Source organism: Neomonachus schauinslandi, chromosome 4 (assembly GCF_002201575.2).
Source record: "Neomonachus schauinslandi chromosome 4, ASM220157v2, whole genome shotgun sequence".
Taxonomy (NCBI): domain Eukaryota; kingdom Metazoa; phylum Chordata; class Mammalia; order Carnivora; family Phocidae; genus Neomonachus; species Neomonachus schauinslandi.
The window spans coordinates 11,368,752-11,431,518 of record NC_058406.1 but is presented as its reverse complement, the minus strand read 5'-3'; the positions used below and the strand labels follow the sequence as shown (position 1 = coordinate 11,431,518).

At 57.7% G+C, this 62,767-nt stretch overlaps 1 protein-coding gene across 1 annotated transcript; it reads left to right on the top strand.

The window, feature by feature from the left end:
• The first annotated feature begins 9,122 nt into the window (after positions 1–9,122).
• EPHA2 (EPH receptor A2) lies at positions 9,123–35,980 on the top strand. Its single transcript, XM_021684054.2, has 17 exons — positions 9,123–9,350; positions 13,851–13,918; positions 15,306–15,975; positions 24,156–24,311; positions 24,406–24,738; positions 25,210–25,325; positions 26,182–26,335; positions 27,004–27,103; positions 27,596–27,651; positions 27,896–28,021; positions 28,123–28,308; positions 28,499–28,560; positions 28,672–28,881; positions 29,093–29,242; positions 29,932–30,125; positions 30,739–30,894; positions 35,024–35,980. The coding sequence occupies exons 1-17, from the start codon at positions 9,266–9,268 to the stop codon at positions 35,127–35,129; spliced, it is 2,928 nt and encodes a 975-aa protein (XP_021539729.1). The 5' UTR covers positions 9,123–9,265; the 3' UTR covers positions 35,130–35,980.
• The last annotated feature ends 26,787 nt before the right edge of the window (positions 35,981–62,767 follow it).

The window sequence follows — 62,767 nt, the reverse complement described above, 5'->3', positions numbered from 1 at the left end:
CCCAGCACATGCTCTTCAAGGCAGGGCTGTGTTCAGGTCTCTGGTGCCTCCTGCTCGGCACAGGATTCAGCACAATGCATGTCCCAGGTCACCGAGGCCCTACAGACGTGAGCAGCGTGTCCAGATGCACGCACACACCCCCACCCAGGGCTGGCTGAGGGGCGCCTCAGGGGGCCCAACCAGGGACTATGTGAACGGTGGCTAGTGTGGACAAGTGGCTGTGGGGTGATGGATAGGATTGCAGATGGATGGATGGGCTGGTGGACAGACGGACAGACAGCAGCTGCCAAGAGGTGACTACCTGGCTAGGCAGGACTGTCTGGGAAGTGATGGATGGGGCTGAGCCCATGGGGGAAGGAAGGAAGGAAGGATGGATAGATGGACAGACTGACAGACGAGGGAGACAGATGAGGGAGTGGAGGAGGGCTGGGGGAGGGGGTGGGTGAGTGATGAGAGAGACTCTGCTGAGAGTGGGGACAGGGTCTTGCTGGGGAGGTTGTGGCAGAGATGATGCATAGGACTGGGTGAGGATGGATTGCTTACTGCTGGGCTGGCTACAGACAGCAGGACAGACAGATGGACTCATGGATGGGTGGGTGGGTAGATGGGGAGGGGAGTCGGAAAGGAGTGACCAGGGCTCCACTGGGACTGGTAGATGGAGATGGATAGACAGATGGAGGGAGACAGGATAGGGAGGAGGGGCAGGGGTGGGGTGGGATAGGAGCTTCTGTCTGTCCTGCAGTGCTTCCTACAGAGACCTGTGTGCCTGGACAGGTTTGTGTGTGTGCGCGCGCACGCGCGTGCCCGCGTGTGCATGCAGATATGTGTGCTGCTGGGGATGTGATTGTGTTCACAGCACTTCCTAATATGTGTGTAGACTTGTGAGGGCACAGGCCTGATGCTGGGCAAGGGAAGAAGGGCCTGGAGGGTGGGGTCCCTGCCCTTCCCTTAGGGGCTTGATGGGATCCTGAGAGGTTTATCCAGGGAGCAGGGCCAGAAGGGGACCTGGGGCAGGGTTCCCAGGGAATGGGGCCTTCAAGGAGGGGAAGTGGCTGGGGTCAGACTTGGAGGTTCTCAGAAAACCAGCAGAGCGGCCTCCCTGCCCTTCCTCCCTTCCTCACCAGAGCCTCCGCCGGGCCAGCAGTGACTGTCAGGATGCAGGATGCGGGGCGGCGCCTGGCAGGTACTGTGCCAGCCCCGGCCCCCAGCTATGGTGTCAGTGATGAAAATAATCACAGCTGCCATTTACGGAGGACTTGCCATGTGCCAGGCATTGTGCCAAGAGTTTTTCACACTTTCATGGCTCCCCCCACAAGGTGGGTACTATAATATTTTTATCCCCGAAACAAAAGGAAAAAAAGATAATATTTTTATCCCCACCTGACCAAGGAGAAAACAGAAGCTCCTCATCCGGGGTTCACTGTCAGTGGTGGCTGTGGGAAGCCAGAAGTGTGCCCTTGGCCCCTCGCCACCCCTGGCACAGGAGACCCTGGTTGTCGGGCTGGAGCATCACAACTCACAACAAGGAGGGGACCAGGGGGGAAAGAAGACAAGAGTGATCTCCAAAGGTCATGCTTAGCCCAGTAGCGCTGGGACCATAGAGCCCATGGGCTTGGATTCGGATCCTGGCTTTGCACTTGCTTGCGTGACTTTGGGCAGGTCACTGTACTGGCTAAGCCTCAGTTTCCTTGTCTGTGAAATGGGGGATGTGCTGCTTACAGGGGCTGCCATAAGGATGAAATAAGATAATGCAGGAAAGGGGCGCCTGGGTGGCTCAGTTGTTAAGCGTCTGCCTTCGGCTCAGGTCATGATCCCAGGGTCCTGGGATCGAGCCCCGCATCGGGCTCCCTGCTCTGCGGGGAGCCTGCTTCTCCCTCTCCCACTCCCCCTGCTTGTGTTCCCTCTCTCGCTGTGTCTCTCTCTGTCAAATAAATAAATAAAGTCTAAAAAAAAAAAAAAAAGATAATGCAGGAAAAGCACCTGGAAGGTCAGAGCACCCCAGGGCCACAGTGGGGAGGTGGGGGACCCTGGAACTCAGGGAAGATTCCCCACCTTCTGCAGCAGCGGGAATCCGCCACAAGTCCCATCAGCCCTTGTCTCCCAAATTCGTCCTGGGCCTCTGGGTGTGGCTGAGCACTGTGCTTGAGCCATCCTTCCCCCTCTCTAAGAGGAAGACCTCCCCCCACACCCCACTGGAGCGCCCCCCCACGCCCACCCCCCGTTAGCAGTGAGGAAAAGGGAGGGAAAGAGAGAAGTAACTAGCCCAGATCACACTGAGTGAGTTCTCTTACCAGTGCAGTGGGAAGTGTGAAAATTAATAAAAGAGGACCCCATCTAAAATGGAGTTGGGAGGGGGCACCTGGGTGGCTCAGTCGGTTAAGCCTCCAACTCTTGATTTCAGCTCAGGTCACCATCACAGGGTCATGAGATTGAGCCCGCTGCTGGGCATGCGGCCTGCTTAAGATTCTCTCTCCCTCTGTTCCTCCCCTGCTAAAAGTAATTAATTAATTAATTTCAATGGAGTTGGGAGGCCCATAGGGGGAGCCTTCATGCACTACCACTCTGCCACCCCTCAGTCACAGACCCAGAGAGGAAGAGATGTGCCTTGCAAGTCAATACTACTGTAGCCCTCCAGGCGGAAGGAAGATTTCCTTCCCTGATCAGCAACTCAGCCAAAGACAAACTGTCACCACCCTGAACCCTCCGGTGGACTTTTGTTCAGAACAACCCCTCCAATTTCCTCCTTTTTCTCCATAAAGTAACATTCCTCTCCTTTACTTGTTGGACTTGCCTATGGCTTGTTTTTCCTGAATTGCAATTCTTTGCTATTCCTGAGTAAACCCATTTTACTGATAAAATAACGGGTTGTTTTTTTGTTTGTTTGTTTGAAGCTCAACAGTGACCTATTCGTTCAACAAAGCTCAATGCCATGAACAAAATGAGCAGCGCCAGCCCTCCTGGAGCTTACACGCTAATGGGGCAGACAACAGGCAACTTTTTAAAAAGATTTTATTTATTTATTTGACAGAGAGAAAGAGAGAAACAACAAGCAGGGGGAGGGGCAGGCAGAGGGAGAGGCAGGCCCCCCGCTGAGCAGAGAGCCTGACGTGGGACTAGATTCCAGGACCCCTGGGATCATGATCTGAGCCAAAGGCAGATGCTTAACCAACTGAGCCACCCAGGCACCCTTTCTTTCTTTCTTTCTTTCTTTTTTTTTAAGATTTTATTTATTTAGGGATGCCTGGGTGGCTAAATAAATCTTAAAAAGATTTTATTTATTTATTTGACAGAGAGAGAGACATCAGACGATTAACAATACTACGTAGTAGAGTGTGGGGCTGCTGGTAAGTGCCATGGAGAAAAACACAGCAAGGAAGGGAGATAGTGAGTCCAGTGTGGGGTACCCTGCTGCCCTTTTACATAGAATGGTCAGGCAAAGTACCCCAGTGAGCTGAATGGACTTCCAGCAGGGACCTGAAGGAGGTGAGGAAGGAAGTGTGGGAGGGAGTGATCCTGGCAGGGGGAAGGTAAGAGCAAAGGCCCTAAGGCAGGGCTATTTCTGTCTTTGAAATTCTCAATCCAAAGGTTGATGAGGCACCTTCCAGGCGCCTGACAGTCTTTGGAGTCAGAAGGTCGGGGTTCCAGTCTTCATGCTGTTTCTGTGACCTCCAGCAAGGCCTTTCCCCTCCACGGGCCTCAGTTTTGTAAAATACAGAGGTTGGACTTTATCTTCTGAGGTCCCGTTCCACAGGACATGCTGTCACTAGTTTCCCAAGCATGGTCAAGGTTGTGTGTGTGTGTGTGTGTGTGTGTGTGTGTGTGTGTGTATGTGTGTAGGGGCTGGGAGAGCAAGGACTTTGAAGATCCTTCTGCCCCTCAGGCTCCTGACCTTGATCAAGTGACTCAGACCTTCCTGAACCTCAAACTTCTCATTTGTAAAATGGGAGTAGAGCCCCCACTTCTCCGGGTGCTTGTGTGCTTGGGATGAGGCAGGGCTGCAAAGCTCTTAGCCAGGACCTGGCTCATCACTGGTACTCAACAAGTGGGCACTGCTTTTCCTTTGATATTTAAGACACCTGGTTAAAGACTGGCCCTCAGAGAAGGGAGAAAGGGCTGGGGGCCCAGGGTGGTCAGGGAAGGCTTCCGGGAGTGGAGGGTCCAAGCTGAGTTTGGAAGGGGAGGAGGAGGATGTGGCCAGAGTGGGAAGGGAAGGCTCAGAGAAATGAGGGGTGACAACCGGGAGCCAGAGTCGGGAAGATGGGGGCACCAGGCGGAAGATGGCCCCCAGCAACACTGGCCCTCGAACCCCCAGCGGCTGGCCCAGGCTGAGGCCCCGCCCCGCCCCCCGAGACTCCGCCCCATATCCAGGCCCCGGGGCAGGATTTGCCAGGAACCCACTTCAAAGGGTCCCAGGAAGCTTGAGCAAGCCCCAAAGGAAGCGGCACAGTCTCCGACCCAGCTCTGGGATTGGGGGAAGCCCCGCAATTATGGGGGGGAGGGCTTCCTCCCACGCTGTCCGCCTCCTCTCCAAATGCGGGAGGAGCGCACATTTAAGTACCCCCTCCCCCAATCTCAAACTGTTCCATCGGGGGAGGGGAGCTCAGCAAAACTTCTGTTCAGGCAAGTTCACCCCCAAAACCTCACCTGAACATCGCTTCCAATTGCCGCTGCAACTGAAGCATGTGTTATTTTGAAAAAAAAAAAAGAGTCCTGTGCCTGCATGTCTGTGCAGCCCACAAGCATTTACTGAGTGCCTACTGCATCCCCGGCTCCATAGGGCATGGCAAGAAGGAATACACCGGCCTCTGTCCCTCAAGGAGCTCCCTGCCTAAAGGGGAGGGCAGGTGAGGAAGTAATTATAACCTGAGAGCTGAGGTTTGTTCCAGGGTGAAACAATTTGGCCTGGGGGAGCCCAGGGGCTTTTCAGAAGTGCCTTCTGATTGTGAAGGTAACAAATAGCTAAGATTTAGTGCACACTCACTGTGTGCCAGACACTGTGCCAAGAGCTAGACACGATGTCTTCTCATTTAATCCAGCAGCAGTGCTGAAGGGCTGAAACCATTATTACTGTGCCCATTTTATAGATGAGGCAGCTGAGGTTATAAGGCTCGGCCAAGGCCACAGTGTTGGTTAAGCGGCAGAATCCAGGTCCGCTGGACCCACTGTCCATTCATTCATTCATTGGCCCACTAAGTCTGTCTCGGTGCTCACCATAGAGCAGGCACTCCCCTGCGTGTGGGGCTCCAGTGTTCCTTCTCCCGGGGTTGCCGAGGGGGACAGAGTGCCAGGGAGATGCGGGATACAGCTTGGACAAAGGCATGCAGGCTTGAAAACACATAGTGTGTTCAGGAAAGAGCAGGGAGACTGGGCTCTGGGATGAGACACACTTAACTTTCTAGTTCTACCTCTGCTGAGTCCTAGCTGTAACTTTAGACAAATCCATTCTCTCTGGGCCTCAGTCTTCATCCACAAGGATGGCCACAATATTAGCTTTTCCTTCCAGGGCTGCTGGGAGGGTGAATGAGTTCTACGTGAAGGCGGCTTGGCGCATAGAAGGCCTTCAAGAAATGGGAATTGAAACAAATGGAGGGAACTGATTTAGAATGTCACCCTTGGGACACCTGGCTGGCTCAGTCGGTACAGTAGGAGACGCTTGATCTCAGGGTTGTGGTTTCGAGCCCTGAGTGGGTGAAGAGATTAGTTAAAAATCGTAAAAAAAAAAAAAAAAAATAGAATGTCACCATCACATGTGAGCATCTACTGAGTGACTCCTGGGCGCAGGGCACTGTTCTAGCTGGTGCCAGGAAGGCAAAGGGGCGTCAGACTCCTTCCTTGCCTTGGAGAGCTTACAGTCTAGTTGGGGAGACAAAAAGAGCTTAGCTGGCTGATGCCAGGGTCCAGGGGGGCATATGGTATGGGGGCTCCAGGGGCTCAGGGGAAGGCCTGATCCCCAGGGGGGGTTCACCGAAGACGGAATCATCAGACTGGCCTCCGAGACACCTGCAACAGAAAGCAGGTGCCTCATTCCAGGCCAGGGAACGGCTCTGGGCAAGGGGGGGTTGTCTGTGGAGTTCAGCTTCCAGAAGTAGGGGACAAGACAGGTACCCGTGAGGGTGTGCACTGCGGATCCAGATTGCCTGGACTAGAATGCCAGCTGCAACTTTTAGCTTGGCTTCTCGGCAAAATGGGGACAGTCACTGCACCCACCTTGTGCGGCTATGAGAACTAAGGGGGTCAATGTAGGTCAAGGGCCTAGAACCAACCGGGCTGGGCCAGGCGCTTAAGCACTTTGTAAGTGTTGGCTACAGTGGTTTTTTTTTCCTCCTGCTACTCTTGGCCAGAGGCAGGCACAGATCAAAGGTGGGGTGGATGAAGCTATTGTTTCAGTGTTGATCTTTGTCATCTCCTTGTCCCCAGCCCACCGCCAAGTCCTAGCAAAGGGGGACACCTGAGCAGGCTGGTGGGCTGGAGGTGGGGACGGCGGGCAAGGAGGCCAGCGCAGCCACACACAAACACACTCAGCCTCAACCTGCCTGTACCCGAAGCCTCACTTCCTGCGGTGGCACCCAGGCCCCGCGGGCTTTTTGGGGCCTTTATGGGGTAATTCTATCTCCATTAGGGCTTTATTATGTCACAATAAATACCACTTTTCAGTGCTGCCGCTTCATAAGACTCACCAAAGAACTTTCCTTGTCAGCATCCAGTCAACCTGAGCGGGAAGGACTCCGGGTCGGTCAGACAGGAAGAGAGGGAAGGGCGTGTCACCAGGTGAGTGACTAAAGACTGAGCAGCTGCCCCCGCCCCCCCACCCTCCTCCCCTCGCACACACCACCCCTTCCCACGGGCCTCCGCTGACATGTCATAGATGAGCGGCACCTGTCTCTGCGCTCTGGGTCCCCAGCTGGGCACATACTTCCAGGCACACAGCGGGCAACCAGCAGGGCCTGCCCACACCCCTGGCACCCCTGGCACGTGGAGCCAACCTAGTGGGGCCACGCAGGGAAGCCTATGCGACACCTGCCACACAAAGGACCTCCCAACACAACGCACGGAGACTCTCAGGCAACACAGAGCTTACCAACCCCCTCATGCCCTCATTACTTCATTCGCTCCCTCGGCGAGTGTTTGCTGAACACCTGCCATGTGTCACACACTGTGTTCTGAACAGACAAACGTCCCCACACTCTTGGAGCGTATCTTCTGGCCTGACATCCAGCATACGGAGCCTGCGTGGCAGGTAACACACCTGTAAGGGCAGGATCCTACACACAACACATGAAATCTTCCATTCACCACAGCCCAGAGCATCCAACACAATATGCAAAGCACTTAGCCATACATTTACTGCGCACGTGCACGCGCACACACACACACACACACACAATGCACGTGCCATTGAGGTGCCCAGTGCTCGCCACAGGGCCCACCCAGCACGGATGCTGCTTCCTCCATGTAACCGTCGTCACAGCTGGGGTTTAACAAGTATGTCCCACAGCCACAGCCTGTGTGGTTGACATGCACGACCTTCCTCCATTGTCGCCATAACCCTCTGAAGGAGGTTTATCCATCTTCCCGATGAGCAGACTGAGCCTCAGAGAAGGGAAACGTCCAAAAACCCATGGGCTGAGTCCACAGCCTATGTTCTCAGCCCTTGCCACGGACGGCACACTCACACACACATATACTTACACCCGCATATACTTACACACATGCACACACACCCCCGCACGCACACACCTGCACGTCTGCACGCACTCATGCACACACCCACACATGCACATGCACTCACACACACACACACCCCAACAGGCCCACATGCGCTCACGCACACCAACACTCACTCTCATGGACACTTGCACGCTCACAGACTCTCAGAACACCAAGATTCTCCTATCATCTTGGTCAAAGGCTTTAATTATGCTACCCCAACACCTGTAATTAGCCCTCCTCCTTCTCCAGAGGAGGTGTCCAGACCCGCTTTCCAAGGGCAGGCGCCAAGGCCGAGAGGCCAAGATGTCCACATCTGGTAGGGAGGACGTGGGTACTGGAGCAGCCCAGCTTGGCCAAACAGGTCCAGGGGAGTCAAGGAGAGTCAAGGATGGGGTCAAAGAGAAGGGAGGTGGACAGAGGGGCCTGGAGTCTCTCAGGGAATCAGGCCTGTTACAGCTGCTCCTCCCGGACTGGCCAAATGGCGATTGGGCAACAGGCAGCCGTGGGTGGCCGGCAGGCAGGTGAGAGGACATTTCCCGTTTGTTTCACTAAGTCTGGCGGCTTCCGTTGGGAGGGGAGATGAGCTCATGTCTGAGGAACCTTTGGGGAGGGGCCCCTTGAAGGGGCAGGGAGGAGGCAGGTGCCCTCCAAGGTATTGAAACAGACTGACAGATTCAGCCTTGCCAGGGGTGGGGGATGGGGTGCTCCACACAGCAGCCTCCTGCCTGCCCTTCCCCAGCACCTGGCAGCGGTTGAAGCAGAAACTACCTAGATTCAAATCCTGGCTCTACTTCCTTTGAGCTGTGCAATCTTTGGGCATGTGTGTAAGCCCTTGGATCCTCAGTGTCCTCTTTTGTGATATAGGGATAATGATACCTGCCTCCCGGAGGAGAGTTACATGAGATAATCCATGTCTGACTCATTCCTAGAGGTGGTTGCTCTTAGATTACGATATTCTTGAAGGCTCCTGAGCAGAGATGCTCTCCTCGACCTCCACCGGTTTGGTGCACCCTTCAGAGGTCCTAGAAAGAGGGGCATCCCGGTCTATTTCGCAGCTCCCCTCATAGGCGTGCTTCTGAGGAGGCAACTGCTTCTTGCCCCCCAGCCCATGTCAGCCCAGGCCTGCCGGCCAACGTTGAGCCCCATCCCGAGGGCAAAGGGTGAGAGTGCGGATGGCTCAGGGCCAACCATCCCCATGTCTGGGCCGAGGATCTTGGCTCAGAGCTGAAACTTGGGAGGGCCTGGGGGGCGCCAGGGAGTCCAGAGGGCCCCAAAGTCCTCCCCAAACCCCTCGGGACTCCCCTCCCTTCTAGCCCGGTGCCAGCCCTGCCCCTTTAAAGACATTCCTGAGGGCGTGGCTTCGGTGACGTCAGCGCGGGGCATGAATGAACACGAGCCGGTTCTCACCCAACTTCCATTAAGACTGGGGCAGGAGGCGAGAAGTTGCGCGCGGGCCGCGGGCGGGAGCGGGCAGCGAGGCGGGTGTGCGGGCGTGCGGGCGTGCGGGCGTGCGGGAGCCGGGCGCCGAGGACCCGGCCGGGAGCGAGGAGGCGGCATGGAGCGTCTGGAGCCCCGCGCCTGCCTGGCCCTGCTGTGGGGCTGCGTGCTGGCCGCGGCCGCCGCGGCGCAGGGCAAAGAAGGTGAGTGTGCGCGCGGGGCCGCCCCGGCCCGCCGCAGCCCGAGCGGCCCGACCCCGGCACCCCGAGCCTCTCGGAGCACCGCGGGGCGACGCGCGCAACTTTGGAAACCGACCTGGCACCGCCAGCCCCGGCGTGCTGGGGTCGGGAGGGCGCGCGCGCTGCCTTCGCGACGAATCGGGGACCCCCCGCCCGGGGTTGCGGGGCCTCCAGGGACTAAGGGGGGCGGCCGGGCGCGCGGAGCTCGGAGGCCACCGAGAAGGGGCCGCGGCGCCGGCCACGCGGTCGCAGCCTCGGCGGCGGCTTCAGAAACACGTCCCGACGGGGGCGCGGGGGTCCCTTGGAGAACGGGGTGTCTGAGGGGCTTTCCGCGGACTTAGCCTCTTGGTGACCTGTCTTCACTAATCCGCTTGCCCCGATTTTGCGGAGAAGCATTCCTGTGGAGGCCCCTCATTTTTGGGGAGGGGGCTCTCCACCCGGCAGGGAGCCCCCTGCGGAAGCCCCTGCCCCCTGAGATTTTCTCCACGCCTCCCTTTGCCTCCAGTCGGGCAGGAGAGTATGGGGGGAGTTTCGGGCCAACCTGCCCACGCAGAGCCTCCCTGTCTTCCCAACCCGCATTCCCAGGCTCGGGGGTCAGGTTCGGGGCCGCGAGTGCGGACAGGAAGTCCCAAAGTCAAGCGTTCTGAGCAAGGGGTGACTCAGAACGAGGAAATGCGGCAGGTGGGGGCGCGGTCTCTAAAGGTGTGGAGCCGTCACCGCAGGGCCACCGGGGAGTCCGGGCATCCGGGGGTGGGGGACTGAATCACCCACCCCCGCCCCAGCGCTCCCGGAGTGGCGCCGGGTGAGGGGCCCGCAGACTTTGCCCTGGGCGGGGCAGGTGTGTGAGGGGGGGCGTTGCCCCTCGGCTAGGGTCGCAGAGCGGATGGGGGCTCCTGCCCTTGGCCGAGGACCTTCCTGTCCAGCCGAGGCCGGCTTCGGTTTCCAACAGTGAGAGCAAGTTTTCCCTGTCGGCCTGGGCAGAGCGAGGCTTCCGCAGCCTCCAGCAGGGGGAAGTGCAGAGGAAACCCGGGCCGGTGAGAAGTTTCCTTGAGCCTTGCTTTCTTTTTCTGCCTCCCAAAAAGGGGTGGGAGGCTTTGCTTTTCCAAGTTGGGAGGAAAAGAGGCCAGAGCTGGAGCTCTTGGGGGTGGAGGTGGGGGGCACATCCTGTCCCAGTTCCTGTATGGGTCAGGGCTCCCGGTCCCAACTTGCAGGAGTGGGCGGCAGGGATTTCTACCATCTCCAATACTCAGCCCACCACCCGCCAGCTTTTGGTCCTCCCCCTTCCTGGGGGACTGTGCTTGGAGAAAAGGGGACAGACAGTTGGAATCACTACAGGCTTTTTTGGAAGGCTGTCCTGGGGGTGAGGGGATTAGACAGGACCCACACTACTGAGCTGCTGAGCGGGTACCCGGCCGCCAGCCTGAAAGCCTGGAGCCGCCTGGTCCTTGTTCCCCATTGTGCCTTCCCCAGCCTAGCCCACTAGCCACCCCCTCCATGGGATTGAGGAGGAAGAGGGTGTGTATTGGAGAGTCCTGGGTGGGGGAACATTTTTGCTTAGGCTCCAAGAGTCCCTGTGAACAACTCACTAGGTATGCCACGGAGGTGGTGGTGGGTCTGCTGGGGGTAGATGGGGGTGGGTGTGTGGGCAGAGAGAAGGACACACAGGCCCCTTCCACCCTTAACCCAGGCTTCTGCTCACTTCCCTTCTCCTTTCTTGCCTCCTCCCTGGGGGTAGAGGAGCCAGAATGTATTTGGAGACCCAGATGGAGCCTATCTGGATTCTCAGGAGCCACTGTATCTGTCCTCTTTTTGCAAATGGGGAAACTGAGGGAGGCCCAAGCTAAGCCCTCGCCAGCCAGGGCCCTCTGCACAGAGGGTCAGATCTGAGCGGCTGGCTTCTAGGGCCGCTGGAGCCCTGGGCCCCTGGCATTGTGGTTTCGTGGCTGATTTTCCTAGGAAGCAAAATAGCTGGGCACGGATGCAGTGGTGCTGATGAGGTGGCTGATGGGAAGGGGGCTGGAGAGTGGTCCGGGGCCCTGGAAAGTCCTTGGCCGGGTTCCATAAGACCCCCATTTGCCCTCTGTTTCCTTTTTTCCCACAGAGCCCCTTGTGTCCCCCCTTTCTTTAGGAATTAGCTGGTTTCGGTTAAAGTGGGGTGCGGGGAGCAGGGAGGTGACCCCAGGTAGTGCTGTGTTTGAGTAAAGAAAGCAATATGACATTCATGATGGAACCGAAGGCGAAGTCAGAGAGGGAGGTTTCCTGGGGGTGGCGACAGGGATTGAGGGCTCCCGGATGAGCCCTGCCTAGCCAGGGCCTCTCAGTGAAGGTTTCAGGGGCAGCCAAGGGGCTCCCTGGCCCCCCCACCCCTCCCAGGGAACCGGAGCCCTCTGTCCCTGAAGAGCTCAGGGAGAGAGAGCTGCACCAGGGCTGGGCTCCGGTTCCTGGTGATCGGTTCTAGGGAATTTCCGGGGAGGGGGCTGTGGCTGGAAGCCCCCTGGGGAGGCTCCTTCCTGTGTGAAGGCTTCTTTTCTTCCCAGATGGAGCCCCGTGATACTTCTAGAGCCAGGCCTGGGGCTGGAAGGGGAATGTGCTCTAGCAGGGGTGATGGGGTCCCTCTGGGCCAGGTTAACCCTTCAGGGCCTGGGAGCCCTGAGCCCCCTCCCTCAGGGGCACAGTCTGCAGCTCCCTACCAGTCTGGGGAGGAGGGGATATACAGAACTGTGGGGGGCACTCACCATTGTCCTCCTACCCACCCCACTGGAGCCAGGAACCCCCAGATTCCTTCCTTTGTAGCCAGAACATTCCATTTGCTAGTGGGGTCAGTGAGTTTTCCAAGCCTGGGCCCCGGGCATGCCCGAACAAATCTGCGCCCCTACCCCACCCGCTCCAGCCACCCTCCCCTATCCCTGTAGCCTTGGGACAGGTGCCACATCGGATTTCCTCTTCCCGGTCTGGGCTGCGGGGCCCTTCCTAGAGAGATTTGGCCCAGCTCAGCGGCGGGTGGCCATGCCTCACATCAGGCCTAGGGGCCTTCAGCCCAGGGGAGGAGGCCATCCTACCCCGAGGAGAGGATTTCCAAGACTCCTCTCTCAGTCCCCTCACTCCATCCCCACCCCTAAATCCGGCCCATCTCTGCTCCCTGCCTGCCCGGGTTCCACCCCCAGAGTTATTCTTCCAAGACCTCGGCTTGAGGAATGCCGCTTCTTGAGGCCATACTCCTCATGCTCCAGGGTCCAAGGAAGTGAGTGCTTGGTCCTCACCAACCCCCACGGCTTTACCCTCTGAATCCGGGGGGGGGGGGGGGGGGCCGACATTGTCTAGGTTCTCTGCCTGAGCAACCCCAGTGTCCTTTCTCTCGAGGGAGGGTGGCGCCTATTGGCAGCTACCTGGACTTGACTTGGCAATGGAGGAGGGATGCTCCCCGGGGTCTTGGGTCTTGGCTATAGCCACTGAGCCTGGCAAAGAGCCAGGGGTGGACTGATGGGAGCTGCCCAAGGGCAGGGCTAGATCTAGGGGAGGCCACTGACAACGTGTCCCTCTGTCAGGCTCCAGATGCCTCTCTGGGGACAGCATGAGCCTGGCCCCTGATCCCTCTGGGCCTGGAAGTCCCCTCTAAAGTTTTCCAGCTCTGTTCCCCCCAGGCACCGCTGATAGGGCAGTAGCCAGGGTATGAAGGACAGGGCAGTGGGAGCGACTTTCCTAGGGACAGGACCTTGCCAGCTGTGTATATCTTTGGGCCCCTCCTAGGGGCCCTACGGGTTCAGAGCTTTATCCTGCCTGCTCTGTGGCTTTTGTGGTGGGAAGATCAGTTTCCAGAAACCCCCCTCTCATCGTCCCCCCCCTCCTCCGCTGGAGTTGTTCCCACCTGTTAACAGCCCTCTCGGAGTGCCACGAGACATGATGCACATATGTGTGCCTCGTCTGTGTGTGCTACGTGGCCTGGGCAGGATGGGGGTGTTTCATGCTGGCGGGGGGGATGTGGCAGGAGCAGACACGAGTGCCCCCGAGGCCCACATGCATGTGAAGTGCTGCTGAGGGGCCTTGTTTCTGGAAGCAGATGTGGTGGGCGTGGTGTCACTTAGCAGCCTTGCCCGCCCCAGCTCTCTGCCCAGCTGCTGTCCCTCCTGCTGAGCTGAGCTCTGTCCTGCTCTGCCCAGCTGGGGGCTGATGGGGGGGGCAGTGGCGTGGCTGGAGCTATGGCCTGGGAGACAGGGGGCCTAGTCCTCACCCAGCCTGTCGCATGGCTTTGACTGGGTCCCCTCCCTTCCCTGGGTCCCTGTTTCCCTCTCCATTGAGGGACAGGTCTTTGGGATATAGTAACCCCATATAGTAGGGTCTCTCTATGAAAGCTGAGGAAGCCGTAAAGGCCTCTTGGGGCTCCTGGGGGACTCTCACCTTTCCCACCACGGCCTGACTCCTGGAGACGCCCCCAAGCTCACGGGCCCTCCCTCCTGTCTCTTCCAGTTGTGCTGTTGGACTTTGCCGCAGCTAAAGGGGAACTCGGCTGGCTCACGCACCCATATGGCAAAGGGGTAAGCCTTCAAGGTCAAGCGCGGGCATGGGGATGGGGAAACTGAAACCCAGGGAGGATGGGGCCCACCTAAATCGAACAGCTCAGTCAGGGACCAAACTCCTGTTTCCCACACCAAACTCCTGTTTCCCACACCAGGCTCAGAGTCTGCCATCCCAGACCAGGGCGGGGGGCTGCGGGTTGGTGGGGAAGGGGGAGGCAGAAAGGGTTGGGGAGACAGATGGAGGCCCCAGCAGAGCAGGGGACCCTTGGATGCCCAGCCGGCCAATGCTCAGAGGAACCCCCTCTAGTTTTCTCCATCTACCTCTTGGGAGGAAGGGGTTAAAGGCTCCCTGTCTTCAAAGTCCCAGCCTAGAAGGTGAGGGGTAAGGGAGAGACAGGGTCCCCATAGACCCTGGGAAATGGGATCCAGTTCCTTCCTGCTCGGCCCCCTTCCCTTCTCCCCCAGCTGTTACCTCCCCTTCCTGTTAGGGGCTGAGTTTGTTTTGCCTTATCCCCACCCAAGACCTGCCCCCCTTCCCTGCCCGACTGTCACCAGGACTGGAGGGCAAGACACTGGGATGGGTCCTTTTCCCGGCTTTGCATGATCTTGGGGAGGATAACTACTGCTCTCTGGGTCTTGATATTCCCCTCTGTATAATAGGCCCTTGCTGAGTTTGTCCTGGGGCCCTGAGGCGGGGAGAAGTACATCTCCAGGGGGTTACTTGGGGCAGTTTCCACTGCTGGCCAGGTCTGTGTGAGTCACGTGCTTGTCCCTGGTCACCTTAGCCCTGTGCAGGCCTGAGATACAGCTCTACAGATTTCCAGGATCCTGCAATGTCCAGCTAGGAGGAAACACAGATCACCTAATCCAACCCACTCATCATACAGAGTGGGAAACTGAAACTGAGGCCCAAGGGCAGTTGAGTGAGGCCTTGGCCAATGTCATGTAGTGTAGCCCAGGCCTCTATCCCCAGTTCCTCTGCTTTCTTTCATTCATTCATTCATTCAGTTGTTCATTCAACAAATACTTTCCTGAGCACCTACTCGGTTCCATGTAGGCCCTGGGGATGCCTAAATGAATTCGGGGTACCCACTGCCCCAATGAGTTCAAAATCCAGTAGGGGACAGATGTAGGTATCACCACATAGGCGCCAAGTGCTGTGATAAAGGGGACGTGGAGACTGTGGGAGCCAGAGGGGGGGGACACTTGGCCCAAGTCTTCCCAGAGGAGACTGAGCTGATGTTCTGAGGAGGGAAGAACATGTGCCGATCTGTTCCAAAGCCAAGATTTAAAAACTGTAAAGCACCGTCCTGATGCTTGCCACCTGGGCATTGCCTCTGGGCCTCAGTTTCTCCCTGGGCGCCTGCCCACACTAACCTGTCCCCCCCGCCCGGCCCCCGCGCAGTGGGACCTGATGCAGAACATCATGGACGACATGCCCATCTACATGTACTCCGTGTGCAACGTGGTGGCCGGTGACCAGGACAACTGGCTCCGCACCAACTGGGTGTACCGCGGCGAGGCCGAGCGGATCTTCATCGAGCTCAAGTTCACCGTGCGTGACTGCAACAGCTTCCCCGGGGGCGCCAGCTCCTGCAAGGAGACCTTCAACCTCTACTATGCCGAGTCGGACGTGGACTATGGCACCAACTTCCAGAAGCGCCAGTTCACCAAGATCGACACCATCGCGCCCGACGAGATCACGGTCAGCAGCGACTTCGAGGCGCGCCACGTGAAGCTGAACGTGGAGGAGCGCTCCGTGGGGCCGCTCAGCCGCAAGGGCTTCTACCTGGCCTTCCAGGACATCGGCGCCTGCGTGGCGCTGCTCTCCGTCCGCGTCTACTACAAGAAGTGCCCCGAGCTGCTGCAGGGCCTGGCCCACTTCCCCGAGACCATCGCGGGCTCTGACGCGCCCTCCCTGGCCACGGTGGCCGGCACGTGTGTGGAGCACGCCGTGGTGCCGCCGGGGGGCGAAGAGCCCCGCATGCACTGTGCAGTGGACGGCGAGTGGCTGGTGCCCATCGGTCAGTGCCTGTGCCAGGCTGGCTACGAGAAGGTGGAGGACGCCTGCCAGGGTGAGTGGTGGTGCGGCGCTGGCGGGGAAAGGGGGTGCTGGGGGTGGGGGGAGGCTGTGCTCCTGGGTTCTAGGGTCGGCTTTGGCACCATTGGGACCTTGGGAAGGTCACCCCTGCTCTGACGTGTGGTGGTTCTGTGAGCGGAAATCGCAGAGCCTTCCTGGATTTTGGTTTCCTTATTTTTATTTTTCTTAATTTTTAAAAAGATTTTATTTATGTATTTGACAGAGAGAGACACAGCGAGAGAGGGAACACAAGCAGGGGGAGTAGGAGAGGGAGAAGCAGGCATCCCGCGGAGCAGGGAGCCCGATGTGAGGCTCGATCCCAGGACCCTGGGATCATGACCTGAGCCGAAGGCAGACCCTTAACGACTGAGCCACCCAGGCGCCCCTCAGTTTCCTTATTTATGGTTGGAGTCACTCATTCACTGAGAAGGAATAAATTAAAAAACGGTATACTGTGGAGGTTATGAGCAAGGATTCTAGGACAAAAATGCCTGGGTTCAAATCCCAGCTCTACATTTAGCTGTGTGACATTTGGCCAGTTTCTTAACCTCTCTGTGCCTGGTTGCCCACTCTGTAAAATGGAGAGGAACACGGTGCCCATCTTGTAGGCTTGTTATGATAATCAAATGACCTCACGCTCATGGAGTGCTTAGCTCAGTGCTTAATACGTAGGTGCTTTTAAGTGTGCTTGTTATTTTTGATTCATTCCACAAATATAACTTCAGTATCGGCTATATACCAGCACTATGGACACGTGGTCCTGTTCCCGGAGCTCGTTCCATCTCTGTTAGCTCACTGCACAACCTTAGGCAAGTCACTTAACCTCTCTGGGTCTCAGGCTGCTCTTTGGTACATGGTGGTGAGGGAACTGGACCCAGGATTCACACCCCCCAGCTGTACATGAATCACCTGGGGAGCTTTTGAAAAATGTCTGCATTGAGGTCAGAGTGGAAGGCAGGTGCAAAATCTGCCCTCCCTACCTGACCTTCCCCGGGGCCGCGGACCCAGGTTCTGATGAATCTTCTAACTGATAACAAATAGAAGCTGGCGGCGGGGGCGGTGGGGGGGGCGATTCTTGGGGACTCTGTCTGGGAACAGGGCCTGGGCATCAGTGAGCTCACATCAGGAGGCTGTGGCTTGGCACGGCTGGGGCCTGTGACAGCGGAAATCTCTACAGCAGTGTGGATTTTTTCAATGGGTGACTTTTTCTAGAAATGGCTGTGGGGCAGGGCATTTGTGGAATGCAGGCCAACTGTTGGAAGACCAGCACATCTGCTCTCTCTGGGAATTTCTTTGCTGAGATAAGCGGGGTGTTGAGAAATTGGGGTTCAGTCCCTGCAGTTGCATGTACCCACTGGGCAAGAGATCTTGGGTAAATCTCTCTTCATCTCTGGCCTAAAATAAGAAGGCTTTCTCCTTGGTTTTTTAGCCATAGATCGTGTGACAGACGAAGTAAGTTGAAATGTTGGAGAAGCCTAAAGCCTTTTCTGATGGGCTCCATTTGCCCCCTCAAACAAATCCTCAGAACCTTGCTTAACACAGTCTGTAAACCCCTGGATGAGAAGTTCCCTAGAAGGCCCGTGGTGTAGCTTCTGCTGCAGCCCTTCCTACCACCCCATTGTCCTTCCAGCTCCCCTATGCCGAGTCTCTCTTCCCGAGGCGGCCCCTGCTTTAGGTGACCTCCAGTGCACACTCCCAGTTTCAGACAATGACTGCGGGGTGGGGGGGCCTAGGCAGCCCAGTGGGTCGAGCAGGCTCCTCCCAAATGACATCCTCACACAAGAATGCAGGGGTGGGGAGTGAGGGGCAGCTGAAAACTTTCCACAGGCTGGTGATTCAGGCCCTGCAGAGATAAGTGGATGTTGGGGTTGTCCGGGGGGGGGTAGCGGGGGGCTCTCTCCAGTAAGCGGGGAGCAGGTTTCCTTCCCCTAGAGGTGGGGGGTCAGGGTTCTGGCAGGCTTTGTCGGTGAAGAGCTGAGTAGGCCCCGGATCTGGAGGACTGGTTTCCAAGAGCAAAATCTTTGACTTTATTGGTGGAACGCTCTCAACGGCCAGCTACCTGTTGCCCCAATTTTTTCTCCTTGAGATTCCTCAGCGTGGTTCTTAGGGGCCCTCGGTATGGCTGGGAACCCCCAGCCTGGCTGCTCTATATCCCTGCAGATGTTTGCAGCAGCCCCCGACCGTGGGGCCAGTGGAGATAAAAACAGGAGCTCCTGTAGACAGGTGCCCTCCACGGGCTGGCGGGAGCCAGGCGAGCACTTTATCAGCACACTTGCTGAATCGGGCCCACCTGTCTTCGAGGCATTTCATAGACAGGAGACTGAGGCTCAGAGAGGTGAAGAGACTTGCCTGGAGTCACACAGCGATGTGTGGTCACAGCGGGATTTGAATCCAGGCGATGCAGCGGCGCCCAGGCCGGAGGATGGGTCAGGAAATGGGGCGGGAAATGACCAGTTCCTTTGGAATCCCTGACTCAGCTCCTGGCCAGGGGATGGAGCACGAGCTCTCCGGGCAGCCCCCGGATGGTGGCTCCTGGTGTGGGAGGGTGGATAATCGGGGGCTGTTACTGAGCACACAGAGGGAGAAATGGAGGCAGGTGCAGGGTCAGCCCTCCCCGCCTGACCCTCCCAGGGCCTGTGGAGCCAGATTCTCCCACTGGGGCTTTTACTGATGACAAATCGTGCCCAGAGAGGGGTGTGGATTCCCTGAGGTCACCGAGCACCTGGTCCAGGTCATCTTCAGAGCTTGCTGCTTTTCAGGGTTCTTTCCCCAGGAAGCTTGGCACTCAGGAAAGAGTTAAATGGACAACAGAAGGGAGGCACCTCCCAGGTGCTGCGGTCGGACAGGTGGGCACCCTGCCCAGAGAGCTCTCCGAGCTATGTCAGGAATGAGCCAGCTTCACTCCAGGCCCCCGCCCTGCCCCCGGCCCTGCCTGGGGGACAGTGGAGTCGCTCATGCTGACCGACCTCTCCCCCATCCTCTCCCCCAGGGCGGCTTTGTCTCTGCTTCCTGTGCTGGCATCGGCCGCTGAGCTGCTGGGGCCCTGCCTGGCGCCTCGGCCGTGGGCACTGCCAGCCAGGTGAGCAGGTGGCCGGCGGCTTTGGCCAAAGGCTCAGCCCAGCAGCTGGGAGGCCAGAGCTAGAGGTGGGCACCGTGGGGCATTCCCTCTTTGGAGGCGCCTTCAAGGGGCCCAGCCCCCTGGGGATGTCTCCTCTCTAATTTCTCTGTGTCCCCCCCCCCAATTCATACAGACACCCTACACAGTCCAGGCACCAGGCTGAGCATTTCATGTGGTTTCCTTCAGTCTTCACAAACCCGGAAAGGCTGAGGACGTTAGCTCCATTTTATAGATGAGAATCTGAGGCCCAGAGAAGACACAGTGACCAGTGACCAAAAGAGCGGGGGTCTAGCACGAGGAGGGCGGTGTACTGTCCCCAGCTTGCTGCTCCTGGCGTGTGTCCTCCCCATAAGCTGTGTGCCCTTGGCAAGTCCCCTCTGGGTCTCATTCACCCCGCCTGTCAAATGGGTGGGTTGGACCCTTGCTGACCTAGTGGTCAGGATCTACCTCCCGTGACTTTTACCAAAAGCCTGAGAACCCGGATTGCCCTGGTAAGCAGCTGACTGGATGACCTCACCACGCGGGGCGAGAAGCAGGGTCCTAGTCCTGGCATCCTGAGTGGCCCAGGCCCAGCCCAGGGTCCATAGCTGAAGAGGAGGCACTCCCTGGGCAGGGGACAGTTCTGGTCAAGGTGGTCTCGGGGCAGGTGGGCCCCGGGCTGTGTCAGGAGCAATGGGCAGAAGCCCCGCTCAGTCAGGACATGACTGATCCCCAGGCCGGGGGCTCTGTGAGCTGTTGACGCTTGGGCACATCACTTCCCTGGCCTCATTGGCCTCATTTCTGTGCTTTCCTCTGGCCTGCTGGGGTGGGAGCCATGGATGGCTGGTCCCCCACCTCTGCGCCCTACCTGCCCCGCCCTCAGCTGGCAGCTCCATGGGGTGGCCCCTCCCCCCCCTCCAGAGGTAAGTGGGTCCCCAGAACGGAAGGAAGGAGGCAGGGAAAGCAAACAGAAGATAAAAGGCTGGTGGTGGGGAGAGAGCAGGAGGTGGAGGCTGGTGGTGGGGCAGTGGGGCGGCGGGGCCGGGGGTTGGGGAGCGGTGCTTATCACAGGCTCCCGGGGAGGAATGTGCCTGAAGATTTCTCCAGGGTGTGTGTGAAGGGGGCAGTCAGGCCAGAGGGACATCCCCACATGGGGCCGCGGGGGCCACTGGGGAATGAGACGCCCCCAGGGTCAGGAGCTAGCAGTTCCCCTCATTGGCAGGGTCGATGACTTCTGGGTCACCATTTGCTGCCTGTCAGGGCACAAGACAAAGTCCACACTCTGCCTCCAGGGCTGGGGAGGTGACTGGCCCCAGGTGAATGGCCACTGCGACCTCTTGACCCTGTGACCTCGCCACTACCAGTTGGGGAGGTGGTTGGGCCTGGGGGGGAGGGGCTCCGCCAGGGGCGATTTGCGTCACTCCAGAGGGTGTATGTCCCTAAGTCACTCCACGCTGCCACCTGAGAGGCGGGCATCGGGAACTGGAAAAACCGGGGTGCAGCTCTGGGTGCAGCCACCGTGGCCCAGTTCCCTTGCTTGGTGTGGCCCCGGGCCCGCCAGTCAACCCCGGGCCAGAGAAGCTCTCCACAGGTGTGCCGAGGCCAGGCTCCTGTGCCAGGCAGGTGGACGTCCTGGGGCGCCGTCCCCGCAGGGTCTCCCAGGGCACAGCGACACCACTCACTCCTGGGGCGAGTGTGTAATGTACACGTCCTAGGGTTAGCCATTGACTCACACATTCACTCACTCATTCATTCGCTCACCCGTCCCTCCACCGAGTCAGCAAACGTTAGCTGCACACCTACTGCGTGCCAGACCCTGTGCTGAGCCGAGCGCCACAGAGAGATCAGGCTCAGCGCCTGCTGCCAGTCCCACGGAGGGCTCTAATAGGAGCAGCAGCCATTTCAAAGGGAGTACACAAGCCAGGCTGTGAATTCCCCTGAAGCAGAAACGGTGTTTATCTGCCTCACCATCATATCCCAGATGGTGCCAGACACGTAGGAAGTGCTCCATTTCTATTTGGTAAACATAAGATTGAGTAACAGCTGCCCCCGTGGGGCAGAAGAGGGCCAGAAATTGGGCAGTCTGGGAGGGCTGTGGAGAGGAGCTCAAGCAGGGTATTGAAGGGTGCATAGGAGTCCCCCAGCCGGCTAAGGGACTGTGGGTATTTCGTGCACGTGGCTGTGGTTGGGTGTGTGTGAGCGCCCGATGTGTGCCCAGAATGCCAGGAAGCCCAGCCAGGCAAGGTCAGAAAGACACGGGGGCTTGCTGGTGTCCTCCCCGTGAACCCCGGGGCCCCTGAGTACTGGCCCACTCTGGCAGGGCCCCGGGGATAGCCCCTTGTCGCGCGGTGGGAGGAGGGGGCAGCACATTCTCGTCAGGCCGGCACATGCCCTGTTGACGCTGCTTCTCCCCTGTATTATCTGGCATATCCGCAGCGGAAATCTCTCCAAATTCCCTCTTTCCTGCCGGCAGCAGTCAGGCCACCCCCGGGCTCTGGGGCCAAAGAATGGAACCTGACTCTTCCCCCACCCCACGTTCCTCCTCTTGGCATAGGACTGCGTGGGGGGCTGCGCGGGGGCGTCGTTGGGGGGGGTTGGCAGGTGGCTAACGCCTTCGGTAGAACCAAGCCCGAGCCGTGGGGGCCTGTGGTCCCCTCCCCAGCCTGAGGGTCTGAGCTGGAAGGTGGTTCTAGGGGTCCCCCAAGCACCCCGACTCCACTGGGCTGGGACAGCTGGGGCCAGCCCTTACCCGGGGTATAGGCCCCTCCAGGGCCAAATCAGGGCACTCGGGGGAATTGAAATCCCAAGATAAAATGGCCCGGCTCTCTGGAGTCTCATTTTTACTTGAAGATTTGGGGAGGAGACAGCTATTTTTGTAATGTGACAGATATATAAGGAGGAATGCAGAGTACACATGAGGGGCACCTGGCTGGCTCAGTCGGTGGAGCATGCGACTCTTGATCTCAGGGTTGTGAGTTTGAGCCCCACGTCGGGTACAGAGATTACTTAAAATTAAAATCTTAAAAAAAAATACATGTGGATTGCTGAAGTACAATAGGAGATGGTTCCTCAACCAATGCTGTGGGATTGCTTTTACGCTTTCTTCGCATAGGCCATAAATGTGCTGCGTTTGAAAAGACCTATGTCGACCCCTGCCCCACCACCCCACTGCTCTGAAATTAGTCTTGGGATCTTCTGGCTATTAAAGCAGGTCAGGACTCATCTCCTGTCTCTTCAGGCTCGTTTCAGAACGTTGGTTTCTCTTTGCTCTAAAATGAGATGCATGTGGGAGGAGAGGGGCTCAAAGTCAGGTGTCCTGGGTTTAGGCTTTGGTTTTGTGTCTTAGGAGCTTGTTGACCTAGGACAAGTGGTCTTGCCTCTCTGGGCCTCAGGTTTGTCCCCTCAAAAGTGGAATGAATGATACAGTGCCCAAGTTAGACAAGCTTGTTGTGAGGACTGAATGAATGTGAAGTGTGTGGTCCAGGAGCTGCACACAGGAGGTGCTTAATCAGCGGTCACTGTGTCACTGCACAGAGCAGCCCCCTGTGTCCTGGACAAGCGCCCTCAGGGCCTCTGCTGCGGTTCTGACGTGGTGGCGGCACGTGGCGGGACAAGCTGCTCACTGACGGTGGGCGAGAGGGGCTGCCGAGGTGTCCTTTGAGGCCTGTCCCCTGACTCCCAGTCCTGCTCCCCACCTCTGCTCACAAAGGGAACTGGACAAGGAGGGAGACTTTGAGAATGTTCTCGACAGTGTGGATCTGACTGTGCCATTTTGCTCTGCATCAAACCTTTAATCCTAATGGCTCACATTGCCCCTGGATAAAATCCTGGCTCCTTGGCCTGGCATTAAAGGCCTCACTCAGTGTGGTCCCTGGAAACCCCTCGGCCTTCTTGCTTCCTGCTCCCCCCCCCCCCCCCCCATTTATGCCCAGAAAGCCACTCATACTTTCTGTATGAGTCTTGTTCTTTCTCACCCCTACCTCTTCCTTCCAACATTTCTGCCCTGCCGAACTCCTACTCAGCCTCTAAGCCCCAGCTGAAATATCCCCTCTATGACTCCTCAGACCTCCTTAGCTCTCCCCTACTCCTTTATGGCAGACATAGTCACGCAGGCCCACTCCCTGAGCCATGCCGCAGAGTGATGTCCTGAGGTGAATAAGATGGAGGTGGGTACACTAATGGTGGGTTGCAGAAGAGGTCCCTTGGGTGATCCCACCCCCCACTCTGGCCACTTCGGCAGCTGCCCAAGCCCTGCACCGTGGGCCCTGTGTCTGGGCAGCTTCCTGCTTGTGAAGCCAGGAAGGGGCTTGGGGCAGGGGCAGGGGCAGGATAGGGTGGTGGGAGGAAGAAGCCTTTGGAGTCAGGTGCCTGAGCCCCTAGCCGGCAGGGCCAGGACAGGACCTTCCACCGGGGGAGGAAATGCTGCTTCCTGGCTGCCCTTGTAAGGGGCGGAAATGACTCGGTCCTGGAAGTAGCTCCACAGAAGGTGCTGGGGGCCTGGCCTTTCCTGCTTCCTGGTGGGCCAGCCCCGGAACAGGAAGGCAAGCGGGTCCTGGTCTAGGCAGGGACACCCGCAGGGGTGGCATCCTGAACGGGTGTGCCTGGCCGCTGGGATAAGGCGGTGGTGACAGCGGGTCAACAGAGGCCAGCGGCGAAGATGCATTTACTGCCCTGGGCAGCTCTAAGGGAGGTGGGGACCCATCGGGCTGGTCTGCACAGATTAAAGGGGAGGAGGCAGGCGGGCAGCATGCTCCGTCCGTGCCGAGCCAGGTGTGAGATGGGATCCTCGGGTGAGATGTGAGCCTTGAACGCCAGGCTCAGCTGTGGCCCTGGTTGCGAGAGCTGGTTGCGGAGGGGGGGTGGTGCAGAGGTTTGGAGCACACGGGAGAGGCCCTTCCTGGGTGCCCCACGTGAGCTGCGTGCTTGCCGTGCACTTGGTCTTCACAAGATGCTTTACCAACAAGAAACCAGGCCCAGAGCGGTTTAGCAACCTGCTGGGGTCCCACGACGAGGTCCCACTAGAAAAGTCGCTTCAGGTGGGACCTGGTTGAACTGATGTCTATCCCTGTGTCCGCCAGCCTGCTCGCCTGGATTCTTCAAGTCCGAGGCATCTGAGAGCCCCTGTTTGGAGTGCCCCCTGCACACGGTGCTGGCCCCCGAGGGGGCCACCTTCTGTGAGTGTGAGGAAGGCTACTTCCGGGCCCCTCAGGACCTGCTGTCGATGCCCTGCACTCGTGAGTCTTGCTGTGGGTCAGGGAGGGTGGCCGGGGGGGGGACGTGGCGTCCAGGCTACCGGGGTCTGAACTCTGGCCTCTGCCCTCTGTGCAGGCCCGCCCTCCGCCCCGCACTACCTCACGGCCGTGGGCATGGGCGCCAAAGTGGAGCTGCGCTGGACGCCCCCCCAGGACAGCGGGGGCCGGGACGACGTCATCTATAGTGTCACCTGTGAGCAGTGCTGGCCCGAGTCGGGTGAGTGCGGGCCCTGCGAGGCCAGCGTGCGCTACTCCGAGCCGCCGCACGCGCTGACCCGCACCAGTGTGACCGTCAGTGACCTCGAGCCGCACATGAACTACACCTTTGCCGTGGAGGCCCGCAACGGTGTCTCGGGCCTGGTGGCCAGCCGCAGCTTCCGCACCGCCAGCGTCAGCATCAACCAGACAGGTGCGGGCCGCGCGTCGGCAGGACGGCCACCCAGGGCTTGGCTGTGTCCAGAGGGAGGCAGCATCCAGTGGTTAAAGATCACAGGCTGTGGGGTTACGTCCGAGCTCTGTGACCCCTCTCAATTTCCTCACCTATAAAATGGGAGTCGTAATAGGGCTCTCAAGAGGATTCAGTAAATTATTATATATAGGGCTCTTAGAACAGTGCCTGTCCACAGACGGGATATACCAAAAGTTAGCTGTTGTTTGACTTTTATTATTTATGCACTCACAACTACTCAGAGGGCCCCCAGATGTGCCAGCCCGTGGGGTCCAGGGCCTGCGGCTCTGTGTGTGCCAGAGCCAGAAGAATCCCAGCTTGGGATCTGAAGAGCCTGGGCTGTGGATGGGACTGGGTCTGGGGGCACTCAGCCCCCTCCCCCGGCTGCCCCCACATGGCTCCTCACACTTCCCCCCTCACTGTCCTGCCCAGAGCCCCCCAAGGTGAAGCTGGAGGGCCGCAGCACCACCTCGCTGAGTGTCTCCTGGAGCATCCCCCCACCACAGCAGAGCCGTGTGTGGAAGTATGAGGTCACCTATCACAAGAAGGTAACTCAAGGGGTCAGGGCTGACCCTGGCTGGGCTGTAAGCAGAGGACGGCCTGGTCCTATAGATGCTTACCATATTCTGCAGATGAGGACACTGAGTCTGGGGTCTTCCTGAGAGTCACCTCTCCCAGGCCAGCACAGCAGAGAGTTGTGGGAGGGAAGACACAGTGTTCTGGAATCCCCAGAAGAGATAGGGTGGGGGAAAGAGCCAGGTCTTGGTGATCAGACAGACCTGGGTTCAAGTCTTGGGTCATGCATTTGCTGGCTGGAACCTTGAGTGACTCACTTCATTTCTCCAAGCCTCAGTTTCCTGCAGTGTTAAGAGCGTCAAGGGGCGCCCGGGTGGCTCAGTCCGTTGAGTGTCCGACTCTTGGTTTTGGCTCAGGTCATGGTCTCGTGATCATGGGATCCAGCCCCATGTTGCACTGGGCTCCACGCTCAGCTGGGAGTCTATTTCTCCCTCTGCCCCTTCCCGTGCTTGTGCTCACACTCTCTCAAATAAATAAATAAAATCTTTAAAAAAAAAAAAAGTGGGCGCCTGGGTGGCTCAGTCGTTAAGCGTCTGCCTTCGGCTCAGGTCATGATCCCAGGGTCCTGGGATCGAGTCCCACATCAGGCTCCCTGCTCGGCGGGAAGCCTGCTTCTCCCTCTCCCACTCCCCTGCTTGTGTTCCTGCTCTCGCTCTCTCTCTCTCTGTCAAATAAATAAATAAATTCTTTAAAAAAAAAAAAAAAAGTAAAATCTTAAAAAAGAAAAAAAGAGCATCGAGTTTGCTAATGTGTGCTGCCTTGCTAAACTGGGCTGGGGGTGGTCCCTGGTGGGTTGAGCTGATGCCCCCGCCCTGCCCGCACCCACAGGGGGACTCCAACAGCTATAACGTGCGCCGCACTGAGGGCTTCTCGGTGACCCTGGATGACCTGGCTCCGGATACCATCTACCTGGTCCAGGTGCAGGCGCTGACGCAGGAGGGCCAGGGTGCTGGTAGCAAGATGCATGAGTTCCAGACGTTGTGTGAGTTGGGCAGCAGGGCATGGGCTGGGCCGGGGCCCTGGAACAGTTGGGACGTCTGGGAGGAGGAAATGGATCAAAGAACTTAGAAATGCCCCCCTCCTGGTCAGCCAGGGCCTAGGAGAGCCTGGTGGGGATCGACCCCAAGTCTGGGGAGGGGTCCCAGGGACATGCATTCAGGGCAGTGTTGTGAGAAGGAGGGACATGGGGTCCAGCATTGGCAGATGCAGTTCCAATCCTGTGTCATGGAAAAAGTCCCACATACCTGGCGGTTCCTACCGTATTCCCTAGGGAAGACCTGTCATTTGCCATCTATGAAATGGGAATAATTATTCTCAGGAACCATCACAAGTAAAGGCATCCAGCACATGTCCCTAAAGTGGCCCTTGGGTGCAAAAGGGGCATTGCTGGGTGCCTGGGTGGCTCAGTTGTTGGGCGTCTGCCTTCGGCTCAGGTCATGGTCCCAGGGTCCTGGGATCGAGCCCTGCATCGGGCTCTCTGCTCGGCGGGAAGCCTGCTTCTCCCTCTCCCACTCCCCCTGCTTGTGTTCCCTCTCTCTCTGTGTTTCTGTCTGTCAAATAAATAAATAAAATCTTAAAGAAAAAGGGGGGCATTGCCATGTTTTAGGGTGCAGGGGGGCTCCCTTGTCATCAGCTGGTCTCCCCTGACAGCCACGGAAGGATCTGGCAACATGGCGGTGATAGGCGGTGTGGCCGTTGGCGTTGTCTTGCTTCTGGTGCTGGCAGGAATCGGCTTCTTCATCCATCGCAGGTTCGTCGGAGCCCATGCCCCGGCTCCCCAGGGGCTGAGGTGGGATGCAGAGGGGCGGGAACCTCGGTTTCCTGTCTGGAAAATGGGGCTGATGGTAATCTAATCCCTGCCTCGCGGGGGCCCGTGAAGATGCAGTGAGCTGTCAAGTGCCCAGCACAGTGCCTGGCACACCGCGGGGGCTCAGGACGTGGCGGTTATTATCTTTGCTCTCGTTAGTAACGGTGTGTCCACACTTCCTCTGGACGCGCAGACAGGAAGCTCTGGGAGCTCTAATGAGGAAAGCCTTCATTATGGCCACTTAAGGGGCCATTATGGGGTGTAGATCCCAGGGAGGGAGCCCTGCTTGCTCATTTCCTCCCCGCCTCTCCCAGCACACCAAGCCCCCGCTTAGGATGGGGCGGCTGAGGTGGGGGGGCGGGTGGCAGGAGGCTCATGGCCAGAGCAGGTCGCTGACCTCCCCTGTGTGTTTGGCTCCCCATGGGTTTCTCTTAGGAGGAAGAGCCTGCGGACTCGCCAGTCCTCAGAGGACGTTTACTTCTCCAAGTCAGGTGAGATGCAGCGCCCTTCCATGCTCAGCAACGCCCCTGCCAGCCACCCCAGAGCCCCCTAGCTCTGTGGTGGAGATGGGGCAGCTAGGGCACTCCCAGGGCTCTGCGGGGAGGGGGCCTGGGGCGTCCTTGGGCGCCTCAGAGGGGCTGAGCTGGAAGCTCAGTGATCATCATGTGGCCGCCTCCTCCTCCTCTTGGGTGACCCCTCCCCAAACTGGGACCCTGCTCTCCTCCTCCCTTCCAGAACAACTGAAGCCCCTAAAGACATACGTGGACCCCCACACGTACGAGGACCCCAACCAGGCGGTGCTCAAGTTCACCACCGAGATCCACCCCTCCTGTGTCACGCGGCAGAAGGTGATTGGAGCAGGTGAGCGTGGCGCCCTGCAGGGGGGCCTGGGACCGGTCGGGGGCACCCGATGGCCAGTGGCCGGGCTGACCGGGTGCTCCTCCTGCCTCGTCTTCCCGCAGGAGAGTTTGGGGAGGTGTACAAGGGGACGCTGAAGGCATCAGGGAAGAAGGAGGTGCCCGTGGCCATCAAGACGCTGAAAGCCGGCTACACGGAGAAGCAGCGGGTGGACTTCCTCAGCGAGGCCAGCATCATGGGCCAGTTCAGCCACCACAACATTATCCGCCTGGAGGGAGTTGTCTCCAAATGTGAGCGCTGGTACCAGGGTGGGGATGGGACCTCGACCCAGGACCTGACCACCCCCAGTGGGGGTGAAGAGGGGCTGCTAGGGCCACCAAACGGGGGGGGCTCTGTGCATAGCTGTGCCCACCGCCACCCCCACTCACGCCCCCCGTTACTCCTCTGGCCACCCCCTCACACCTGTGCCGCCCTCTGCAGACAAGCCCATGATGATCATCACTGAATACATGGAGAACGGGGCCCTGGACAAGTTCCTTCGGGTGAGGCTGCAGGTCGGGGTAGATGGGAACCCAGGGCTGGTGGATGCTGGGGGCTGCTCGGGGTGCCCCGCTGTGCTCGGGGGCTGCTGGCTGAGGGCCTGTGCTCCGCAGGAGAAGGATGGTGAGTTCAGCGTGCTGCAGCTGGTGGGCATGCTGCGGGGCATCGCGGCCGGCATGAAGTACCTGGCCAACATGAACTATGTCCACCGCGACCTGGCCGCCCGCAACATCCTTGTCAACAGCAACCTGGTCTGCAAGGTGTCCGACTTCGGCCTGTCCCGCGTGCTGGAAGACGACCCCGAGGCCACCTACACCACCAGTGTAAGCGCTAGGGCAGTTGTCGGCCCCCCGGGGGTGAAGCGGCCTCCACGCTGCCCCAGGTCCCCTCACCTGTGCACCTGGGCGTGGGCCCCCGCAGGCAAGAACGCCTCCAGGGAGCATGGGCCAGGGGCCCTGGCTCTATCCGGCCTGGCTGCGAGAGTCCTAGGGCTGGCCAGAGGGACGGTAGTGACCGGGCCTGGGTCCCCTGCAGGGCGGCAAGATTCCGATCCGCTGGACAGCCCCGGAGGCCATTTCCTACCGCAAGTTCACCTCCGCCAGCGACGTGTGGAGCTATGGCATCGTCATGTGGGAGGTGATGACGTACGGCGAGCGGCCCTACTGGGAGCTGTCGAACCATGAGGTAGGCCCCCGCGCCCTGCCCTGAACTGGAGCCCTTTACTCCTTTCTGCGCCCCGGCAGCCGGGCAGAGGAGAGTTTTGGGGGCTCATCTTCATCTGGTACGTTCAGTAAATGTTTATCGAGGGTCTACTATGGGCCAGGCCTTGTGCTGGGCTCCAGAGCCAGCCCCTGCTTCCATTCGGTGGCAGGACACGGAAACGGGTAGTGGGGAGGGGGTGTGCGTTCCTGTGCGCACGGACCTGTGTGTGCGCGTGTGTGCGTGCGGTAGATGCATTTGTGTGCGTGTGAGCGTGCTCGCCTGGTGCCTCACGCGGCCTGGAAACTGAGTGCAGCGAGGGAGTGGGGACACGACACAGAGTGGGAGGTGGGCTCTAGCTGAGTGGCTGGTGTAGACGTCCCGAGACTGGAGGGAGGCTGGCTGCAGGGCACACAGCCTGGCTGCTGCCTGGGCTGCCCCGGAGGGAGCAGGGTCAGGAGCCCCTTCCTCCGTGGAGCTCGGGAGACCGCCCCCTTAGCGTCTGCCCTTGGTGCCTCTGACACTTGCGTGTCGGACTCGAGAAAGAAGGCTCATCCCCTCTGTGTCTGGGGCTCCCCTTCCCTCCTGTGCCCACCTGCACGCGCGGGCCTCCGCAGGGAGCCTGCAGGGGTGTGGCGGCCGCGCGGGCACCGCTGACCATCCGGCCTTCCCAGGTGATGAAAGCCATCAACGACGGCTTCCGGCTGCCCACGCCCATGGACTGCCCCTCCGCCATCTACCAGCTCATGATGCAGTGCTGGCAGCAGGAGCGTGCCCGCCGCCCCAAGTTCGCCGACATCGTCAGCATCCTGGACAAGCTCATCCGAGCCCCCGACTCCCTCAAGACCCTGGCTGACTTTGACCCCCGGTGAGTTCCTTAGCCCCCATGCACAGCGGCCCCCAGTTCTACTCCTGAGCCGCTGAGGGGTGGCGGCCAGCCGGGGCCGGTGGGCAGGGGGCTCGGGACTTCCGTGTGGGCTTTGCTTACCCTGGACGGGGGCTCAGATGAGACTAGGAGAAGCAGTTGACATACATGGGAAATGCGCCGGGCCCTGTGCTCAGCGCCTGACATGTTTTAACTCATTCAAACGACCGATGAGATGGGTCCTATAATTATCCGCCTTTTGTTGATGAGGAACCTGAGACAGGGTGATTAAGTATTTTATGTGCTGGCAGGTGGCCAGGCTGGGGCTGTGCCTCCAGGAACCCGAATCTTAACATTTTGTTATTTTGTGGTTATTGGTGGTGGTGTTGCCAGTGGGAGGGGGTGGGGTGGGGTGGCAGCAGGAGTGCTCCTGACATGCCAGCCTGTCTCCCTGAACCCTACCCAACTGGGCTTCTCGGTTGCCCAGATAAGGAAACTGAGGCATGGGGCGGTGGGGTGGGGTGAATTGCCCAGGTTGGGGAGCGGCAGGCTGGGGGCCCCGGGGCGGGCCGGCTGTTGTAGCCGCTCACCGGCAGGTGGGTGACTCCCATTGCAGGGTGTCCATCCGGCTGCCCAGCACCAGCGGCTCCGAGGGGGTGCCCTTCCGCACAGTGTCCGAGTGGCTCGAGTCCATCAAGATGCAGCAGTACACAGAGCACTTCCTTGCGGCTGGCTACACCGCCATCGAAAAGGTGGTGCAGATGAGCAACGAGTGAGTCCGGCCCCACCTTCTCCCACCTGCCCACCACGCCCCTCTTCCTCTTTCTGTCTCCTTTTGGGGGCAGAGAGGCTTCCCAGGAAGGGCAGAGCCAGGCCGGCAGCCAGGAATTCTGGGCACTCAGGCCTGGCTTCCCTCTCTTCCTGCAGCTTTTTTCCAGAATGGGAAAATAATAGTCATTGTCCTAATCAGAGCAGTGTTTCTTGTGGACTGACTGCGTGCCTGAGCACTTTGAATCAGGCCTCAGGATAACTCGGCAGGTGGGGCTTGTCCATCTCTCCACGGACAGGTGGGAAACCGGGGGGCAGAGAAGTGCAATGACTTGCCCAGGGTCCCGTGGCCACTAGGGGCCCAGTAGAGTTCCAGCCCTGGTCAGTGAGGGCCCAGAACTCAGGGACCACGGAGGTCATTAGTGGAGAAACTGAGGCTGAGGGGGTAGGTAGCCTGCCTAAGATCACACAGCCAGTTAGAGGCAGGGTGCCTCTCCAGGGTGCCGAAGAGAAATGGGCAGAGCCCTTGGACTTCCTGGCTGTTGCCTAGGAGAGAGTGCCATAGGCCATCCCCTCCTGGGGACGTCTCCCCGCATGGTGGTCAGGCTGCCCTGTGGGAGCTCTGCTCTCCCCTCCAACATCAGGGACCCTTCCCAGCATGGCCTTGGCAAGGATACCTCTTCTCATCCCTGGAGGGAGAAGACATGATCCTCTTAGCCTTTTGTGCCTCTAAAAATAGTGTTAAGTCCCAAGAGCCCAGTTTGTTTAGGGTCCAAGGTCAGGGCCGGAATGGGCCCTGGGGCTGGGAGGTTTTGGGAATCACATGGAGGGGTCCACCCGGGCCTCACACAGTTCTGGGTCACAGAAGTTCTGGGATCTGAGCCCGAGCAAGAACATTCTCCAGGGCCTCTGAAGACCGCTGAGCTGGGCTGCTGATGGCTGGTCAAAGCTTCTTAGACCAGGCGGTGGCCCATCCCAGGGGACGGGGAGTCAGACAGAGCCAGAGCGGGCCAGAGGGAGGCCCGGAGAGAGGGGGTGGGTCCCAGGCTCGGGCTCTGCAGTCACACTTGGCTTCAAGTCCCACATCTGCCACTTCCTAGCAGGAGACCTTGGTCAGATTCGGTTCCATCTTTGAGCCTTGGTCCCTGTTTCCCTGCTGTGCAGTTTGCATGGGTGAGAGCAGGTGACGTGCTTGGTACACAGTAGGGGCTTAACCCTCGTCACTCTCCTCTTCTCCCCACCTTGACCTCCTTGCTCTCAGCCCGCAGCCTGTGGGCAGAGGCCAGGGTTCCTGCACCCCCTCCTTTTGTCTGGGAACCTAGAACAGCCCCTTGGCCCCTCTAGGGGCTCCCACCGGGGACAGCATAGCTACTCTTGTGGGTGAGCGGAGCAGAGGGCAAGGAGAAGGGCTTACAGGAAACACATGTTCTTAGAAGCTTCCCGAAATAGCCCGGGGTGCTCCTTGGCCGATTCCTTTCCCACGAGCAGGGACGGGGCTGTCTTGGGTGGATGGAGGCTGTGTGTGTGAGTGCATGTGCGCTGTGTTTTGAAAGGCCCGAATAAAGGCAGGAAGTCATTCCACGCTCCCTCCGCCTCCCACCAGCTTGCTGGTGCTCCGAGCTGGGGCCTGCGTGACTCACCCCCACTGCCTCCTTCTTTACCTCAAATAAATGAAATGAATGGGGATCTTAGAGCACTTTTTTACCCCGAAGGCTGTGTCTACACATGCCGTGAGTCCCAGTGGGAGGCAGGGAGCTGGTCTCAGGACGCAGCACTTTCCTGGATGGGGTTGGGTCAAGGTTTAGGCTTCAGTGTCCCCTCCATCCCCCGCTCCCATCCCCTCCAAGGGGCTGGCTGCTTGCCACCTTTTCTCGGGTTGAGCATTCACCAGGTTATTTTGGAGTTGCTTGAGTTTCTAGCCAGACTAGTGGTTCTAAATGTCTTTTGAGGAACTAAGGAAGTGGTAGATATTGTAGCCCCAGAAAATGCCCAGTCCAGCAAGAGGCCCTGTCCAGTGTCTGGGGCGACACAACACAGCTTTCCAGGAGGGGGGCCCAGGCCGATGGGGTTTATGGTCTCCGCGTGCCCTCAGCATAGGCTTTGGGTGCTGGTGCACTGTTTGCCAAGGGAATGAATCACTGACGCGTGAGGCTCCAGGAGCCCTCTCTCACTCCTTGTGCCCAGGGCCAGTGCACAGTAGGTGCTTGCTGGGGAGGTGTGGCCTTTGGATTTCCCAGGGCCAGGGCCGGCATTGAGAGTGCTCAGGAAAAAGGTAGCCTCGGTCGTGTGTCTCCCTACCCCTGTGATGAGAGTTGATGAGAGTGACAAGAGGGAAACTGAGGCTGGGGCAGGAACGGTCTTGGGACGGTCTGTGACTCTCATCTTATGTGCCTCTGTGGTTAGCAGATGAGACAGGGAAGGTGTCAGGGTCTCTTTTGTGTGAAAAAGAGTGGAGCTGGGGTAGGTAGCTCAGGAGCATCTAAGCAAAGCTTCCCATTTTACATATACAGAAACTGAGGCTCAGAGACAGGACAGGACCCGCCCAAGGCTTTGATGAAGTCCAGCACTAGAATTTGGTCTCTTGCCTCCCGGCCCAGGGTTTTTGCTTCCTAGACGAGTCTCAGGAGCAGCCTCACTCCCACCCTGTCAGATTAACTATACCAGTCTGGGAGAGGGGCCCAAGGCGGCCTGGGTAGTGGCTCCATGTTCACTCATTCATTCAGCAGATACTTCTTGAGGACCTACTGTGTACCAGGCCTATCCTGGAGCCCAGGGGACTAGGTGTCTCCTGTTACCCTCCTAGCCCTCACTTAACCCACTGGTTCTTAAATCATATATCAGGGTCTTTGGGACCTGATAAGATGCAGACTCCCTGCCGCCCCCCCCCCCCGCCCCATCAGAACTTCAAGGTCAGTGAGTCTGGACTTAGGCCTGGGATCCTGCCTTTTCAGGAAGTGCCTCCTTCCCCAGGGGGTCCCAGTGCTTCCCTGGGAAGCCACACTTGGAGACCTATAGGTGTGGGGGAAACAGCGCTGCTTTTTCAACAGCCCCAGCTGTCTCGGTTAGAATGGCCCACAGTGGTGGGTTGGGAAGTTCTCCCTGGTGTCTGACTTCTGGCCTTCCTGCTGCGGCGGGAGCAACCAGCTCCTCCTGGAGGTCCCTGAGCCATCCTCCCCACGCACCCTGGTCTGCCCTTCCCTGCCCAGTGCTTCTCTGAGGGCTCCCAGAGACTGTGGGAAAGTCATGTCTCCGGAATTGCAAACAGGAGCTCACACCGTATAATTAGTTTCATTTACAGCCAGGAGACGGCCCATAAAAACCTGGGTGTTTTCATGGGTTTGGGCTGATGGGTTAGGGTGGTGGAAGAGAAAAGTCCCAGAGTGAGCAATAAACGTCCTGCTCCAGGGCTCCTGGGAGCATAAGTGGTTTTACAAGGGGATTGAAGCGGGCAGGAGAGGGCCGCGGGCTCCTGGGCACATGTCCCCATCTGGCTGCCGCCTTCCCCCTCTGCCACCCGTTTCCGGGGGATCTCCCACCCTCCAGTTAGGCACTCATCCCATTTTACAGGTGAGGAAATTGAGGATGCTAAAGGGAGAACACCTGCCTTGGGGTGACCTAGTCACCTGATTGGTGACCGCAAGCCCCTCCCCTTAGCCCTCTGCACGTGGAAGTTTAACCCTTGAGGTCCCCCTGCAGTGTTTCCTGCGTTCTTCCTCAGTTGTCAGCATTGGGCACTCGGAGGGAGGAGGGGTGGAATAAAGCGGTGGCTGGGAAGAGGCCTTGGTGGGGGGAGCTGTGAGCAACAGCTAGAGGGTCCCTGCCCCCGCTCCCCACCCCCCAGTGATGGCGTCCACGCTGCTCCTGGGAGGAGGCTCTCTGAGCCTCAAATGTTCAACTCTGCAAAATGGCGGTGAAAAGAGCACCTGCTTCACAGATGATGGTGTAGATTGCACCGGGGAGGGGAGAAGCTTCTCACAGAGTGGGTGCTTCTATCACTTTCCTAACTTGGTTGATGTTAGCAAGCCTTCAGGATGTGGATCCTCCCATCGAGCCTCTGCTGGCCCCCCCCCCAACTCCCTCTTCTCACCTCCCCCCAGCCCCAGCCCCTAACTCCCTCTCTCCCTCCCCTACAGGGACATCAAGAGGATTGGGGTGCGGCTGCCTGGCCACCAGAAACGCATCGCCTACAGCTTGCTGGGACTCAAGGACCAGGTGAACACAGTGGGGATCCCCATCTGAGCCCCGGCAGGCCTCAAACCCCCTTGGCCAAGAATACTTGAAGAAGCTGAGTTGTCTCCCTGCTAGCTCTGCACCGGGCCACCAGGGACCTTATTTATTTCTAGTTATTCCTTACTGATGCCACCCTGAGGCCTCTGCTGGGGGGGGAGGTCTTGGACAACACCTTGGCCTATACTGGGGAGATGCTCAGGGACCCCGAGCTGGGGGCCTCTTCGTCTACGAAGGACAGACTGCCAAGCACTTAGCAGGTGCCGCCATGTTCCCAGCATGCCCTGGGGCGGGAGCCCCGCCAAGGCATTTGGACAGACACAGGACATTTCCAAACTGACCTCCCCTGCGCCGCCTCGGGAGATGGAGAGGTTAGCCTGTGGCCACGTGAACAGGGTACCTCCAGCGCCACCCACAGATGAGAAGAGGACAGCCAGCAAACTCAGCTGGGCAAGACCCAAAGTGGTCCTCCGGTCCCTCTGGTGCCTTCCTCAGCCCCCCAGGCCCTGTCCTCAGCCCCAACGGGCCGAATCTTGCTTCCCTGGGGCCCTCGCAGGATGCTTGGTTGTGTTGAGGTTTTTTTTAAATATATATTTTGTACTTTGTGGGGACTATGTGTGTGTGGCAGGGGGCCCAGCCAGGGCTGGGGGGCAGACGGTGGCTTGTGTCAGACATTCCCAGGCTGGGGGCCGGTCCATCCGGTCTCCCTCCCCTTTAGACAACATTCACTATGTCAGTGTTATTGATTTTGTTTTTGTTGGGTATTTTTTCGAACCTTAATTTATTATTATTTTTTTTTATATTTATTGTTAGGAAATGACTTATTTCTGCTCTGGAATAAAGTTGCAGATGATTCAAACTGATCTTGGCTTTGAGTCTTTGGAGGGAGCAGCGGCGCCGGAGAGAGGCCCTGTGTGTTGGAAGTGGGGGGTGGGGAGCTCACCCCGAGCGCTTAAACAGAGCTTCCTGCCCAAGGCACACACACATCGTGGAATCATGGGAGTGGGAGTGGGTGGGAGGTGGGCAGGGGGCCAGGAAGCAGGCCCTGCCGAGCCCGGCCTCCATGCCAACTGGCCTCTGTCACCTTTGATCTCTAGACTTCTGGAGGCCTGGGAGGCAGGAGAATGGTGAGAGCAGCCATGGGCCCCCTCCCACACATCTCTGCAGAGCTTGTTGAAATAGATTTTTCGACCATCCACGTAGGGCCCTGAGGTTTACAAAGGCTTCTTACAAGTTTTGGCTTGTTGGAGCCTCAGTACTCTGAGTTTTTGTGAGCAGCCCCATTTTACAGAAGCGGAAAACTGAGGCTAGGCCCAGGGACAGGGCTTGCCCAAAGCCACACAGCAAGTTAGAAGCAGAGGCCAGAATTGAAAGCAGGGCCGGGAATCCCAATTAGATGCTTTTTTCACAGATGAGGAGACTAAGGCTCAGAAATGTACAGTACCTTGCACAGCAGGAAGGAACAGAGGCGTTGAGGGCAACTAGAGTCCTTATTTCAAACCCTGAGCCTTCTCCATGATCCCACGCTGCGGCCCCGCATGCTGGAGGTCGTTCACAGCGAGCCTTAGGAGGATGTCATCCAGGGGCACCTGGGTGGCTCAGTCGTTAAGCAGCTGCCTTCGGCTCAGGTCATGGTCCTGGGATCCAGCCCTGCATCGGGCTCCCTGCTCTGCGGGAAGCCTGCTTCTCCCTCTCCCACTCCCCCTGCTTGTGTTCCCTCTCTCGCTGTGTCTCTCTCTGTCAAATAAATAAATAAAATCTTTAAAAAAAAAAGGAAGGTGTCATCCACAGGTGACCAGGGACATGGACCAGGTAAGCAGAGATGATCTGGGGCAGAGGAGGAAGGCTTCTTGGTGGAGGTGGCCCCTGAGCTGAGCCAAGTAGGGGTTGTAGGGACGAGTGGGAATTAGCCAGTGAAGCAGTGGGAGAGGACAGTGCAGGCAGAGGAAACTGGAGGTGTGAAACCACGTGGTTGTGCAAGGAGGAACCGCAAACACTTGGTTATTAGGGCGTGATGTGGGGGGCCGAAATGGTCTCCCCTCCCTCGTCAGGCAGGTCCAGGAGTGGGGCTTTTAAGCTGAGGGCAGTGGGGAGCCACTGAAGATTTTTAAGCAGGGTGAGGCGTGATGACTGTGCCCCAAACAGAAGGCACTGGTATAGAGTAGGCCCACAACCCCTGCTTCCTAAATCAGCCTGGAGCTGTGTGGCAGCAAAGTTGTGAGGATGCTCAGCTTGCCTTGGGGTCTCAAGCCTGGCCCGCTCCACCCTGACCCCCTGCCACCACAGGAAAGTGGCCTCCATGGGGAGCCAGGTCTGGGTCTGGCCCACTGAGCATCAGGGAGCCATGCAACATGGGGTGGGGCTGGGGTTGGGAAAGGAAAGGGAGCCCGGGACCAGCTCGCCAGGCCTTCCTCCCGTTAGTGCTAGGCCGCCTGGGCGTGGTAGGCACCGTGGCTGAGTCAGGTTTTCCTGGGACCTGACCCTTGCTGGGCCTGCCTGGCTGGCCACCATGGCTCTGTTACTGGGCTGTGGCAACTGCCATCACCACCGACAGAATGGTGGGTCCAGCAGGGCACAAGCCTGCAATCCCACAGCAATCCAGGCACTCGAGGGCACCCGAGGCCAGGCCTGCGTCCCAATCCCAAAGCAACTCGGCCACTCGATGGCCCCACTGGTAAGCAGAGGTGGACACGGGGAAGTGGCTGAGCACGGGAGAGAGATGGCCTCATGGGCTCTCTCCCTGCAAGCCTTGATGGATATGAAGCTCTCCGAGGACACTGACCTCTGAGCTGCAGACTGGGATCTGTGCTCAAATGCCAGTGGGCGCCTGTCTGGAGCCCCCAGCAGACCCCATGATTGCCTAGAGGGGAAATTGTGTGTATGTGTGTGTGTTTTTTTAATTAAAATAAACCCAGCTCTGCCCTCTAGAGGACCTAGAGGCAGCAACACCCCCAAAGCGATTAGCACATCCAGCCCCCACATCTTGGCTCCTAAGCACCACTCTCTAATGAAAGAACCCAGGACTCCTTAGAGAAGTGGCTGATTCCAGGGCTGAGGCAGGGAAAGTACAGGATGAGTCTGGAGCATCCTGTAGGGATCGAGGGTAAGGAACAAATAAATATATAGGGGGGATGTCAGACCCAGGAGCCAACCTGAAAGAGATCCCCCATGACCAAACCTGGAGCAGGTTGAACAAATGACACAGGACTAAATGGTAGCCCAATGAAAGACATATCCACGAGTCCAAACTGATAGAAATTGGGATGGAAGAAATAAATAAATAAATAGAGGAGACTAGACAAATTTTCCTTAGAGAAGAGCTCCGCATAATTCATGCAGGTTCTCACCTCCAGCGGGTGGAGGTTAATTCCAGATCCAGGCTTTTAATGTGAACTCGACCTAGGGATACCCTTCCAAAGAGAGGACCTACAGAAAGGGTTAAAAAAAAAGAAGAGGGAGAAACAAATTTTACAGAGGAGAAACCCAGCAAACACTGCCGTGAACCGAAAACAGAGGGCAGAAGGGATATGTTTCTTGAATTCCAGATCGGGTATCATCAAACACACGGGATTTACTGGGTGCCAGCCACTGATCTCAGTGCTTCGCTCATGTTTACTTGTTTAATAGTCACAACAACTCTTTGAGGGGCGTGTCACTGTTAGCCCATTTTACAGATTTGAATACCGAGGTACAGGGAGGTTAACTAACTTGCCAGAGCCACCTGGCTCCTGCATGGCCGGGGCAGGCATCAAGTCCAGGCAGTCTTGGTCCCAAGCCATGGAGCCCCTAATAAAATGCTTTTCTGGGGGCGCCTGGCTGGCTCAGTCAGTGGAGCCTGCGACTCTTGATCTCAGGGTCATGAGTTCGAGCCCCACGTTGGGTGTAGAGATTACTTAAAAAAAATGCTTTTCCGTTTGTTACCCTCAACTGCCAAGACAGGACATTCTTGCTCTCTCTGCCATGTTGGGCACCTCCCTAGATATGATCTGAAAAGCACTGGTTCTGGGAAAACTGAGGTCACGTAACCTGTCCAGGTTCCCCAAATACCTCAGGGCCCCACACCCCAGGCACTCAGACTGGGGCAGGGGGAGGAGAGGATGGAGATGGGTTTGCTGCTCCCCCTTGCCCTCAGTGGGCGCTGGGCGCTGGAGCCACAGAGATGCACCTGGCCCCTCTCTTCCCTTCTAGAGTTCTCAGGTGTGGGCAGGAGTGGCCCTACAGCAGGACCCAGGCTAAGAGGGGGAGGAGTTGGATGTATAGGAGCCAGAAGGGGACACCTGACCCGGCCTGAAAGGTTCAGGCGGGCTCCCTGGAGGAGGAAGAGCCATCCAAGCTGAAACACAGGTCAAGTGGGAGTCTACCAGGTGAGGTGGAGAGAAGTGGCCCTCAGAAGAGCCTGTCCCTGCCCTCCGTACTCCCGACCTCTGTGGGTAGGGCCTGAGTCTCCCCCATTGGACCAGGACAAGCCATGCGCTGGTTCCAACACCACCCTGGCCCCTGGCTCTCATGCCATGCACAGCCCTATGATGCCAGCCCTGCTCGAATTCCCACCCCAAGCAGAACCTTTATCTCTGACCTCAGTTGTCATAGCTGGGAAGTGGGCTCTCAGCCCGCTGCCCTCCCCCCGGCTCTGAGCTGCAGGGGCCTTGGCAGCCCTTTGATACACCCAATAAAGCCCTGAAGAAGGTGAAGGCAGCAATTAGGAGGGTGCTGGGTGGGGGTTGCCCTCTTTCTCAGCTGCTCCCAGTCTAGGTGGCAAGTTAAAACAGTATCACCGGGCACGGGGCTCAGATTTCCTAATTAATTAGCAAATCCTAGAGGAATGGGCAGGCTCTCCGCCCTCCTACCACCCCCCCACCTCCAGCTGTGGCCCAGGGCCCAGGCTAGGGCCTGCCGCACAGCAGATGCTGCTAGAACAGAGGTTGAGGAAATGTGTGCTGGAGTTCTCAGCTCTGGCCCTCTGTGCCTTCACCCACACTGTGCTTTATGCCTGGATCTCTGGCTCCCCAGAGCCGTGTCTGGCCCCTAGCAGGCCCTCAATAAATATTTGCTCAATAAACAAATGAATGAGGGAAGAGGGGCCCTAGGATCCAGTGGGGAGCCGTTTGGAGCCAGATTATTCAATATCCCCAAAACGAGGTTGTGTTGGGGGGTGTTGGGGGGGGGCATGTGTGACACAGACAACACAGTTCCCGCTTGTCTGGCCGCTGGGACCACACAGGCAGTAAAGGAGAAGGGGTCAGCGTTTCTGAACACCTACTATGTGCCGATCAGCATGCCAAGCTCGAGCCCATGTTGTCTTACTGAAGGATCACAATGACCCTGCAAAACATGGATTTATCCCCACTTTAGAGATGGGGAACACTGAAGCTAAACACCGTGATCACTCAGCCAGGAGGTGACAGAGCAGAATTATGAGACAAGGGCCCTCTTTTCCCACCGCCTGCTGCTGAGTGACATTTGGGGGTCTTAGGGGTTCTTGGGAAGCAGGGTGGGAAGAGGAAGTCAGAGGCTCTATTGGGCACCTACTGATTTTGCTGGGGGACCCTGGGCACGTCCCTCAGTGTCTCTGGGTCTCGGTTTGTCCATTCGTAACGTGGAGGGCTGAAAGTCCATCCCTGCTGGGATGAGGGGCTCCGGCCACCCCCCAGACCTGCCCCGGCCCTCTTCCCAGGCAGTCCCCAGCGGCAGGCCCCACTCCAGCCCCTCGGGGTCTGGCTTCCCAATCCAGACCTTGTCAGCCAGTGTCTGTCGGCAGAACCAGACTCCGGTTTCTGGGAAGCTGCGGCCGCATCCTGCCCTGCCAGGGGTGGGGGCCCCCTCTCTCCCCCTGAGCCTGGGCCCCATTTCAGCAGCCTCATCACATTCCCCCGTGGCCTCCACAGCCCGGATGGATGGATGCAGTTTCCACACTGGTCTGGCGGAGCTAGGCAGCTGTGTGACCAGGTCTCCTGCTGGGCGGGGGGGGGTCCTCCCCGCCAAGGACCAGACCTCAGGGGTCAGTTAGATCAACCCCAGCATCTGGGCGCAGACAGATGCACCTCCCCACCTCAGCCCAGGATGCATTGGCTATGCCCACCTCCCCCAGACTCTGCACCCGGCCGGCGCACTCCGGCGCAAGCCAGGCGCCCCAATCCTACCCTGGCTTCTCCATCTGAGCTCTCCCCACCCCCATGCCCCCATCCCTATCTCTGCCTGCGAAAACTGTCCTCAATCTCCCAGACCCAGGTGGGGTTCCCCATCCTCTGAGAGATTCCCGGAACCACCCCTGCTCTGAACTGGGAAAAAAACCACCCCAGCTCTCCCAGGGCCGCCTTCAGCCCGTGGATGGCCGTGGAGCTGCAATGGTCCTCAGCCGTGTGTCCGTCTGTCCCTGCCTCATCCTCTGAGCAGCTCAACTTCTTTTCCTCAAGAACTCTATGAAGTAGAACTGTTGCTATGTATGCCACAGGTGGGGGGACTGTGTACCCCATTTGTCCAGGACCTGGCTTACATTGACTGTCCTATATAATTAGTAATAGTGTTCCTCTTCATCCTCTGTCCCCATTTGGATGATAATTTATTTGGTCACCCCACCATGAGACGTGGAGAAGGAAGGGGCTTTCCTAAAGCCCTAGAGCTAACAAGTGGCAGAGTCAGGCTTCGAACCGGACACCTCGCCCCACAGCCCTGCTCTACCCTGATGGGTTTGGGCACGAATGAGCCCAGGCATTCTCCAGGGCCTACTATGTGCCATCCAGTACCTGGAGCTCTTCCCCACACCCCTGGCCTGACACACTGGCTTCCTCTGGCCTTTGGCTCATGCGTCCAGCCCCAGAGAAGGTACCCCCATCTTCCCTCTTAAAGGTGCCCTGGAACCCCTACCGTATTTCTATCCTGCACTTTTGATTCCTCGCAACAATGGGCGGCAATGGTCAATATCTGTCATTGATGCCCACCCCCTGCCCAGAGGCCAGTTCCATGAGGGCGAGGACAAGTCTGTTTCGTGGCTCCTGGCTCCCCACCGGGGTCCCCCCGCCTATCCGATGAAGGAATCCACCAATGGTGCTGGGCACCAGGGAAAGGGTCAGGGGTGGGAGAACCCAGGTGGTGCCCTCACAGACTCCCCAGTCTGTTGGGGAGAAAGGCCCATGGGAAACATCAAGAGTGCCCGAGAGAGAAATTCTGTGGCTTGACAGGCATGGGAACTGGGGACCCAGAGAAAGAGCCACTTGCTCAGTCTAGGGCAGGTCAGGGAAGGTTTCCGGGAGGAGGTGGTATCTGAGCTGACTGGAAGGATGGGGTGGTAGGGGGAGAACGGAGGGTGTTCGCCTCAGGAGCTGGAGGCAGACCAGGGTGGCCGCAGCTGTGAGGGCAGGGCGGGCAGCAGGGAGGGGTCAGCCTGCAGGGGTGGGCAGGGGTCTGAACGCAGAGCACCTTGTTGCCCAGCTGAGGATTTGATTTTTATCCTAAGGGTGGGCACCAGGGAGCAGCTCGATGGTTTTTAACTGGGGGAAGGGAAGGTGGGCAAGAAAAATCTCAACTTGCATGTTTTTCAAAATTTGCTGTCCCCTTGTAAAAAAAAAAAAAAAGTGTGTGTGTGTGTGTGTGTGTGTGTGTGTGTGTGTTGGCTTACAAAAAGAAAAGCTGATTTATTTGTGTGCCCCTGTGGGGGCCTGCTCAGGGCCTGCTCTTCAGAACAACTCCGAGGATGGAGCCACCGAGGATGCAGGTGTCCCAGCCCCATCCCCCACCACCCCATCCTCAGCCATCTGTCTGGGAAGGTCCATTGTGGTGGCCTCTGACATCACAGCAGGGGGCAGCGTGATGTCACAGGGCCCCTTTGTGGCCGTGGAAGGCGAGGTGCCCCCCACCAGAGGCCCCCTTCCCACTCCCGCCCAATCCTATTAAGCATGGGCTGGGGACAAAGGAAGGCGCTTTGTGTTTTAACCCTGTCTGAAGTGAGTCACAGGCTGCAGAGGGAGGGGACAGCAAGAGGTTGTACATTCCAGAGCCTGCCACCTCCCCCAGCTGGGCCTGCAGGTCAGGCTGGCGGCCCTGCTGTCACCACCAGTCACCGTCCCAATACCAGGCCCTGCACCTCTCTCAGATCTGGGGCCAGAGCCTGTGATGTGAGGCTGCAGGCAGGACCTCCTCCTGCGTCCCCTAAATGCTGATAAGGCCGCCTTCAGCCTGGTAAAATGAGGGAGGCCTTGGGGGATTCCGGGGGGCCCCCAGGCTGGGAGAAGGAGGTGGAGTCAGCTGGAGCCAGAGAAGGCAGCTTTGGGGCATAGATGGGGGGCCGAGGCCTAGAGAGGGACAGGACTTGTCGCCCAGCAGCATCAACGATGAGCACTCATCAATGAGCACTTATTAAACTCTTACTGAGAGCCACACTGGTCTATGCCGTGGGTCATCTGATCCCTGAAACTCTGGAAGGTGGCAGCCAGGACCAACCCCACAGACCTGGCCACTCAGAACAGGCACTCGGAGCGGGGGAGGCCCAGCTTGGGGACAGCTAGGTGGCCCCCTCCTTCTCCCAGGTGTCTCTGAGGGAGGAGGGGGCAGGACCCCCTGAGGCTTGAGCTCAGGGGTGAGAGGGCCTGAGTTCCAGTTCCTCTTCTGCAGTGAACTTGCATGCCCTCCCCTCACTGAGCCTCTGTGTACTCGTCTGTAAAATGGGACTAATCGGACCCTTCTCCCAGGATTGTGGCGAGGACTGGATGAGATAGCCCACGCGCCCAGCTGGGGATGGGGGCAGGGCATCTCAGGGCTGGCGCCACCACCCCGACCGCCATCCTTGGGTGTCAGCCCTCAGCCAAGCCCCCTCCCAGGCTGGCATTGGACCCTTTGAAGGACGTGTCTGGCCCTAGGCTGGGAGTAGGGGGCAACCGACTGGAGACGCCTCGGCAGGGATAGACCGTAGCTTCAGGAGAGGTTCAGCACACTCCACCACCGGCCGAGTGGGCTTGCCATCTTTGGCAGAGTCCCCGGGCATGCAGGGAGGCTGGGGGTGGCTCCGTTTCAGGCAACAAAGCCCCCTTTCTCCCCATCCTGAGGAATGCCTGGCACCCCTCTCACCCCCGCCTCTATCTGTGTGGAGACCCAGACCCCAGGGTTCACTCTGTGGGGCCCAGGCTGGGCACTGGCCCTGCCCTGAGGCTGTGAGGCAGTCCTGGCCCTTTACCCCTGCCCACCCCCCGCACCTCCCCTGGCCACACTCACACACACACTCACGTGCACACACCCCCATACCCACATGCATCCCCCAAAGAGCCCAGCCCTCAGGTCGGAGCCCTGAGCTCAGTCCAGAATCCCAGGCCGGTCTGGAGCAAACATGTCCACAGCCCGCCGGGCTGGAGAAAGGGCCAGAGCGTGAGGGCCCTGCCTCACCTTGGCTCTTCCTGTGTCTTTGTGCTTGCTGATGTTTTTAAAAAATACCCTGACTTGGCAAAGCAAAAAGTCACAGCTCCTCCACCCACACCTGCCCCATTTTTTTTTTTTTTTAAAGATTTTATTTATTTGACAGAGAGAGACACAGCGAGAGAGGGAACACAAGCAGGGGGAGTGGGAGAGGGAGAAGCAGGCTTCCCGCGGAGCAGGGAGCCCCATGCAGGGCTCGATCCCAGGACCCTGGGATCATGACCTGAGCCGAAGGCAGACGCTTAAGGACTGAGCCACCCAGGCGCCCCCCATTTTTTGAATTGTCCCAGCATCTGAGCCCCTGACTCTGTTCAAACCCCTCATTTTTACCAAGGAAGATGCAGAGGCCACAGAGCCCGGTGAGGCGGGACTCGTGCAGTGGTGGGGAGGGGGTGCTGGGAAGGCCGCCTCTCTGCGCTGTAGGTTTGCATCCCAAGCCCCGCCAGGGCTAGGGAGAGGAACTGGCCTCCCTGGTGAAGGTTGCACCCTTTGTACAGATGAGAACACCAAGACTCGGAGGGGAGGAGCCCAACGTTACCCAGTGAGGAGCAGAGGGAGGAGCTGAGCTCCAGCCCTGAGGCCCCCCCCATGGAGGGGAGGGATGGTCAGAGGCGCTGAGCCCCCAGACGCCCTCCCAGCCACCGCCGCCCTGGCCCAGCCGCCTCAGCTAGGGCAGGCCCAACCTGGAGGCGGGTGCTCAGGCCTAGGCTATTGCCCTGGTCTTGACCCCTGAGCAGGATCTGCCCCTCCTGCCGCAGCCCTGGCCAGACTCTGCCCAGACACCTCAGGAATGTGGGGGGAGGGGGACTCAGGAAAGATGGGGCCTGGGGTCCAGGGGTGGACAGAACAAAGAAGCTACGTGTCTGGACCCTCCCTGCACCCCCCCCGGGGGCCGCACCACATCTGGCGGCGGGGGCGGGGGGGAGCCCTGGTCCCTATGTGCTGTGTGACCCTGGGTATGCTGCTGCCCATCTCTGGTTTCCTGGGCTGCAAAATGGAGTGCAGGAACAGAGGATCGGAGGCAGAGGAGCCTGCTGCAGGCTTGGGGTTGGGACTCCTGGCAGAGAGCAGAGAGAAGTGGGGGGCCAGCCCTGAGGTGGGCTCCTCTCCCTGCCTCCTCACTCAGCCTCAGGAATCGCCTTAATTACAGCGTCAGCTTCCCTGCGCTTCCTGCCATAAACCCAGGAATCTAAATTAGAAGGCAGGAGGCCGGCTCCCCCTTCCCTCCGACCCCCCAAGTCTGACGGGAAGTTCTCTTGGAGACAGGCCGCCAGTGGGGGGCTAACTGCAGAGGTGCCCAGGGCCCAGACTGGGGGGGTCTGGGAGGCCGGGCAGGCGGGCGGGCGGCTATCCACAGAATCCTCATGCCTGTCCCTGCCGAGGGTCTGCTGCGTGCCAGGCACGGGGCTAAATGAGCCCTTTTGATCCTCCCAGGACCGCAAGACCGACGTCAAGATTCCGTTACAGAGGAGGAAACTGAGGCATGAGACCAAGGTCACCCAGGGTCTCGGTGGCTGAGCTCCCAGGCCAGGGCTGGCAGGATTTGCAGAAGGCAGAGGAGAGGAAGGGGAACAGTGGAGATGGCTAGTCCATCCTGGAGGGGGGGTGCTGACCCATGAGTCAGGGGGGTGATGGGAGGGGGCTGAGGGGCTGCTTGGCAGAGACCAGGTAGGGTGTAGGCCAGTGGATTCTGAGCACGGTCTGCCTTCCGCAAGCCTGGCCTGGGCTTCGCCCTTTCCCAGGACCTGGCCAGGTAGATCAGGGCGGGGCTGGGACCCTCCAGATTGAGAGTGAAACCCAGCCAGAGAGCAGTGTGCGTTGGTGCACGTGTGCGTGCTTGGGTGTGTGGGCAATTTGCGTCTGTGGGTACTTGTGTGTGACATGGAGTGCATGCGTGCATGCGTGTGGTGGGGAAGTGAGGTCATCTGGGCAGAAGGGAGCTGAGCTTGTCCAAACCACTGGAGCCACTGGGGGAGAGAGAGACAGACTTGGGGGGGGAGGCGGGGTGCAGCAAGGGGAGGGGGTAGGTGGGGGGGCCTGAGGGAGGGAAAGAGACCAAGGCAGAGAGGAGACAGCGAAGGACAGAGACAGGGACAGAGGGATGAGGTGGGATGGGAGGCCGACAGACAGACAGATAGGATGACGGAGGATGTTGGGGCAGTGGTGGGGAGACAAGGAGAGGCCCAAGGAAAAGCGCAAGAGACGCCCGCCCTGAGAAAGGATGGAAGTTTGACAAAGAGGGAACCAGAGAACAGAGCACAGGGGTGGAGCAGCCCTGGAGGGAAGGGGGCTCAGCCAGAGGGGCTTCCCCCTCTGCCGCCCCTGAGTGGGAGAAACCCTCATGTCTGCTTTTTGTCCTGGTCTGTTCATCTGAGATCACCCGTCCCTAAGGCAATTTTTTGAGGACCTCTTATGCATGCATCCCAGGGGTGGGGTCTACCTGAAGAAGCAAGAGCTCAGAGGCTGGAGAGCACGGGGGCCAGGAGGGGAGGCGGGGGAGAGGACAGGAGGGTGACTTTGGATGGAGGAGCAGCATGGAGGCGGCAGTGTTGGAGGACGCTGGTGCAGAGCTGGGTCAGGCCCATACAGGGGGCAGGTCCACTTCTCCCCAGCCACATCCCAGCCCCTGTGACCCTACCATCATCCAACTCCCCAGAGTGGCTTCTAAGTGGCTTACAAGGCCCCATGGGCCCTGCAACATGGCCCTCCACCCACCCCCCCAAGGACATCTGGCAATGTCTGGAGACATTTTTGTTTGTCATAGTTAGGGGAGTGTGCTGCTACTTGTGTCTGGTGTGTAGAAGCCAGGGATGCTGCTAAACATCCTATAACACACAGGACAGCCCCTACAACAAAGAATCATCCAACATACTCCCCTCCCCTCTGTTCCCTGAGCATGCCAAATTAGTCCCTGCCTCAGGGCCTTTGCACTTGCTGTTAGCCCCGACTAGAATACGCTCTCCCCAGATCATCACACAGCTTGTCTTCTCATTCTTCCAGAATCTGCTCAAATAGTCCCTCCTTAGAGCAGTTTTTCCTGACACTGCCACCCCCTTCCACATTCTGTTTATTTCCCTCCCAGCACTTATGCCCAAATCGTGACGATCTTGTTTATTTATTCAAATCCTTATTATAGTTTGTCTACCCTCCACTTGGCTGTGAGCTCCACAAAGGCTGGGGACTTTGGCTTTCAACAGTACCCAGACGCTGAGTACTGGGTGCTAAAATTGAGAGCTCACTTAGAACCGCCAGAGGCTATTTTAAGCACTTCCCTTAGAACACTCTGCATATATGAATTTATTTCAGTCCTATGAGGTAGGCACCATTGGTATGCCCATTTCACAGACGGGGAAGCTGAGGCTCAGAGATGTCAAGTAACTGGCCCAAAGTGACACAGCTAGTCAGTGCATGAGCTGAGATTTGAACCCAGGGCAGCTGGTTTTGGAGTTTCATGCCCTAACTTGACAGTGCCGCACCATAGCCTCTCTGCAAATGTGACTGTAACCCAGACCCCCATCTTTCCCTCTCCCTGAGAAGGACTATCCCCCTGTTGTACCCTGGCCCTCTCGCCTCCCCGCCGCCGCCGCCTCCAGTGCTGCTATGGGTAGAAGTGAGGCTTCTGCAAAGGAGGAGTTCGGGGTGCTCCTCATCTCTGCTCCAAGTCAGCATGGGGAAATGAGACCCTCGTTGGCAGATTCTGACAGTGAGGAGACTCGGGGACCTGGACTGGGGGGCTCCTCACCATGGGGATCCCCTGCCACAGCCAGGGCACTGGGGCCACGACCGCTGCCCTGTGGACTCTCCCAGGCACTCCTGGGAGCTGGGAAGGAGGCGCGTGGCCTTCCTCGTGCCTCTCTGGCAGGGGGGTGGCTGGCATGGGGTGAATCTGAGGGCTGGGCTGAGCCCTGCTCCGGGGCCCCTCCCTAGCCTAGCTCGAAGCCCCTGATGAAGAGCTACAACCGGGGGGGCGGTCTCCATAGGGACAGCGGGAGGCTGTGGATGCCCTGGCCTGCCGGAGATGGCACAGGACCTCGGAAGGCTGCCTGGAGCCCTTTGCTGCCGGATTCCCAGCTAGGAGGCCGCGCATACTCACAGCCTACTGCCCATCCCTCTGTCCACATCCCAGGGCCCCCTCTCCCAGGCTCTCTGATTAACCCAGTAGCTGGCCCAGTTGCCCCAAAACATCTTTCCCTCGCCCCATCCCGTCTCCCCACATCCGTGGAGTGGATCGAGGGACAGACTGGGCCTGGGACCTGCCAGGAAGTGCTTTAACTCCCCTTCATTCGACTAGCCTTGCCTTCTCCCACGGTGCGGTGGTTAGAGCAACCACGCTAAGCTCCACGGCTGAGTTCATATTTTGCTTCGCCACTCATCGGTTGTGTGTCATTGTCTCTCTGAGAGCCCAGTTTTCCCACATGGGGAAGGTAACTAGGGCTTTGGGAGGCTCCGCTGGGATGAGGCATAGAGTGTTGAGCACAGCGCTCAGCTTGTGCTAAGTGTTCAATTGTGGGAGCTGTTTTCGTTCTTTATTCTCCATGAAGAATTTCCTGAGGCCTCTAGAACACACAGACAGACCCGCCTGAGAGCAACCCCTAGCCCACATAAGGCTTGATTCTGAGGGCCTCCCAGGCAGGAGCTCTGGATTCTCATCCTGGCTTTGCCATTATGTTGCTGTGTGACCCGAGCAAGTCGTCATCCCTCTCTGGGCCTCAAGCTCCCGCTCTGAACAATAACCGTTTGGCTTGGAGGATCAAGGAGACTCGGTCCTGTGAAGACCCCCCACCCCGGGTTTGAATCCTGACTCTACCGCTTACTGTGACCTTGGCAAGTGACGTCTCTCTGCCTCCATTTTCCACTGTAAAGGTGAACAATAATAGTACCTACCCACAGGATTAAGTGAGTTAATACATGTCAAGTACTTACAACAAGCCTGGTACACGGTTAGTGCTCAACAGATGTGGGCCCTTACTCTTAGCTAACATTATGTGTAAGGATCTTTTTTCCCAATTGAGGTATGATTGACATACCATAAGATCACCTTTTGAAAACATACCCTTGAGTCGTTTTTAGTAGACTCACAAGGTTGTGAGGCCGTCAACACTGGTTCCAGAATCTTTTCGTCACCCCAAGATGAAACCCTATACCTATTAGTCACTCTGCATCTCCACACCCCCCACACCGTCACCCCTTCCCCTGCAACCTCGAATCTACTTTCTGTCTCTGTGGCTTTGTGCATTCTGGACATTTCATGTAAATGCAATATGCAGCCTCGGGTCTGGCTTCTTTCACTTAGTGCAAATATTTTCAAGATTCATTCCTGGTGCGCCTGGGTGGCTCAGTCGGTTAAGGTCTGCCTTCGGCTCAGGTCATGATCCTGGGGTCCTGGGATTGAGCCCCGCATCGGGCTCCCTGCTCAGTGGGGAGCCTGCTTCTCCCTCTCCCTCTGCTGTTCCCCATGCTTGTGCTCTTTTCTCTGCCAAATAAATAAATAAAATCTCAAAAAAAAAAAAAAGAAGAGTTGCTCTACCACTCAGTCTACCAATTGAGCTAGCCAGGCATCCTGGTACAAGTTTTTTGTAAACACATTTTTTATTCTCTTCAGTATTTTCCCTGGAGTGGAATTGTTGGGTCATATGGTAACCCCACAGTGAGCTTTTTGAGGTGCTGCCAAACTGTTTTCCAAAGTGGCTGCATCATTTTATTTATTTTTTAAAGTTTATTTATTTCTTTTAGTAATCTCTACATCCCACGTGGGGCTCAAACTTACGACGCCGAGATCAACAGTCACATGCTGTTCTGACTGAGCCAGCCAGGCGCCCCTTCTGCACCATTTTATATTCCCACTGGCGGTGTATGAGGTTCCAATTTCTCCCCACTCTTGCCAACAGTGGCTGATGTCTTCTTTTGTACTGTAACCATCTTAGTGGGTGTGAAGTGGTATCTCGCTGTGGTTTTGATTTACATTTTCCCAATGACTAATGATGCGTGTCTTTAAGTGTGCTTATTGGTCATTCACATACCTTCTTTGGAGAAATGTCCACTCAAATCCCTTGCTCATTTTAATTTTTTTAATTTTTTTATTTTTTAAAGATTTTATTTATTTATTTGAGAGAGAGAATGAGACAGAGAGAGAGAGCACATGAGAGGGGGGAGGGTCAGAGGGAGAAGCAGACTCCCTGCTGAGCAGGGAGCCCAATGCGGGACTCTATCCCGGGACTCCGGGATCATGACCTGAGCCGAAGGCAGTCGCTTAACCAACTGAGCCACCCAGGCGCCCCCTTGCTCATTTTTAAATTGGGTTATTTGTCACTTTATTGTTGAGCTGTGTTCTTTATATATTCTAGATACTGGGCAATTATTAGAATCTGAGTTGCAAATATTTCCTCCATTCTGTGGTGGTTGTTTTTTTTTTTTTAAGATTTTATTTATTTATTTGACAGAGAGAGAGAGAACACAAGCAGGGGGAGCAGCATGCAGAGGGAGATGCAGACTCCCCACTGAGCAGGGAGCCTGACTGGCTCCATCCCAGGCCCTAAGATCATGACCTGAATCGGCGAGGGCAGACGCTTAACCAACTGAGCCACCCAGGCATCCCTGTCTTCACTTCTTGATAGTGTCCTTGGAAGCATAAAACTTTTTAATTTTGATCAAGTCAATTTATCTATTTTTTTTCTTTGCTTCTGCTTAGATGTTGTATCTAAGAAACAATTGCCTAATCCAAGGTCAAACCTGTTTTCTTCTAACAGTTTTATCATTTTAGCTCTTAAATTTAGGATTTTGATCCATTTTGAGTTAACAATGGACGTACATAGTGTATAGGGTGTGAAGTAGAGTTCCAACTTTGTTCTTTTGCATGTGAAAATCCAGTTGTCCCAGCATAATTTTTGAAAAGATTCTTTCCCCATTTACTTTTCCTGGCACCTTTGTCAAAAATCAATTGACCAGGGACACCTGGCTCTCTGGTTTGTGAGTTTGAGCCCCACGCTGGGCATAGAGATTACTAAAACAAACAAACAAACAAACAAATAAACTTCTTTAAAAAATCAATTGACCATAATGTCCCTTACCCTTGAGGAGGGTGATAGACAGACAGCTGGTTGCAGCTGAGTGGTATCAAGGTTGTGAGGGGGAAGCAGAGTACATTGCAAGGAGATCCAACCAAGGGAGGCTTCCAAGAGGAAATAATATTTAAACTGAGGCTTGAAGGATGTGTAGCAATTACCCAGCACAGGGGTGGGGGAGGGAAGGGCATTCCAGGCAGAACGAAGAGCTGTCTTCACAGAGAGGTGCTGGTGAATCAGGAGGGAGAAGGAGGGGGCCAAGGGGCGAGGCTGGGAGGTGGGTTTGGCACCCCCGTCTGACTTTCTGGACAGAGATGGGGCTACACTTGAGGGAAAGCAAACTTCCTTGACCTTCTGTACTAAACAGTTCCTTTCAGGAAAGGTCCCAGTCCTTGGCTTATTCCAATCCCTCAGCTTCAGCCCCTTTCCTGTCCTCCTGCCTGGGGCAGAACGGAGGGAAGCCACATCCCCTTGTCGCAGGAGAAGCAGGATGTGGAGCTGAATGAAGCCACAGAGACTGTCTTCCTCAGTGGCCCCTGCCAGAGTGTCCTCTGTACAGGCCCTGGGGCCCTTCCTGCAGCACCTCTGGCTCCATCTTGTTTGACTTGGACGGGGGCCCTGATAGAGAGGAGGGACAGGGTGTGGGGGCACGGAGCCCTGAGCCCTGAGCCCTCAGGAATGGTTCCAACTAATACTGTTCTCTACCCAGCCAGGATTCTAGTGACTGGGGACAGATAGGACCCCAGTCCCTCACCTGCTCCCTGGGTCACTCCAACATCAAGCCTGGCAGGGTTAACCTTAGGGAGCCAGGAGTTGAGGGGAGACTAGGTTTCTATTTTGACCACTGAAAGGTTTATAGCACAGAGTTGGGTGAGTGATCCTAGCTGGGGAGGGGTCCCCCCCTTCACTTAATCCACTCATCTCGACCCCACCCTCTTATCCAGATAGAGAAACTGAGGCTCAGGTCACCTGACAAATGAGAAGCAGGGGCAAGATCTGAACCCAGGTCTCCCAACTCCTCGCCCCGCGATCACTCCTTCCTCTGATCCTCCCATACAGATGACTGATGCCCAGACCTGGTGGTGGTGTTTGGGGGTGGTTTCCAAGGCTCACATCTGGGCTCTGGTGGATGCGGCTGACAGGTGCTGTAGGAGTTAACCATCCCCCAGCCCTGAGAGCCTGAAACATGGCCTCCTGGGAACAGAGGGAGACTGCAGGCTCCTCTGCCTTCCCGTCATGCCTCATCAGAGGCTGATACTTTCCTGGCCCAAGGCTCCAGAGGCATCAACAAAATGGGCTGGACAAACATGTCTTGCTGAGTTGTCCTAAGACTGTCGATGCTTTCCAGCCAGAGACCACCAGAAACACACCTGAACAAAGCTGGGCTTACTTCTCCCAGTGAGGAGGGAGAACGCACCCCTCAGGAAGACGTGGGGCACCCGTGAGAGGGAGCTGGCCGGGGCGTATGAAGGAGTGATGGGTGCTCCTTGAGAGGACTCCAGGGGGGTGGAGCCCTGCTCTGGATTGGCCACAGTCAGGCAGCAGCAGTAATTCTGGGATTGGGCATCTCAATCATTTTAATCTAGAAAGGAAGAGGAATGAATTGAAGCTAAAACTGTGTTTGGCAAAGAAGCATCTGTCCCTCATTCAGCCAGATAGAGGGACGTCTGGTCATTTTTGTGGTTTGGACCATGTTCATTTTTGTCTGTGTGCAGACACGATTACGGAGTGGTCTTGTCTTTGTCTTGATCCATCAAGGTCATTGGGTGGCCTCGTCTGATGTTGGTGATCTGTGAAATTGCTTGTGTTCGCGGGAGCATGCCATGGCCTAACGGGGAGGCCAGGCTATCAGGGGCTGGTTTTCTCTTTCTCCCTGTGAGAGGAACCAGCATGGAGCCCTGCAAAGTGAGCCACATCACACAGGGTGCCCGTGAGGGGTAAATGTCAGTCACACTTTGTCTGTCTGTCCCAAGGCTACAGAGGAAGCTGTGCGGGGAAGCCAAGAGGCTTTGGAGTCAGGCTGGGGTTCGAATCCTGACTTCATTTGTGCTCTTGGACAAGTCACTTCCCTCTTGCAACTTCATCCACTCCATAGATATTTAACCAACACCTGTTGTCTGCCAGGGACTGAGGACCTTGGGCAAGTGCCTCACTCTCTGGGATTCAGTTTACCCCTCCAGAGAATGGGAATAATCTTGGTACCTAAGATAAATTAGTGCCTATCTCCCAGGGTTGCTGTAAGGCTCAATGAAAAACTGTGTTGGGGGGGAGTCTCAAGCACTGTACTTCCTGGGGTCCCTGCCTCCCTGACCACCCCTGCCTTGTGGGGCCTTCATGAGTGGAGAAGCAGGAGGGGCCCACTCTATGTACAGCCTGCTTTGGAGAGTGAGTTCCGGCCCCCCTTGCCCAGGGACCCAAGGCCCCAGCTGGTCCCCAAGCAGGTCTGTTGGGAGTCCCCTCCCAACAGGGGTGATCTGTAGCTCCTGGGCCTTCTCCAGAGCAGTGGTGCCAATGTGGTGACTGGGGCCTGGGGAGGCAGAGAGGGTGCCAAGGCTGCGGGGGTGGACGAGGGCATGCACCATCCTGTCTTCTCCAGGCGTGGAGGAAGGGGTGGTGACAGGACGGTGTGAGAGCCCAGCACAGAAGGAAGTTTGTGCACCCACAGGAGGTGGCAGGGGGAGGGCCCATTACATGGGTCTGAGTGGTATGGCAGGTGGGGGCTCTCAGCTGAGGGTGGTGCGGGGAGGTTGTGTGTATGTGCGTGGGCAGGATCTGACAGCAGGGGGGTGCACATTCGTGTGTGCGTGTGTGATACCCCCACCTCGGTGCGTGGGTCTTGAAAACAGCCTGAATTTAGGATTCAAACTAGCCTGGGTCTATTCCCAGTTGAGTGACTTCCCGGCTGTGTGAACTTGACCCTGGCACTTGCGTGTTCTGAGCCTCATTCGTCTATGCCAGGAGCACACCTTGAGCTCTAGCTGTGTGTCAGGCACTGGGGAGACAGGGGCAACCAAGGCAGAGCTCAGGCTTCCATGCAACCAGCCTTACTTTCCCCATCTTTAAAGCAGAGGCGGCAATACCTATTCGCCGGATCACATCTGTAGAGCACAGGGCATAGGGTCTAAGTGTTGGGTGGGAGATTTGTTGTTTCCAGGTGTCTGGAAACCTTGGAGCTGTTCCCCTTCTTCCAAAGGACACAGCTCTCAGCTGGTGGGAACAGGAGCCAAGGGGGTCCTCCTTCAGGGCATGATCCAGTTCCCAGACTGCCCTTGCTCTGCTCTGCTGGCGTGGGCCCTGGGAATGAGTGGCCAAGGCATCTGAGATGGGTCGGATGAGGTGGGGGCCTCGGCATTCCAAGAACCCTGGCACCTTCCCAGCATCAGGGAAGAGAAGTTGGGGGGGGCGGGTCTGGAGGATAAAGATCCTCTGTGGGCCCCCTTCAGTCAACCAACCCCACACACCCACCTAGGATGGGCACAGGTGTGGGATGGAAACTCTTCCAACAAGTTGGGACACCCTCATTCCCCTGGGCCGGGCTCGCGGGGTGGGGGCTGGGGAAAGGGCAGAGGAGGTGGCTGCCAACTCCCCACCGGCTGCTGTATACACCCAAGCGATGAGCTGGCTCTTGGCTTCACTGCCTTGTCACCTGGCCAGGTGTGCCAGGAGACACCGGCTGGCTCCTGCCTGGCTCTGGTCGGCATTCAGTGCTCTGGCCCTGCTGGATCTGGCAAGAAGGGAAGCCAGAGGAGGAGGATCCTGGATCCTTGCTTAGAACCAGATGTCTGATTTCCCTCCTGGGGCCGCAGCAACTCCTCTGAGCCTGAGGGACATCTGCTCCTCTAGCAGGGGACGCTGGGTAGAGCTTCAGGCACCCCTGGGCTAGAAAGGATGATGCCCTGGAGAAGGGGTTGGTGACCTCTCTTCCACATCGGTGGGCTGCGGTGCGGCTCAGTAAGAGTCAGGTGGGGCAGAAACAGGCTGTTGCTAAAGTGGGAAGGATTCGGGTTAGAGCCGAGAGAGTCATTACAGCCCAAGGAGGGATGCTGGAGTCAGAAAGGGATGCTTATGGGGCTGCCGGCCTGATCTGTCTCAGGGCCTGCCTTTGGCAGGGGTGGGGAGTCAGGTCAGGAGAGATGGAGGACAGGGCTCGGGGAGAGGGGCTGGATCCCCTCTCCTTCATTCCAAGTGAAGGGCATGAGGATCCTGCACCCGGCCTAGCACCCCACCCATTCCCTCATACACCGCGAGCCATCTCCCTGCAGAGAAGCCAAGCTGGGGAGTTGTATGGTTAGAACTGCAGGCTGATCAGGGGCAGATCCTCTTAACCTCCCGGAGCCTCAGTTTTCCTCTTCGGCACCATGGGCAGACTGTATCTGTGTGGGGTACTTGCTATATGCCACACCTCCTTGCACATGGTTTCACTTTTCCCTCCTATCAGCCCTCTGATGCAAACACCACTATAGCCCCATTTTACAGATGAGGAAACCGGGGCTTATTGAGAGTCCGAGGGAGACTGATGGTGAGCTGAGATGTGTTCATCCTGTGTCCCCCACCCCCCACCCCCCATTCCCTCTCTCAGAGAGCGGAACAAGGCAATACCGCAGCCTGGGTGTGTGGCAGCTTGCAGGAGAGACTGCGGCCAAGTTCAAGGTCACAGCTCACCCCAGTCGCAGGGGACTTCTCATCCAGGCAGAGTCTTCTCTTGCAGTTGCCTTCCCTTAAGCAATGGGTCAGGGCTGTGGAGCCGGCTTCCCTAATGACACTGACTGGTGTCCAGGTTCCCCCCTGCCCCCCACTGAGATTCTGTCCACCACGTGCCACCCCCAGCTCACGGGGTCACTGTTGGCCCCCCGAGGGACACCTGCTTCCTCGTCAGCCCTTCTGCTGTCCAGGTGACAGCTCTGTCTCCCCATGCTGGGCCTGTTCTTGCTATTTTGCACCCCGCTGCCTGGCTCTGGGCATCCCCTGCCCGGGGCATTTGGTGCTGGCGCGTCCAGAGAGAGGCAGGGGGGCACTGTGTCCTGACCCTCTTCCAAGCTTGCTTTGTTTTGTGTTCAAAGAAGATGCAAGGGGTTTAACACACCATCAACATGTCAGTACTTGCCCCGACAGGGAGGGGCAGCCAGGAATGACCCCACGGAGCTAGCACTTGTAGTTCATCTACTCTTCCCTGAAACCCGGCCCCCCCACTCCTCCCAGGCCCTTGCTGCTGCCCAAGCTGGGGCCTCCAGTCTGCTCCCTCCCGGCAGCCTCAGCTGACCACTCCCCTCCCCTGTGCTGAAAACTTCAGCGGCCCCGCTTTGCTTCCTGATAAATCCTGACTGCTGGGTCTGGCATTCAGGGCTCTCCCTGCGGTGACCGGCAGTGCCATGCACCACCTGGGCCCATGGGGCCCTCTCACTGCTGGCTTCCGGGCCCTAAGTCCGCCCTGAGCCTCTTCTAGCAGTGAGGGACACAATGGTTCCATGAGTCCCCAAGGGGAACTGAGGCCCAGAGGGGGACTCCACCTTGTTCCAGGTCCTATGGCCAGGCATTCTGGCAGAGGCCCAACTCCTCTCCCTTGGGCCTTGCTTCCGTGGGCCCTGGGCCCCTTGGGAGCCAGCTGCCCGTGGGCAGGGCTGAGCCCTCCTCCCCTCCTGGATGGTCACCCAGATTCCTGTAAGATAGAGCTGAGGAACAGGTGGTCAGCCTGTGCCAATCACCCCCGGGTGCTCTGTGTACCCGCTGGCCCTGAATCACCCCCAGGTGTGTACCCACCGGCCCCGCTGCCCACATGTCTGTTCCTCCCCAGAGCAGCCTCTTGTCAGGGGAGCAGTGAGGACTCCCTCTGCCTCCTTGCAGCTAGGTTGGGGGCACAGGGCCCTGCGACCTCGTCCCAGCACCATCCCGGAGCGAGACCGCAGCACCTCTCACTCTCCCTCTCCGGGCAGGGAGGTCTCCCCGCTGGTGCCCACCCCACTGGCCCTGCCCAGGCGGCCCCCAGCAGCTTGTTTTCCTGGTGCTGGGCCTGGCTCAGCCTCCAGGGCCTGCCAGTCACGTAGCCAAACTTGTTCCTCCTCTCCCACCGCCCAGGCTGCTGAGCACAGCGGGTTTCCTGCTGGGGAGAGCACAATGGAGCTGGCCCCAAGGGACCCGCCCTGGGGCGGCGCCAGCCCAGCTGGCTCTGAGCGCTGTGTGATGGGAGACAGAACCCACACCCTCTCGGAGTCTTGGTTTCTCTGGTGAGAAGGACGGTGGTGAGACAAGGGCATGAGGGGCCACCTCCAATAGTGATAACACTGAACTCGCCTTGAGCCCTGAGGACATGCCAGGCGCAGAACCCCCACATCCTCACAGCCACCCGTAAACTCGGTCGGGTCAGAGCAGGGCTAACTCACTTGACTACAGGTGGAATCTCCCTCATCTGTACAACCTCCCAGAGCTTCATCCCATCTCCTGCTCAGAGAGCTGTTCTCCCCATCCTTGCCTCCCCCTGCAGACCCTGTGTCTTCTTTCTCCCCGCCCCTGGGAGGCACCCAGCCCGGCCCCCACGGAGAAAGGAGAGGAAGTGTTAGAAGGTCCACATGAGGTCAGAGAGCACCTGCACCCAAGTGGTCCAGGCCTGCTGCCCCAGCTTAGGGTGATATGGGGAGAGGGGCTGATAATGGAGGGAAGAAGAGGTAGCAGGGAGAGAGCCTCGGGGCCAGGAAGGGCCTGCAGCCTGGCCTGGGAAGGAGTCAGACAGTTTGGGAGCAAGAATCACCTGACAAGCCCTCCAGAAGAGGGTTTCTGAGGCTGGGAGCCTGAGGTCCTACAGAGTTCTGCTCTGTCCTCCCCACCTGTCTCCACCTCGTCCCCACCGCCACCCTCGGCCTAGATCATCTCTTCTTCATCTCCAAATCTGGACCAGGCTCTCCATCCCAGGGCCTGACCATGAACCAGATCCTTTCAGTTGTGGGGAGAAGGGAAGTGGCCACCAGCATCCTCGGGACACACAGATGAGCAGCCAAAGCCTGCCTGCCTGACTCTGCATGGGTCAGGGTACCCTGTGGGTTCCCAAGTGAGAACCAGGGAGACGGCAGGGCCTGGGTTTCCAGCAAGACACCATGGCTCCCCTAGTGGGGAGGAGAAGTGGCCACTGTCCCTGCAGCCACATCTCCAAGGCCTGGCATACACTCCTGATGACTGACCCCTTCCCCTGACCTCCAGGATCAGAAGGCCTGACCTTGCTCCTGCTAAGCCATGACCTCCATCCTGCTCCCATCCCCAGGCCATGGAGGCGCCACAGTGACTCAGCTCTGAAGCTCAGGGTCCCCAAAGGAACCAGCCCTAGACAACGTCCCCGCTGACCCAACTCATCTGACTTTGAGAGTGCTGCCCCTCCCCCCATGCTCTCTTAGGCCCCTGGGACGGGGAAGCCCAGCTTTGCCTCTCTGAGCCTGTTTCCTATCACACAATGGTGCTCAAGTCATCCCCACTTCCTAGGCTGGTGGTGAGGACCAAAAGGGACAATGTGCATAAGGACCGTCACCTCATGAGGCGGAGATCCTAAGAATTTTTATTTTTATTTGGATTTGCCTGCCATCCCTGTGTGTGTCTTTGTCCCATGTCCTCTCTTGAACTTCTTCTTCTTTTTTTAAAAGATTTTATTTTATTTATTTATTTATATATTTTAAAAAAAGATTTTATTTATTTATTCATGAGAGACAGAGAGAGAGAGGCAGAGGGAGAAGCAGGCATCCCGCAGAGCAGGGAGCCCAATGCAGGGCTCGATCCCAGGACCCTGGGATCATGACCTGAGCCGAAGGCAGACGCTTAACGACTGAGCCACCCAGGCGCCCCTAAAGATTTTATTTTTAAGTGATCTCTACACCCAACGTGGGGCTTGAACTCACAACCCCGAGATTCAGAGTCACATGCTCCACCAACTGAGCCAGTCAGGAGCCCCCCCCTTTTTTTCTTTTGTTTTCTCCTGTGCTTCTGACCCCCTTATGTCCTTCTTGCTACCTTCTGGGCCTCCAGTCTTGCTGGACGGGTGTCACCCGTCCTCACAGAGTGCCCAGGATCCCACTTCCTCCCAGTCCACCCCAGCCCTTTCCCCAAATCGGCTTCTGGGCCTCCCAGCAGGTCTCAAAGCCCCACTGCTGGGCCTCCTCCACCAGTTCCCCACCAGCTCCTCAGCAGAGGAGGGAATCAGGACCTGAGGGTGTGGGGGTGGCAACAGGGCTCTGGATTCTGATGCCCACTGTCCTACCTGCTGGAACAGGAATATTTGACACCTTGGGGAATCCTGCGGGCCCTTCTGTCAGCACTGGCATGACCTGCTTGCTGCCCCCACCCACTGGGAGAAAACCCTTTCCCAAAGTGTGATTTCTCCCCCACCCGCTTCTAGGGCCAGGAAGGCAGGGCCAGGCAGGGGAGACCAGCTGCACTGGGTTTGTTTTAGGGGTTTTCCTCTGCTGCTGGTTTCTAAACAGAACGCCTGGGTGACTATGGGGACAGAGCCAGACACAGCCCCTTATGGGGCCGGGGGGTGGGGGGTACAATAGAAGATGATGAGGGGGCATTTACCCTCCTCCCAGAATCAGGCTGGGGCTTGGAGAATCTTTGAAGCCCCCTGATGCAGGAGTTATTCCCCCATTTTACAGAGGAGGAGACCTAGGCTTAGCGGGGGCCCAGGGATGTACCCAAGGGCACACAGCTGAGGAGGGGGCCAGAGGGGTGACTCGCAAGGGCTGCATGGGGGCTTGGCTACTCTTTCTTCTTCCAAACTCCCTCCCTTGCTTCACTGTACCCTCCCCCAACTCTGCGCCCCCTCCCCCCCAATCTCTCAGGCTGCCCTCCTCTCCTCTTTCTTTTTTTTTATTTTTTATTTTTTTAAAAGATTTTATTTATTTATTTGAGAGCGAGAATGAGAGAGAGAGAGCACGAGAGGGGGGAGGGTCAGAGGGAGAAGCAGACTCCCCGCCGAGCAGGGAGCCCGATGCGGCACTCGATCCCGGGACTCCAGGATCATGACCTGAGCCGAAGGCAGTCGCTTAACCAACTGAGCCACCCAGGCGCCCTCCTCTCCTCTTTCTTCTCCAGGTGGCCCCATCCTCGGACCTGTCCTCATCACCCGCCCCCAAAGTGGACACAAGCCCCTCATGGCTTCAGTTGCCAACAGCCAAACCATTAACCTGAGATCACCCTAGCAACATTCAAGGAACGTGCATGGGTCAGGCCCTGCTCTAGAGGTGTTACCTACCTAAGTGAATCCTCATGACAGTTCTGTGAGGTAGGTGCTGTTTCCATTCCCATTTTACAGGTGAGGAACCCGAGGCCCAGAGAGGTGAAGTAAGTTATCTGTAGGGGGCAGAACCAGGGTTTGAACCCAGGCCTCTCCTATGAATTCCTTCTCCATGTTATCCCTTTGGCTGTCTAGCCCAGACCTCCGACCTGGGCTTCAGGCTGAACGACCCCTCCCCGTTTCCCTTGAGCCCCCGGCAAGGGGATCACCATCCCTGTCTGGCCCCCAACAACCATAGCTCCCATCTCTGTGTCAAGACCTGTTTGTTCGGGGCACCTGGGGGGCTCAGTTGGTTAAGCGTCTGCCTTCAGCTCAGGTCGTGATCCCAGGGTCCCAGGATCAAGTCCAGGTCAGGCTTCCTGCTCAGCGGGGAGTCTGCTTCTCCCTCTGCCTGTGCCTCCTGCTTGTGCTTGCGCTCTCTCTCTCGCTCTCTCAAATAAATAAATAAATAAATCTTAAAAAAAACCAACAACAACCTGTTTGTTCCATGTTCCCCCCTCCCACCCCTAGCCTGGGAGCATCTCGGGTTCCATTCATTCATGGCCATGTCCCCACACTCAGCTCTGCAGGTTTGGCACACGGTAGGCCCTGGGTCCCTGTTCTAGAAGGAACAAAGGCATTCTAGCTCAGGATCCCGCCTTAGCCTCCCCACAGTGCCCTCTGCTGGTCAGACCAAACGCTGCCCTGGGGCCTTCCCGCCATCAGCCCATGCCTGATCCCCACCACCCTAATAACCCCCTGGGTTTATAGAGCGCCTTTCTTCCTCTGAGCTTAAAGCACTTTCCCATCTGTGATCTCCCTGGCCTGGGACCAGCCGAAGCATTTCTCTCCTCACTTTACAGAAGCAAACCAAGATGAGAGATGGGGCGAGCCCTAGCGTGCCACTGGCAGATCCAGAAGAGAGTTTAAGTTTGTTTCTCCAACCCTCTGGGTTACAGATGAACAGACTGAGGCCCAGAGGGGTACAGACTTGTTCACACGAGTCCTGGGCCAGAACCCGCTGTCCTAAATACTGTCCGGGGCTCTCCCATGACATCGAGATCTCTGCCTACAGCTCAGCAAGGGTTGGCCAAGTCATTAAACGTAAGGAGCTTCTGTTGTCCCATTTGTAAAAGGAACAGTACTTCCTGCTCTGCCTGCCTCCCAGGGGACTAAGAGATGGAGGACATGGAGGCCTTGAGACCAGGCGAGGCCAGATAGCGGGAGAATGAGGGCAGTGGTCCAAGCCGCAGACATCAGCAGGACCCTCACCTCTGCCTGGCCTAAACACAACCCCGGGGCCACTCCCATCCAACATTTGACTTTCCAACGGGCTGGCACGTTGTGTATGCTGCCCACGTCCTGCCCTGGATGACCTGGTCAGGGTATCAGGGGTGGAAGGTGAGAAGAAGTGGTGGCCAGTCTAACCCTACATCTCAATTCCTGCCCTGTTATGCCCCTCCTGGCTCTTCTCACAATTTGTCAATAAATGCATTTATTTTAGTGACTTGTTAATATCTATCTCTCTGCCAGACTCTAAGTCAGGGTTGGCAAGCTTTTTCTGCAAAGGGCCAGAGAGTATTTCTGGCTTAGGGGGCCATACCATTTCAGTTGCAACTACACAACTCCACTGTTGTGAGGTGGAGGTGAAGCAGCCACAGGGGCGCCTGGCTGGCTCAGTCAGTGGAGCCTGCAACTCTTGATCTCAGGGTCGTGAGTTCAAGCCCCACGGTGGGTGTAGAGATTACTTAAAAAAAATCTTTAGGAGCACCTGGGTGGCTCAGTCAGTTAAGTGTCTGCCTTCAGCTCAGGTCATGATCTCAGGGTCCTGGGATCCAGCCCCGAATTGGGCTCCCAGCTCAGCAGGGAGTCTGCTTCTCCCCCTCCACCTGCTCATGCTCTCTCGAAAATAAATAAATAAATAAATAAAATCTTAAAAG

Bases quoted from the DNA above. Each gene is read 5' to 3' on its own strand.
- EPHA2 (XM_021684054.2), top strand. From the start codon at position 9,266: ATGGAGCGTCTGGAGCCCCGCGCCTGCCTGGCCCTGCTGTGGGGCTGC. The intron at 28,309-28,498 runs GTGAGCGCTGGT...CGCCCTCTGCAG, and splicing joins GGAGGGAGTTGTCTCCAAAT to ACAAGCCCATGATGATCATC. The intron at 29,243-29,931 runs GTAGGCCCCCGC...CGGCCTTCCCAG, and splicing joins GGGAGCTGTCGAACCATGAG to GTGATGAAAGCCATCAACGA.